Source organism: Pelodiscus sinensis, chromosome 13, assembly GCF_049634645.1.
Source record: "Pelodiscus sinensis isolate JC-2024 chromosome 13, ASM4963464v1, whole genome shotgun sequence".
NCBI classification, from domain to species: domain Eukaryota; kingdom Metazoa; phylum Chordata; order Testudines; family Trionychidae; genus Pelodiscus; species Pelodiscus sinensis.
In genome coordinates, this window is record NC_134723.1 from 34,550,294 (window position 1) to 34,611,241 (window position 60,948).

The following is a 60,948-nucleotide window of genomic DNA, read 5'->3' on the forward strand; positions in this document are numbered from 1 at the left end:
CAATCCAATAATGTAACACCCAACATGGTCAATGAAGCTGGGATTTAAATATCCCTGACTTCATTAAAATAAAAATGGCCACTGCACTGTGCCGGCTCAGCTGATCGTCGGCACAACACGCGTGTCAAGACACGGATCCGTCAACAGGGAACGTCTTTGTCAACTGCTCCTGTAAACCTCATTTCACGAGGCATAAGGGAGCAGTTCCCTGTCGACCAATCCACGTCTTGACTGCCGTGCTGTGCTGACGATCAGCTGAGCCGGCACAGCACGACAGCCATTTTTATTTTAATGAAGCCAGGGATATTTAAATCCTGGCTTCATTGACTATGTTGGGTAGTCTAATTTACATGCCTCTGGTGACAGAGGCATGTAGTCTAGACATACCCATAGTGCCTTTCTTTATCAATCCATTGACTCACATAGAATCCTGCTTATCTCTTGCTGCTGCCACATCCCTTCAAATGAATTCTCTAAACATCCCCTCAATGAATGCCAAGTTTCCTGATATCTTGTTTTCAGTGTTGGAGTTATAAATATGACTGGAAATCTTAAGGAATCAACCTTGAATATAACGAAGTAAAAGGTTCACTCACTTTCTTTTTTTTTTTTTTAAGTCATGAGTTGTCACCTGCAATTCATGATGGACTTGCATGTGCTGGGGGTTAAAACTTGACATTTGTCAGAGCACTAGCTGATGCCTCCTTTTGTGACCCCTGGGAAAATAAATGCTTTCTTTATGATTTCTGAGACTATTACAAGTTGAACCTCTCTGGTCTGGCAACATCTGTGGTCCTGCATGATTTTAGTTAGCTGGATGTTCACTTATCATTAGGGATGTTAGTGTGTAACTGACTAACTGTTTAACTGATAAGCTGAGGTTTATTGGTTAGGTGTCGGTTACACTTAGCCATCTCCCAGGAAGGCGGCTTCGCTGCAGCAGTAAAGTTGTCTTCCCGTGAGCTAAGCGGGCAAGAGCTCTGGCTCCGCACCCACGGAGGCTTTGCTACAACAAACCTAGCTCCCCGGGAGCAACGCTCCCTGGGAATGGTGCCACCAGCACCTGTTAGCTTGGCTCCTAGGGAGGCAGCTTCCTGTGGCAGTGAAGCCATTTTTCTGGAGCCAGCTGGCAGGTGCTGGTGGCCCTACTCCCAGGGAACTCTGCAGTATAAAGCTTATTTAAGCTTATTTATTTAAGCTTTATACTGCAGAGCCTGCAGTGTGTAACTGCTGAGATTTTCAGCAGTTACAGTTACCTATTTAACCAAATTTAACATCCTTGCTTACAATGGGTGCAGCCAAGTTTCCCACGATTCCATAACGTTTGTTTACAGCCACCAGTCCTGGCTCTGTGTCCTGTGCTGTTGTTTAGCTCTAATTCACCCCTAAACCTCTTCTAAGAGCCTCACCTGACAAGCCCTTAATGCTTCAGGGCTTGTCGTTGGCTTTGGTCAAGGTACACCCACATGTCAGGGGCCTGAATCTTGTGATGTCAAAGCTCATCAGTACCCCTTTAGAATCCTTGCATTCCTTCTCCCTTCTGCAAGCTCTCCTTGGTCATCATAACTTTGGCTGTTTGAGATTATGGCATTCATGTTGGAGCCATCCGATATGGTCTTCTATAAGGACAAGATCAGACTGTGTCTGCACCTGGCTTTTCTGCCTGTGGTTATTTCCTCGTTCCACACTGGCCAAGACATTTACTTGCTGATCCCCTGTCCAAAGCCGCCAGTGACAAAGAGGAGTCCAAGTAGCATGCCCTGGATGCCACATGGGTGCAGACCTCCTACATGGATAAAACAAAGCCGTTTCATAAATCAACACAGTTCCTGACAAGATGAAAGGATGCCTGGCAGCAGCCCAGGAAATCTCATCTTGGATCACAGCCTGCATTTACCACTGCTACAAACTGGAAAAGGTGCCCTTACCAGCATCTGTGATGGCTCACTCAGGGCGCTGGCATCCTTGGCAGACTTCTGCACTCTAGTGCTGATCCAAGAAATGTGTTGGGTTATGACCTGGACATCTGTTCACACATTTGTGTGTCACTATGCGCTGACTCAGCAAGCCTGCAATGAGGCTGGTTTTGGCAGAGCAGTGCTCCAATCTGCAAGGCTGTAAAATGAGCCCATATCAGCGGATTCTGCTTGTGTCTCACCTAGACTGGAACTAAAATAAGCAAGCCCTCAAAGAAAAAACGGTTGCCCACCTTTCATAACTGATCTTCAAGAAGCGTTGCTGATGTCCATTCCACGACTCACCCTCATACCCCTCTGTCGGAATTGTCGGCAAGTAGGAACTGAGAGGGCGCCGGTGCCGTGAGCACTGCACTCTAGAGGGCACCACAGCTCACCCTGTGGATACTGGTAAACCAAAAGTCTCCAGTGATCATGCTCTAGAGCAGTGTTTCTGAAAGCGTACTGTGGAAACGCCCTCAGAAACACTTTAACTGTCCACTCCAGTTTATGTACCGGCGCCATGGCCACGGAGCCTCACGGCTCTCATTGGCTCCGTTTCGTCCTTTGCAGCCAAGGGGAGCCGCAGGAAGCAGTGGCCCGGCCCACGCCGCTTCCTGAGACTCCCCTTGGCTGCAAAGGAGGCAACGGAGCCAATGGGAGCCGTGTGGATCCATGGCCGCGGCACCGGTACATAAACAAAGCCGGGCAGACAGTTCAAGTGTTTCTGAGAGTGTTTCCGCGGTACACTTTCAGAAACGCTGCTCTAGACTGGAATAGACTTGAGCAACACATTTTGAAGAACAAGCTACAGAGGTAGGAAACTATTTATTTCCTTTATCCCCATCTACCCCTTTCTTACAGAGAAGAATCAGAAAGTGCTAAAGTGGTTTGCGAATAGTTTAATGTTGAATCTGAAGAAGGGTGATAATGGTAATAATAAAATAAAAAAAGTAGCTGCTTGGTAAGAAAAGAATGATACTGCATGGGTAGAATAAGGGAAGAAGACTACATGAAGAGGGTCTTGCAAGTGCTTCAAAGGCCAGGATTAAAATGCAAGATGATCGTGACAAACTGAAGAAATGGTCTGAATGAAATGGGCTGAAATTCAATAAGTACAAATGCAAAGTACTATACTTAGGAAGGAATAATAAAATGCACAAATACAAAATGGGAAATGACTGTATAGAAAGGAGTATTGCAGAAAAGGATCTGAGGATTTACTGAGGATTGCAAAATAAGTATGGGTCAATGTTATACTATTGCAAAAAAGTGATCACTCTGGGCTATATTAACAGGAATGAGCGAGACATGAGAATTAATTTTTCCACTCTATTCAGCAGTAACAAGGCTTTGACAGGAATACCATGTCCAGTTCTGAGTAGCACACTTAGGGAAAGATGTGAACAAACTGGAGAGTCCAGAAAAGAGCAACACAAATAAGTAAATGTCTAGAAAACAAAACCTATGAGTAAAGACTGAAAAATCGGGTTGGTTTCATTTGGGGGAGACTGAGAGGGGCCACAAGTCTTCAAATATATAAAATATTGTTTAAAGAGGAAAGTGATGAAAATTCCTCATCCATTGAGGACAGGACAAGGTCGGTTTAGGTTGGACATTAGGAAAAAAATCCAAACTGTAAGGGTGGTTAAACACTGGAATAATTGCACAAGGAAATTATTAAGAACAGGTTAGCCGTACGCCTGTTAGAGACAATCTAGACCAATGATACTCAGACTAAGGCTTTTGAATCACAAGTGTCTCTTTAATGTGTCCCCTGCTACTCTTTGTAGCACATGATATCAGCAGTGTGATTTCATTATTAACCAGTTGTAGTTGATAAACTAATATTTGGTCAGTCATTTTGTTGTGAGAATTATGTAAACACACTAAATACTGCCTGTTAAGAATGTTTAACTGTAACAATATAATACTATAGTAAATGAAACAATTAATTCATGCTACTGTAGCTCTTTTGGGTAATTTGGCTCCTGAACCACTGAGGTCTGAGTATCACTGGTCTAGATATATAGTCCTGCATCAGTAGAAAGGACTGGACTAGATGACCTACTGCAATCCCTTCCAGTCCTACATTTTTTATTCCAGCATGGTACATGCCCTTTGTCCCTTTGAAATTAAGCTAAAGTAATGTTATTGACTTCCTACAAAGTCATCTAAAGTCTCATTATGTAAATTACCATCCAGAGCAGCTCCAACCTACATATTTTAATTTCACCATCTTTTGTGCAATTACATTTAAATAACTTTTCATCTCCAGATGATCTTTTCTTGCCCCCAGGCATAAACAGAGAGGTGACCCATTGTGTGCAGGGGGAAAGGTTTAATTTCCAGAATGTTCTTTTACACAGTCAAGGCACCCTATATAGGCCTTTCATAAATAAACAGCGCAAGATTTTTGTGAAAAAAACAAGCCCTATCTAGGGAACATTTGACTTTAGTTTCAAAATAGACAGATTATATTTATATTGGATGTCACACACAGAACTTGTTTCTTTTCCAGCACGAGACAAAACAGAAGTGTATAAATTCTTCCAAACTCTAAAAATCAAAGCTGAACTTCAATTTCTTGAAAAACAAAAATCAAGTATACTTGAATTATACGTGTATATAGAAGACAATTTCTATGTAGCTATACATACTCAGGTTATTACAAATAGGAAGTGGTGAAGTTAATTTCTGAACTACTTTGAAGTGGGAGTCCTTGACACATGAATTTTCTCTTGCTATATTTGTATGTTACATGTATTTATAAGAGACATTTTTTGCATCAAACTGTAAAACTCATTCTATAGTTAAGACCCCCTACCCCTATATGCCATATACAGTAAACTTCCGATAATCCGGCACCTTTGGGACCCAGGGGATGCCGGATTATCAGATATGCCGGACTATCAGAAGGGGGGGCTATGAGGGGTCTGGGGTGGAGGGGAATGCCACCCCAGACCCCTCATAGCCCCCCCTTCCAATAGTCCGGCTCTGCCCCAGGCGTCCCTGATTCACCCGCTGCTGAAACTGACCAGCAGTGGCTGAATCGGAGACGCCTGGGGCAGAGCAGCTGGAGTGCTGCCGGGTTGGTCCGGTAGCGCCGACCCATGGCGCGGTGGGACCAACCCGGCAGCACCCCACCTGCTCTTGGGGACGCCTGGGGCAGAGCAGCTGGGGTGCTGCTGGGTTGGTCCCACAGCACCGCTCCTCGGCGCTACTGGACCAACCCAGCAGCACCCCAGCTGCTCTGCCCCAGGTGTCCCCAAGTCAGCCACTGCTGAAACTGACCAGCGGCTGATTCCAGGAAGCCCGGGAAAGAGCAGCTCTGCCTCCGGCTTCCTGGAGTCAGCCGCTGGACAGTTTCAGCAGCAGCTGAATCGGGGACACCTGGAGTGCTGCCCGGTTGGTCCCGCAGCCCCGAGGAGCAGTGCTAGGGGACATATCCTGCAGCGCCCCAGCTGCTCTGCCTCCGGCTTCCCCGATTCAGCTGCTGGTCAGTTTTAGCAGCGGCTGAATAGGGAAAGCTGGGGGCAGAGCAGCTCCAATGGTCCGGCTGCCCGGAGCACTTCCGGGTTCCTGATGGTGCCGGACCATCAGGAGTGCCGGACCCTCAGATGCCGGACCATCGGAGTTTTACTGTACTTGTTAATGATGTCTGGAATTGAGAATGAATTACTTTTCCATCTAAACATAACGTATTTATTTCATAGTTTTTAGTGATGGAATTTCAAATTTCATCTTAAATGACAAGCCTTATGAAAATGCTGATCATTCTGGTATTTTTACATAATATGTTACGTAGTAACCTCTGTACTTACAGCAAGGAATAAACAAATGAATCTTTCAGAATGAACAGTTTGCTTTTATAGTGATCAAACACTGATGTGAACATGGATTTAAAATAACAAATGTTGCTTTAATAAATTTTGTAGTTATAAAAGTTCCTTCAAAATAAGTTCACAGATGTCACTAAACATTCCATAGCTGTAACAGAAGCACCTCAAGAGTGCTTGTCAATTATTTATAGTTACATAGTTAAAATATATTACACTTCTGAAAGTATTTTAAATCACTGAATAATTTTTCTAGCATCTTAATGTGTCACATGGGAGTAAAAGGCAGTCCACATTCATGATGTGAATATATAGTAAGATAAGGTTGGGGATTTTTTACATCCAATTAAGTCATTACTCATGTCCTCAAGATAACCATAGTGATGAGACCTGAAAGACAAGAAACGAAGAATAGTTTAGCTTAACTGAATAAAACATTCAAAGACAAGGCCTAGCTGTTGCCTGTCACAGGTCAGAAAACAAGATGAGTGAATAAATGTGCACAGTGAATTTATATTATACATATTTCACTTAAATTCAAAAATTACTCAAAAATGTGGCTTAATCAGAATCAAAGTTTATTTAAAATGTTAGCTCTTTAGAACCAATCATGTTCTGTGAACAATTATGGATCAGATTTGTCTGGAAATTTACCTACTGTTGCTAGTTAGATTCTGTGCAGGGATCGTCTTACTTTGCATGTACAGTACTTAGCCAACAAGGCCCTGCTTAGTTGAGACTTTCAGGTGCTAAATGTTGCTGGCACCACCAAAACTAAGTAACTGAAAGATTTCAACTCTGTGCATTTAACTGCTCCTTTGTTTACAGACAGTCACAATGGGCGGCTTGTCTCCTGCCATGTGTCATCAATCATGTAGTGTGGGATGTTCCCTCAGGCTTCCCCCAGCACCCAGCAGTGTGTATGTAACCAGCAGCAGAGCCATAGTGAATATGTTTGCTCTTGTAAACCTCCACTCATAAAAGCCTTCCCTATCAGCAATGAAGGAGACTGAAGAAGTGTCAAATTTGACTTTTTTTAAGTTCTCTAGCATTAATTATGCAACTGCCCCTCCCCCCTTTAACAAAAAACAGGACTATGTAGCACTTTAAAGACTAACAAGATGGTTTATTAGGTGATGAGCTTTCGAGGGCCAGACCCACTTCCTCAGATCAAATAGTGGAAGAAAATTGTCACAACCATATATACCATATATATTATGGTTGTGACAATTTTCTTCCACTATTTGATCTGAGGAAGTGGGTCTGGCCCTCAAAAGCTCATCACCTAATAAACCATCTTGTTAGTCTTTACATAGTCCTGTTTTTTGTTTCAGCTACACCAGACTAACAGCTACATTTCTGTCACTATTCCCCCCTTTAAGGCTGAATTGCTGATACTACATAAACCTGAAATGAGCCTACTCAGGTTTGGCACATTGAGCAATTTATTTTGTTTGACTTGGTTTGCTTGACCCTAATTTTCCCTCTGCCCCAGCTTCTCAAACAGATTATATATTGAATATAGATCTGCAAGCACAGAAGCATGTAATGCTGCCCCATGGTGAACCCTGTAATTGTTCAGCAGTGACTGATAGATGGCGGAGAGCACTGAGTCCAAAGGCAGCTAAACGCAGACCTGCAAGGAAAGTACTGCTCCCTGAACCAAATAATGTATTTCCACTGGAATGCTCGTGGTAGCCTCTGCCTCAGCACACTTTTAAAGTGGAAGTCCACAGATCATTAACTCGGATTATGGTATAGGTCATATGAAAGTTTGCCTGGACATTGTGAGTTTTACATCATCCAGAGTTTGAAACTAGTTAACCAAGAGCTTGTCAGCCTGAATGCAGCTACAGGCAGTCCCCGACTTACGCGGATCCGACTTATGTCGGATCCGCAGTTACGAACGGGGCTCGCCCCGGAGGACACGGACTGCGGGACCTCGCGGTCCTGCCGCCCGTGTACTCCGGGGCTTTCTCCGCGTCTCCCTGGTCTGCAGACCAGGAAGACGCGGAGCGGCTCGGGCAGCGGAGCAGCCCGGGCGCGCCTAGACTGCCTCGCTGCCCGAGCCCCCCCGCGGCTTTGCAAAGCCTCGGGGAAACTGGCAGCGGGACAGCCCAGACGCCCCGCGGCTGTCCCACTGCTGGCGTCCTCCGAGGCTTTGCTCCCCGTCTCCCTGGTCTGCTGGTCTCCAGCAGACCAGGGAGACAGGGAGCAAAGCCGCGGAGGATCCAGGCGGCGGGACCGCAGTGCGTCTCGGTCCGCCGCCCGCGTCTTCCTGGTCTGCTGGGGTGGGGGTGGGGGCGGGGGCGCAGCTAGTACGCCCCCCCCCCCCTCAGCAGACTAGGCTTTTCTCCGGACGCCTGGGGCAGAGCAGCTGGGGCGCTGCCGGTTGGTCCCGCAGCGCAGCTTTGGGCGCTACTGGACCAACCCGGCAGCACCCCAGCTGCTCTGCCCCAGGCGTCCTGATTCAGCTGCTGCTGGTCAGTTTCAGCAGCGGCTGAATCAGGACACCTGGGGCAGAGCAGATGGGGTGCTGCTGGGTTGTAGCAACCCAGCAGCACCCCAGCTGCTCTGCCCGAGGCGTCCCAAGTCAGCTGCTGCTGAAATTGACCAGCACTGACTACAGGAAGCCCGAGGCAGAGTTGCTCTGCCCCGGGCTTCCTGGAATCAGCTGCTGATCAGTTTCAGCAGCAGCTAACTTGGGGATGCTTGGGGTTCTTAAGTTGATTCTGTATGTAAGTCGGAACTGGTGGTCAGTTTCAGCAGCAGCTGAATCTGGACGCCAGTTCCGACTTACATACAGATTCAACTTAAGAACAAACCTACAGTCCCTATCTTGTTCGTAACCCGGGGACTGCCTGTATAGGTCGTAATGGAAAGAGAATGTGCTGGGGGTGGCCTGCTGCAGTCATTCAGTGTTCTAACTTGTAGGGTCTGTTTTAAGAGGTCTAGGATACAGAACTCAGGGCACACAGTTACAGGAATACTTTCCCATTGATAAGCACTTCATCCATTGACAAAACTAAAACTGTTCTTCATACTATGGCCTGGTTAACACTACACTGCTTGGTCAGCGTAAGGCAACTGATTTCGACCAAATTATAGAACAGAATGAAATTACTCTCAACCCTTTCCTCTAAGGGTGTGACTCAACTACAGGGTTTTTTCAAAAAAAGTGGCCTTTTTTCGAAAAAACTTCCCCTGCATCTATACTGCTGCCACGTTATTTTGAAAGTAAATCGAAAGAACACAGCAGTTTTTTCGACTGCAGAAAACCTTGTTTTACGAGAAATGAAGCCTTTTTTCTAAAGTGCTCTTTTGAAAACAAGCACTATGTAATGCAAACTGTGCTTTTTTGAAAGAGCATCCACACTGCCTGGGTGCTCTCTTTCGAAAAAGCGGCTAGCTTTTTCGAAAGTATACTGGTTGTAGTCTAGATGCTCTTTTTTGAAAGAGGCTTGCAGTCTAGATGTAGCCTAAGACATGAAAGTACATCTTCTCATCAAGCCAGGACTGAATTTCATAGAAGTTCCTTTGATCTACCCTTGAGCTCAGGTAGAGATTGAGTTAAAAAATATTTCCAAAGCACTTACCTAAAACATAAGCAGCTACTAACTTTTGATTCACACTTAAATGGAGGTAGAGAGGCACCAAGGATTCCACTTCCCCCAGTGTGGGCAGCATTAGTGCACCAATGCATACTATTCCCAGGAAGACTGTTAGTAAACTAGGTCCTGAAGAGGCAGATCTGGTTTCTGGAAAAGAAAATTGCATTCATTGCAATAAAAGTCTGCAGCACTTCAACTTTAAATGCTCGGCATTCTGGAAAAATGTGTAGAGTCCGTGTGTGTGAGATGCTGACGAATCATGGGATTTGCATTTGCCATGTTCCTTTCATCCCCTCATCTAGACTCAGCTCATTTCTCAAACTCTGCTGGGACTGATTTTAACATTTCAAAGCACCAGACTGTTTTCAAACATCATTTTTCCTAAAGGAAGACAAATTACAAACACATTTCCTTCTTTTCTCTTCATTTCCCCGGACCCAGCCCTCAAGTTAACACTAGTGGGAAGTGCAGGATCTCTGATCCTGTGGCACAGTTCTGGTCTAATAGTCCGTGATATAGTTGGAGAGTTGAGGATCCGTACATTGCACTGATGTAAGTCATCAGTTTCCAGAGCTAATATATTATGGTACCAACTGCAATCACAACATAGTGACTCTCAGAAGACCTTTTAGATATTATTATAGAAAATGTCATTGCATATGATCCTCTCTCCTCTTGCTGCCTATAGAGTTAGGCTCATGGGGATTAGGCAGCCTGGCTTACAAATGTAGAATGAGGAGAAATAATACCAATATAACTTTAAAAATTCCTCTTAAAACATATGCAAGTCATCCTCGAATTAATGTTTTATAATGTTTTCAACAGGACTGGTAGCACATTTAACCAAAACGTACTAATAAAACCTTTAAACAATGGGACGCCATGTAGTTTCGTTTTGGTGAATAATACTGGATGAATATTGCGGGTAGACTGCAGTTCTGTAGACCAAATGACAGAGTTGGAGACAAAGGTACAATGGACACATTATTTATATGGAGGTAGTACAAAGATACTCTCTTCCTAAAAATACTGTAAAATAACTCAATAAGACGACTTTCTTGGGGTTTAAGAAATAAACACTATCCCTCTCAGTCGGCAGAAGCATTAGAGGTTAGCTAGGTTATCCACAACAGCTCTCTTCCCTCTGAAGAACTGTAAATATATTTTGTTATGCTTTTATGACATCCTTGATATTTCTTTACATTACCAGTGAAAGTGATGCTTGGTTATGGTAAGAACCTTAGATGTCTGCCCCACTTTAATCATTTTATACCTCACAGAAGCTAAGTATCAGAAAAAATCAAATGTCAATAATTGCTTGAACAATCAATTAACATGAAGATTCTAGTTAACAAAAATGCATCTACAGATATAGCTTACAAGCATGATGTCCCCTCATGGGAAAAATTCTTAAACTTTCAATGTAACAGTAAATTACAGAAATTTTCACTGAATATAAAATTATTCAAAACCTATTATTTGTTTACTGGGAAAGGTATACATAGTTGGGATCCAAATATAAAGGTCTGACTGGACTCTCAGCAGGAGTTTGTCTTGATGAGGACAAAATGAGCTAGCTAACACAACAACCTAAAACTCTAGTGCACCAAATTTTAATTAGCATCTGCTAGTAGGTGAACTGAAGCTGCCTAAATTAGCTTCCCCTTGATTTCAACTTGATCAGCTCATGTCTGCACTACAGCTATAGAACACTAACACAGTACTAGAGAAAACATTACCGTTTACCCTCATCTAGACCTACTAGAGAAGACAAAGCAGAAATGGCCAGGTCAATTTTGATTATTTACATATAGCTAGAAGGTTGTGACCATTCCTTTCAAGTGAGAACTGTCATCCATGTCCTTGCCACCTTTAAGATTTGATGACTACAATAGGAACTACAGTTTAAACCATCTAAAAATGGAAGCCGGAACAGAATGCAGACGACACTTTGTAAGTAAAGTATCTTACTTAAACCATATTAAACCAGCACACAGTGATCTGTTTTGTCTGCTTATTGGTTTCTGGATGAAGTTTAAAATGCTGATGTTGACTTACAAAGCCCTAAATGTTTTACTAGAAGGGTCTGTTGGCTGCACAGTCTCAGCGAAGTCTCTGCAACATGGGAATTCAACCCCCTACTTGGTCCTGGATCAAATGCTCACAGGACACACTCCAAACTCATCTCTTTCCCAGGCATTTATGGGTGGGAAAACTCAGAAAAGGGGTGGGGGAGAACTGGAATTTGGAAACTGCCCAGCTTGAACTGAATTTTACTGCTGCACTTTTAGGGTATTCTTTGTGATGTGTTTACGTGATGTTGACGGTACCTAAGGTGTATGGCTAGTTGTCCTTTTGAGCATCTGTACAAATCTTGACAAATAAACCAAATAAATGAATAATCAGGGCTCCATCTATATTGAACGTCTGTCTTGGTGTGTGTGCAAAAACTCCACAAGCACCCCATGTTCTGCATTGTAGAGGCTACTCTCTGTTCTGCAGCAGACAGTTGGAATTTGGCTTCACAGCGCTGCCCAAACCCATTCCTTTCCCAGCGGTGGAGTCCGACTGCCTATCTCATTGACACAGACATAGCAATGGGATGTTTCAGCAATGCCTGAGAATGTACCAAGCACACAGACTCCATTCCCTGGATTTGTTAGGAGTCAGGATCTTGCATGGCTGACAGTCTGCAAGGGAAAAATATTTAACAGGCTGCATAGCCTGAAGAAGTCTCTGTTTATTTACAGTGTCCTATACCAGATGCTTCAGTGGAAACCACAAGGAACCCTGTAATGAAATAGCCTGCCCACAGCAAAGTTTCTTCCTAATCTCTCTGTGACTGATTTATAACTTGTGGCATAAGGGATCATGTATGTGTCCGATTCAAATTTCATTGAAGACAATAAACATGCACCACTGGGTTTTTGGGATCAGACCATTTTTTACACTATCAAGTGGGTGCACTAATGCATACAATATCTTTTTTGAAATTTGTGCAAAGATGCATTCATCCGAAGAAAACAACTGTCCCATGCCAATTTGGGATTTATATAATGCTAAAACAGTTTATGACTATTTTGTTTTTACAAGAAGAATTCTCTCATGAACCATTTTTCAGGAAAGTTGTGGGCAAACTGGAGAATGTCCAGAGGAGAGCAATGAAAATTATTAAAGGTCTAGGAAACATGACCTCTGAGGAAAGACTTGAGTTTGTTTAGTCTGGAGAAAATGATAGGCCTGACAATAGTTTTCCAGTATATATATATATATATATATATATATATATATATATATATATATATAAATAAATAAATAAATAAAGGTTGTTGCCAAGGAGGAGGGGGAAAAGATTCACGTTAACTTTTGAGGATAGGATATGAACCAATGGGCTTAAATTGCAGCAAGGGATTGTTAAATTAGGACGTTTTCCCTAATGTCTATCAGAATAGACAAGCTCTGGGACAAACTGACTAGGGAGGTTGTGGAATCGCCATCATTGGAGGCTTTTAAGAACAGGCTAGACAAACACTTGTCAGGAATGGTGTAGTTATATAATCCTGTTTGGATGCAGGGGACTGAAACAGATGACCTGTTGAGGTCCCTTCCAGTCCTACACTTCTATAATTCTATGCCAAGTTACTATCTCCGCTAGTGCTTTTGATATATTCTGTTGTAAAACTAGGCAAATCTCGATGTCTGGAAGATGTCTGCATATCCCCAGGGGTACCTATATCCCTGGTTGAGAATCACTGGCCTAAGCACACCTACCAGTGGGCCCTGAAGGTAAGACAGCCTAGGGAATGCCTATTTTTGTGAATCTTGCTGGGGCTCAGATGTGAATTAGGCCTTGTTGGGCAGTGTCAGTACGTTAATGGGGGAAAACATAGGAGCCATAGTACCGTAGGCTCTTAGATGGTTAGGTGGCAGCCGTGCAGGGCTTTTGTGCAAGCCAGTGTTTCCTAAATGTTGGACTTAGGTGCTTAATTGCCACCTTCGTGCCTAATTGCCACTTTCAGCACATACATTCCCCCATTTGCATCCCATCCCTGCTTTTTCTGGAATTAAGCTATCAGAAGTATTGGCAGTGGTGGGGGAAAAGGTGCATTTTCAGCCAGTCTAGTAAAGATTAGAATTTCTAGAAGACAACAAACAATGAGTTAATGACCCTCCCCACTCTGCCATTCCTAGTTAGCTACAGCTCATGCTTCATCCATGGCAACTGGTACATTCTCTACTCTCTAGTCTATACTACTGCATGAGCATAGAAGGAATTTAGAACTCCATTTTTCTGTACATTTCAGAACATGGCATACAAGTTCCACGTGTGGAAAATGTTTGGCTGTATCAACTGCTGGTCAGAAGGTAGAGAATTAAAGTTCTGAAACAGACAAAACTATATTTGGAGACACACATTGATAGAACAAATTCACTCCAAGGGCACGGTCCTGCAATCCTTCTGTAGCCACATCTGCTGAAGTCAGGGGCAATTTGCTTGTGTAGTAGGACTGGACCCTTAAAAGATGCATTACCTAAATAACCACAACTCTGGATAGCACATGTAACTTTAGGGGCACAAAGTAGTTTATAGCTCTCTCATTTGACTAAAGAGGAATAAGCAAGACAGCAATAGTGTGAGCTCCAGAGCATTATAACCACTCTTCACAATAACTAATGTGCTCTTATATAAAGCCTACATTGACTCCCTTTTTACTACCTTTCTTATAGTGTAACTTCTTTCCAGTCATTTCAGCTGCACCAATTTGTTTGATCCAGAAGAGGATTAGGTAAGACTTTAACTACCTGGTTGACACAAAGTCTGCTCAAAAAAGACACTTTCAGTCAGGTGTTCTTTTATTCTTTTTTCCTCCTCTTCCTTTTGCTGCTGCTCTTTTGAAGATGGAAGTAGTGTAGCAATAACCTCTTTTCGCCCCAATGCTTTCCTCTGGCTTTGCTCAGACACTTGGAGCCGGAATTTGTCTATCACGCCATAGTGACAAGCCCGAACGTCTCTGTGACGAATCACACTGCAGATAAAAAAAAATTATCAAAACTTTTATAATTTTTTTTAAAAGCTAAAATAATTATACTCAGTCACAAAAGCTCTAGTATTAGGGCCATCTTCAAAAACAAATCTGCTCTAGGAATTCCATCTAGATATGTAGTTAAACTTCTGCAGAACTTTTCACTGCTCTATGAATCTCTGACATTCTGATTAGCAACCTGCAACTGACTTGCAACAGCCAGAGCCCTACACCCAGCCAGCACTCTGTTTCCCATACAACCACTCCCCTGTGGTCATTCAACAGCATGAATGTCGCTGCTAGCAGACCCCTCTCTTTCCATTTGATTAGAAACAATCAAGTTCTGGGCACATCCCGTTGTCCTGGCACAAACAAACCCTGACCTTGCTTTAAGTTATGATAGGAGGAAACTGCATACCAAATTTGGTGGTCCTAGCTTCTCTTGAACAAGCAGTCTCACAGACAGATTCTCTCAAATATATAGTAGATAGCCACAAAGGGATGTTATTAAAATACTAGTTATGCCGAAAATTAACTTGTAATTTAAGTAGGGCTTTCAAAAGGGAACAGAACGTGACAGAGGTCTGAGATACATCCGCCTGTAAACCATGTGCTTATTGAACCTTGGAGCTGCTTTGGAATCATAACCTCAGAATCAAATGAATTTGGCCATGATGGCATTTCATCAAGTACATTTATTACACCCATGGCAAGACAACTGCCATTTGGTGAAGCATGGGCTATCTTGAGTAGATCCCTGAGCAATGAAGGTTTGATTCTGCAGTCCTTACTCAAGTATGCACTTTTGCTTACATCAGAACTGCAGTTTCAAGCCTTTGATTTTTATTTTAAGGTTTCTTGTGTTGCTTTAAAATCTTTTCTATTGTTAGTAGCATGCTTCTACACATCAACATAAGCACAGCATTATATAAAGATTCTGCTTGAGCATACACAGTCACTGTCAAGCAAATAGATGTTCTCTATAGGCCCATATAAACAGATACATTCTTCTGTTTCTTACTGGAGAGCAGTGCATAATTAGAAGCTCTGTAAAATATCAGTTTATCTGGCAAGGGGCCCTACAAAGAGAGCACAGTTCATATCCTAACCTCACAGCAATGAATACAGGCAGTCCCCGGGTTACGTACAGGATAGGGACTGTAGGTTTGTTCTTAAGTTGAATCTGTATGTAAGTCGGAACTGGCGTCCAGATTCAGACACTGCTGAATCTGGACGCCAGTTCTGACTTACATACAGAATCAACTTAAGAACCCCAGGCGTCCCCAAGTCAGCTGCTGCTGAAACTGATCAGCAGCTGATTCCAGGAAGCCCGGGGCAGAGCAACTCTGCCTGGGGCTTCCTGTAGTCAGCGCTGGTCAGTTTCAGCAGAAGCTGACTTGGGGACGCCTGGGGCAGAGCAGCCGGGGTGCTACTGGACCAACCCAGCAGCACCCCATCTGCTCTGCCCCAGACATCCTGATTCAGCCGCTGCTGAAACTGACCAGCAGCGGCTGAATCAGGACCTGGGGCAGAGCAGCTGGGGTGCTGCCGGGTTGGTCCAGTAGTGCCCACGGGCGCTGCAGGACCAATTGGCAGCGCCCCAGCTGCTCTGCCCCAGAGTCCAAAACAAAAGCCTGGTCTGCTGGGGGGGGGGGGAGCACACTAGCTGCGCCCCCCCCCCCCCCAGCAGACCAGGGACACGGGGAGCAGAGCCGCAGCGGCAGCGGGGTGCCGCACCTCTGAGGCTTTGCTCTGGCAAAGCCTCTGAGGCGCGGGACCCCCCCGCGGCTGCGGCTTCAGTCAGGGTGCCTGTGGTCTGCTGCGGACCGTCCCCAGCAGACCACAGGCACCGGGACCCAAGCCGCAGCCGCGGGGGGGGTCCCGCGCCTCTGAGGCTTTGCCAGAGCAAAGCCTCAGAGGCGCGGGGAACCGCCGCTGCTGCCGCTTTGACTGAAGCGGCAGCAGCGGCGGTTCCCCGCGCCCCTGAGGCTTTGCTCTGGCAAAGCCTCAGAGGCGCGGGACCCCCCCGCGGCTGCGGCTTCAGTCCGGGTGCCTGTGGTCTGCTGGGGACCGTCCCCAGCAGACCACAGGCACCGGGTCTCATGCGGCAGCAGCGGGGGTTCCCGCACTTCTGAGGCTTTGCTCTGGCAAAGCCTCAGAAGCGCAGGAACCCGCCCGCTGCTGCTGCTTGTGTCCCGGTGCCTGTGGTCTGCTGGGGACGGTCCCCAGCAGACCACAGGCACCGGCACCCAAGTGGCAGCAGCAGCGGTTCCCGCGCTTCCGAGGCTTTGCTCTGGCAAAGCCTCAGAAGCGCGGGAACCCGCCCGGTGCCCCTGGTCTGCTGGAGACGGTCTCCAGCAGACCAGGGGCACCGGAGCAGCTTACGAACGGGGCTTTCTCGCCCCGACTTCCGGGGCGAGAAAGCTCCGTTCGTAAGTGCGGATCCGACATAAGTCGGATCCGCGTAAGTCGGGGACTGCCTGTAGTCCCAAGAACATTACCCATACTGAGACTACATCCCCCAAAATAGGGTCAAGTATGTACTACTGAAAAAAATATTCTTGGAGAATGTAACTAAGGCAACTAATGTTTTCTGAGATGGATGCAAAGATAATCAATCACAATTTCATGAAGATCAGCTACAGACCAGAATGACCCACTGAATTACAGTAATATAAACATTCCATGCACTGGTATGGGTTGATCATTTTTGTGTCTAACAGGATTGTTGTCCCTATTCACTGATGTTTTTTTTACTGGTAAATGCTACTTGGTTATTCCCTTGAAATTCCCAATAACTTCTGATGAGGCTACTGAAACCATACCAGATAATACTCTGTTATAAGGAGCCTGTCATTTGCTTTGCAGTGAGCCAAACATAGCCCAGAGGGGGCGGAGTGTTTTTGATCCCATCCTCCATTCCCACTCTGCCCCTTCCCCCAAACTCCCACTGTTGCCACACATCCTCCCAAGTGTGCCAAGTGTGGTAGATAAGAGTATCTTCACTAAACAGGGCAGCAAAAATATACTGTTACGTGGACCATGGAAAGCATGCACACAGGTTCTCACTTTGCCAATCTGCACATAATTCTTGACAAAATAAAATCAATCAATCTTAGGACTGCTGATCTCACCAATCCTAGCAAACAAACAAACCTCATCATAGAAAAGTATTTTAGTGTGGATCATATTATTAAGACTTCCATAAGTTTATAACTATCCCATAGGATCTATGCAACACCTATCCAATCACCCTGTTTAAAAAAAAAAAAAGGAGATAGCAGAACCCAGAACTATATTTTTAAAAGATTACTGTACACTTATTAAAATAATATTACAATCTAAATGTTGTGATTCAGCACCCCTGATTCACTGTTTGGGGGTGGGTTGACAATACATAAAATTTAGCAACACGTGTGTTTGCTTGTTAATATAACTTTGCAGTTCGATAAGATTCAGGTAGAATCTGTTACTTGAATATATAAAGTATTTAATTTTATCTGGATAATTTAGAATTCCCAACAACTTGTGTAAGCACTAAGTTATTCTAATATTCAACAAAGTGTAAATGATGTACAGGCTTAACCTCTATAATTTGGACTTCCCTAGTCCAGCAACATCCCTGGTCTTGCATCGTCAGTGACCCCACGGCTGCTCTGGGGATGGAGCATTCACAGGAGAAAAAAAAAACTGGACTAGGGCCAGCAGCATTGCTGGACCAAGGAAGAGCAGAGATCTAGCATCCGAGGGGCCAGCAGCAGAGCCCCGGCGAGCCAGGAAAGTGGAGTTCTGATGGGCTGGGACCCAGGCCAGCAGAGCCACATAGCCTCAAAGCCCAGGTGGCTGGCAGTGGAGTGTCGCCAGCCAGGAGTGGAAGGACCAGCGTTGACCTCTTCTGGTCTGGCAAATTCCCTGGTTTGGGACTAGCCATGTCCCAAGGGTGCCAGACCAGGGAGTTTCAATCTGGTCTGAAAATATGCCTTTTAAATACTAGTGGAGGTTCAGATATATAATTAACTTTCAGTTATTCAAATTTTCTAGGGTTAGAGAAAACTGAGCTATTTTTACTTACATATCAACACAACATTGTGGCTTCACTGCACCTGCAGCATCGACAACAACATATTTATTTGGAGTTGTGCAAAGAACTGAAATGAAAAGGATATTGGTGGTTATATGGCATAAATCAGCAGTAGCACAAATTTTAATAAACAGATTGTAATAAGAGAGAAATCTGAATTTCTGCATAACCCGATAAGTTTTATAACTTATGTTTGTTACATAAATTACAGGTAAATGGATAAAGGAAACCTTAAATGAAACTAAACCTAAGAAACCCACCTTTAAATTTTAAGGCAAACTCATAAGGGTTATATAGGGTCAACACCTGTTTGTGTGTTGACTGGTCATCTGCATAAAATATAAGCTCCGTAGGAAACACAAAAACAGGAAGATTTCCTTCCACTATCTCTGGCTGTCTTTTTTGTTGCTGCATTGGCACCGAATCCTTCCTGCTGCTTCTTCTGCTCTTATAATTTTGTATCCCAAACAGACTTTTGGTTTTGAGTCATTTAAGAATTCCAACACATTTTGGCAATTCTGCAGAGAAAGAAAATGAAATGATGATTGTGTTTGTTTTCACAAATCCATAGAACCTCATCAGATGGCAGATACATAGATACAGCACTCGACATTTGGTTTTTAGCTTGTTTATAATTATTTTAAGTGCCTTCAAATATGTTTAAGCCAACATAACTCTACTCATCTTTGACATTTACATCCATTAAAAAAACCCTTGCAATACAGTAAGGCTGCGTCTAGACTGGCATGATTTTTCGCAAATGCTTTTAACGGAAAAGTTTTTCCGTTAAAAGCATTTGTGGAAAAGAGTGTCTAGATTGGCACAGATGCTTTTCCGCAAAAAGTGTTTTATCTGCCATTTTCGCCATCGGGGCTTTTTTGCGCAAAACGGTTCTCCGTTGTCTACACTGGCCCTCTTGCGCAAAAGCATTTGCGCAAGAGGGCTTTTTCCCCGAACGGGAGAGTCATTGTATTTGCGGAACACTGACAATCTTACATTAGATCGTCAGTGTTCTTGCGCAAATTCAAAGCGGACAGTGTAGACAGCTTTTGTGGAAAAACTTGCCAGTCTAGACGCAGCCTAAGTGAATATGCCCTTCTTTCGTTATTATTTGTATTGCTCTACTGCCTCATTCCTTAGCCCTGGAGCAAGACCCCACTATACTAAAGACTTAACAAATACAGCAGAAGAAGACTGTCCCTGCAGCAAAAAACCTATAACCAGAGTATAAGACAAGAGACAACAGGTGGATGAAGACAGACGGGAGAGCCTAAGGAAACAATAAGACAATACTGGTCTCTCCAGCTCATCTGTGGAAGTGGGTTTTGCCCATGAAAGCTCATGATATATACCACATCTACACACAAGCAGTTATTTTGACATAATGTCAAAATAATGTTGAGCTGAAGGAACGCTTACTCCAACTCCTGTAACTTTCATTGTATGAGGAGTAAGGGAAGTCAGGGGAAGAGTGCTCTCTCTCAAAATAACTGCTGTGTAGACAGCACCAGAAGTAAAAATAAGCTATTTTGATTTAACCTGCATAGCCCAAGTTGCACAGCTTATTTCGAGGTTAGCCCTGCTGTGTAGACGTGCCCTAAGATACCACAGTATTACTCGTTTTTAAAACACATCAGTGGCTTAACTGAAACATCCCAAGATACAATACATTATGTGCCAGTTCATGTTTGTATATGAATCAGGTCACAGTGCAAAGATTCAGATCAAAAGAATCAGGAAGACCTTCTTTCTTTGCCTAATTGCATCTCTGATGTCTGATTGTAATAGAATTTCAGTGTAAAGGCAGTGAATTAAAAAAATAGTATGTATAAGATAGGTCATTATTCAAAAGTACAGGTAGGTTTTTTTTTATTTTAATCACATTTATTGAAGCTAATTTTGTAATTATTTAAGTTGATATAACAAATAATTGTTTCCCCCCCATGTGTAAACAAAATATTACCCCTCCCTTCTAGATTTTTCAGGTTCATTTCTGGAATCTCAATCCAAACAAAACAAAAAACAAAGCCTCACAACATGTTCATATTACACACGCAAATGTAATTTATAAGGGTGCGTCTACACTGCACCCAGATCTCGAAATAAGCTACGCAATTTGAGCTATGCAAATTGCATAGCTTATTTCGAGTCAATTTCGAAGTAGCTTATTTCGAAATTTGGCACTGTCTACACAGCACTTATTTCGAAATAAATTGCTATTCTGAAACATCCCTTACTCCTTGTGGAATGAGGTTTACAAGGACATCAGAATAGTGAGCCCATTATACTTTGAAATAACGGGCATACTCAAAAGACTCAGAATAGCTATTTTGGGATACCTCTGGTATCCCGAAATAGCGCTGCAGTGTAGATGTAGCCTAAGATAAAAATAAGGCTCCAACCCTGCAAATATGAATACAGGCAGTCCCCGGGTTATGTACAAGATAGGGACTGTAGGTTTGTTCTTAAGTTGAATTTGTATGTAAGTCGGAACTGGCGTCCAGATTCAGCCGCTGTTGAAACTGACCAGCAGCAGCTGAATCAGACACGCCTGGGGCAGAGCAGCTGGGGTGCTGCTGGGTTGGTCCAGTAGCACCGCACCTCGGCGCTGTGGGACCAACCCGGCAGCCCCCCAGCTGCTCTACCCCAGGTGTCGGCGAGAAAAGCCTGGTCTGCTGGGGCACAGCTACTTCGGGGTTCCCTCACCCCGTTCTTAAGTAGGGATCCAACGTAACTCGGATCCACGTAACCCGGGGACTGCCTGTACAGATGCTTGCCTATATGTGCTAATAGGTAATTCCACTGAAGTCCACAGGTTTCTACAGGGCACGTCTACACAGCAGGGCTAAACTTGAAATAAGCTACACAACTTGAGCTATGCTAATTGCATAGCTTAAGTCAAAATAGCTTATTTTGACTTTTGGCGCTGTCAATTCACAGTGCATGAAGTTAAGTCTGCATGACTGTGGCCTAAAATCGTACTTCACTGTGTTTTCTACCGACCAATAATCTCAGGAGGACACTGGGAGTTGACTGGAGACTCATAAGCTGGGTGTACATGATGAAATGTTAATTTAAGAAAAACCTCACTTGTGCTGTCTCTCATGGAGTTGAGCCTCCTAGTGGTTTCCAGCATATTATCACCACATCAACTAAACCGGCTGCTCATGTGTTCAACTGAACTGGTGGTTGCACCAGTGGTAATTCTGTTTCTAGAATTCCCTAATGCAGACATAGCCCTGAAGCTATGATTGGTAAGTAAATGCCTAATTTTCTATTTTAAATCATGAAATTGCATTTAATTGTGCCAATATTTTATATCTGAGCGTATTTTCACAAAACTGATACTTAAAAATCCAAAAGGGACTAAAACAGCTAGGCTGTGTCTAGACTGGCAAGTTTTTCCACAAAAGCAGCTGCTTTTGTGGAAAAACTTGCCAGCTGTCTACACTGGCTGCTTGAATTTCCACAAGAACACTGACGATCTCATGTAAGAAATCAGTACTTCTTGCGGAAATACTATGCTGCTCCCATTCGGGCAAAAGTCCTTTTGCGCAAAAGGGCCAGTGTAGACAGCTCAGATTTGTTTTGTGCAAAAAAGCCCCGATCGCAAAAATGGCAATAGGGGCTTTTTTGCACAAAAGCGCATCTAGATTGGCATGGACGCTTTTCCACAAAAAGTGCTTTTGCGCAAAAGCATCTGTGCCAATCTAGATGCTCTTTTCCGCAAATGCTTTTAACGGAAAATTTTTCCAGTCTAGACATAGCCCTAGTATAACTCTACTAGATGCACAGAATTTAGTTCTGATTCAAGATTTTAATTTATTTTAAAAAATTCTCGAAGAGTAGGTGCATATTGTCCTTCCCAAGGACTAACTGTTCTTATTTCAGTATCTTTCCCCCCCCTAAAATCTATTCTCCCTTCAGAACACATGATTAGCATTGTTGTCTATTGGAAAGTAATTATGTTCTTTTGAAATGAACTCCCTGATGATGATATTCCTGACCGCTGTTTTATTTCTATTTCAAAATGTGTTTTAACTAGGCTACATATCAGCAACTTAAGATTCTGAGGCAATTTAGTTTCTGTCCTCTGCTAAGAATTTTGGTAAATACTTTTTGATTCAGAAGAGATGAATAAGCTCTGCAATTACTTTGCACAGCAAGTCTAATTAGTAGGACTTGAGCATCTTAATGTCTTATTGCTAAATAATATTACTGTTTCATTCAAATCGTACAAGAACTGTATCTGGGTCTAACTTAAAAGAATGCTAGATCACAGGAATGCAAAACTGTTTTCAAATAAGCGGTCTCTTACAGGCAATAGAAGAGAGAATTTTAGGAGAAGCAAATTACAGAGCAATATGTAGTTCAAGAACATAAGAAATAAGATACCAAAAGTTCATTAATATAAAAATCTACATACATGCAATTGGCAAGACTGCACAAAAGATTTTCTTCTGATTGTTTTAAACATACTTACTACATTATGGAATAACTAATAGAAAATATATTTTTGGATATTTTTAAATATTTTATGGGCTCACTAAAGTTCTAATAAATATGATTCTTTATTCTTCAACATTACATTTTATTTAGGGATGTAAAATCGCAGTTAATCAGTTAACCACTTAAACATTAGGTTATCCTAACGTTTAACCAGTTAACTGACTAAAACGGGATCCACATTGGGGACTGCTCCAGCCCAGGTAGAGCAGCCCCTAGCCCACGGGCTGGGGCTGCTTTGGTTCCTCGCTCCCAGTCCTAGACAACAGCAGCCCCTATCCGAGGCAGGCCCTCTACTGGGATCTACTCCAGAACCAACCAGTAACTGGTTAACCTTTCACACCCCAATTTTGTTTCTTTTTAACACATGCATTGAATTCATTGCAGACTACCTCAACTCCAAGAGTCATGGGTTTTAAAAATATACATATGCATCAGGCTGATGCTTCTGCTTTCTATGTATTGGCTGAGTAAAATTTTATTATTCAAACTGGTATCAATGAAAAGTAGCAAGTTTTCACCAATTTTGAGGACTAAGGTCAGTATACACTATAGTCTTTTGTACCATAGTAGCATCAGTTAGGAACAAGACACTATTTTTTGTAAAAACGTTTTATTGACAAAAGCCTTTGTGACGACAGCATAAAAGTTCTTTGCAGATATAACTTATTATGTTTTCTGAATCAGTATAAACTATACTACCAAAAGTATTTTTTATTATCTGCATCTCTACTAGAAGGATTTGCTGGTGTAACTATAATAATACCTAGGTCTTATAAAGCACTTTTCCTAGTAGATTTCAAAGTACTTTATTAAAAAAGAGGTATCTAACAGCAAAACTCATTAGAACGCAAAAGGACTATTAAGAACATATAAAGCTAAGCATGGGCATAAATCTTTGCAATAACAGGGCCTAAGGCCTCACACTCCTGCAAACTAATCCACACAGGTGGACTCCTGCAGCTGTATGGAGCCTCAGTGAGACACTGCAAGGGTAGGTATCCATTTATACACAGCTCATATCATCTTAGCAGTTGTAACTGTTTTGCCAGCAGACAATACAGTGTGACAGCTACTTTACCCTGATGATATGCCATGTCACCAAAGGAATCTTCCTACACAGAGTACCAAAAAGAACACTTCTTGTGTCATGACAGCACTGGTTGCCAGCACTTCCTTTAAAAATCTTTCTACAAGAGGTTTTAACTTGGCAGAGAAAAAAAATGGAGTAAAATGTAACTTATTTCTCCAAGCATAAATCTATGATTTTGGGCTACTTTTAAATGTAATAAAAAAGTGAAAATAAAATTAGGAACTTTCACATTTAAGATTCTGTTCTATTCATGTTCTTGTAACCTGCTTATCACCATGATTTCTGAACATATCCTATACCAACCAGGGTTTTTCAAACTGTGGATCATGGCTTTTAAGTGCAACCCACTAGCTGATCGTGAGATGCTTTGTTTACCTGCCTGGGAGCGGTGCGATGGGAGCTATGGGAAGTGCTAGGGACCAAGACACTGCTCTCCGCAGCTCCCACTGGCTGGGAACCATGGACGGTCGGTGAAGGTAGGGCTGGGGCAGGCAAGCCCCACACCAGCCCTGCCCCTTCTACTGAGGCCCCGTCCCCCACTGGGGCCAGGGGCTAACTCTGTTGCAGCTCTGCAGTTTCCTCCCCTTATCAACTAATTGACTAGTCGATAGAAATTCCATTGACTAGTCGATTAGCTGATGAAATGCCATTTTGCATCCCTAATTTATATACAGGGAGACACAGGTCCTCTTCAGAATCATTACAAACCAAACGAAAAAACAGTTGAGGGCTGCATGTTAAGTGAGAAGCCAAAACAAAAATCCCAAAACACCCTCACTAATGTGATCCCCGACTGAGACACTGCCCGCATTCCCCTTGCACACCAGAGCACGGGGGGCCCAGACTAGTAGATTTTGTGTGCTCCAGCCCCATAGTGGGGCAGCGGAGAGGCTGGAGCACTAGTGCAGGCTCCCCAATGCTGAAGTAGCAGGGGCTGCATTCAGGCCCCAGACCTTAGGTTCCCCACCCCTGGTTTAAGTTACAGTTAAGTATTAGAATGAGATTCCAACAAGTCAACCAACTTTATTTGTATCAGAGTAATTTTAGATGGCCTTAATATGTAACTATACAATCTACATATTAAACTACCTGTAATTACTTGGGAGAGAGAGTTACCAAGTGATTAGAGCACAAAATCAGATATCAAGAGTTAGGTTCTACTATTTCTAGCTGTTATTGACTCACGGTGTGATCTTAAGCAAATTAGTTAACCTTTCTGTGCCTCAGATTGTTAATTTATAAAAGTTTCAATTCAGCAATATATTTAAGTGTGTTGCCCATTTAAAACTATGGGACTACTCAGAGGCATATTTTGCAGAAGAGGAGCCAAAATGATTGTACTATTATTTACCTATTTACTCACAGGGCATTGTGAAATTCAAGTAATTACTTGCAAGGTGCTTTGTTTGGATAACCTCAAAGAATTATCTATTACATCATATGAATGTAATGAGATACAAGCAACATGATTTCTGGTGTCCATTTTTGTAAGTTTCTGCAAAACAATGTTAAAGAATGAATGCTAAAAGTTATATTTGGATTAAATTTAGCTAGGTCAAAGAGAAAAAACAAGGATATTCTAAATAATGCTGGTGCAGTTTCTTATCCATTCCAATTTAGTTAGGTAATGCAGAATATAATGTAAATCAGTCTCAATCTGAATGTCCTTATTTTTGTGCTGCTTACAATATTTTTAAAGGAAATGGGGTATGTTAATACTATATGTTGTTTTTCTCCCAGGTCAAGTAAAGCTGTCAATCAGAAAACAAGAAATTCAAGCATCTGAGAGAAAACAGCTTGAGTTGGGCTAGCTGGAAAAAAAGTCTGTTTTTCCGAAATGTGACAAAGACAGTTCATCTTGGCCAATGCTTTGTGTACCACTGTCTTTAAAATTGTTTCTTGATGAGTTGATCTTATAAGCCTCAGCTGTGGCAGAAGTATTGGTGCACCTTAACTTTGTCAAAGTATTTTCCAGCAGTGAGCAGTAATGGCATAATTAGTGTAGCCCCTAGATGGGTATGGGGAACCTCCAGCCCATAGCTTGACTTGATCTGTCCTGTGAAGCTTGGGGCTCTCCCTCCTCCTCACAGTACAGGGAACCAGCACTGGTGCTCCAGGCACATGGTGAGTCTCTGAGCCTCAATACCCCCTGCATTATAGATGTGAATGGTTAACCAGTTAGCACAGGGGTGGGCAATTATTTTTAATGGGGAGCCACTCCAAGATTTTGGCAAGTGGTCAAGGGCTGCATTTTGGCAAGTGGTCAAGAGGGGTCTTGGGGTCTGGGATAGAGGTTGAGTGCAGAAGGGATAGGAGACTCAGGTGTAGAAGAGGGTGTGCAGTCTGAGAGGGAGTTTGGGTGAAGGAAGGGATTGTGATCTGGGGCAGAGGCTTGGGCTGCAGAGTCCAGGAGGGAATATGGGTACAGGAGAGGATTCTAGCCTGAGGGAGGGGGTGGCAGGGTCTGGGAGGGAGTTGTGACCTTGGAGAGAGGGGTACAGAGGCTTTGGATGGTGGCCTGGGGCAGGTAGTTGGTGGGAGGGAGATAGGGTGCCAAAGGCAGGCTCTGGCTGGGAGGCACTTACCTAGGCAGCTCCCAGTCAGCAGCTTTGCAAAACCTGAAGGCTGCAGTGGCAAGCTGCTCCATGTGGCTATGCTCTCAGTAGGTGAAGGAATGGGAGGAGGAGGAGTCTTCACTGGCTGTCCCTGTCAGCACCAAAACATCTCAGCTGCTATTGGTCAGAAACTGGCCAATGGGAGCTGAGAGATTTTGCTGAGGGGTGGGACAGAGCACAAAGCCTCACTCCAGACTAGAGCAGACACATTTAAAGTGGCTGCTACTGCACGGCTATGTCTACACTGTCATGATTTTCCGGAAATGCTTTTAACAGAAAAGTTTTCTGTTAAAAGCATTTTCGGAAAAGCGCGTCTAGATTGGCAGGATGCTTTTCCGCAAAAGCACTTTTTGCGGAAAAGCGTCCGTGGCCAATCTAGACGTGCTTTTCCACAAAAAAGCCCGGATCGCCATTTTCGCAATCGGGGCTTTTTTGCGGAAAATAAATCTCTGCTGTCTACACTGGCCCTTTTGTGCAAAAGTTTTTCGGAAAAAGACTTTTGCCCGAACGGTAGCAGCATAGTATTTCCGCAAAAGCAGTGACAATCTTACATGAGATCGTCAGTGCTTTTGCGGAAATTCAAGGGGCTAGTGTAGACAGCTGGCAAGTTTTTCCGGAAAAGCAAGTGCTTTTCCGGAAAAAGTGGCCAGTCTAGACACAGCCCACGTGTTTAAGGGTCCTAGTAAGGCGGCCACGGGCCAGATCCAACCCGCTGGCAGTCTGTTGCCCACCTCGGAGTTAACATTACCCTTAAAATGTAACCATTACAGTTAACTGCTGGGGGCTGGAGCCCAGCTGAAGCAGTTCCCAGCTGCAGGGGAAAGCTGCTCCAGCCCAGCCACAGCGGCCACTGCTGCTTGGCCACCGCTGCTTGGCCACTGCTGCTTCGGAGTGGCTGGACTGCCCCCCACGCTCCCGCCTGCCTGTTTAATCAGTCAGCTGGTTAAACTTAACATTTAACTGGTTAACTAATTAAACAGGATTTTATATCCCTACCTCATGTGGTTGAAGCACCAGCTCTCCACTAAAGGGAGGGGGAGCCATAAGGGCTGGATCAAAGCAAAGCTTGGACTGCATCTGGCATAGGCTCTGCCTGGAAGTGAGGAGGAAGCCCCTCGCACATTAGAACAGGGAAATTTGGTCCCTGTACTGTTTGCAGGCTCCACTCTGTTGCTCCCATTGGCCAGGAATTGCAATCCATGGGTGTGGCAGCGGAATGGTACTTGCAAGTATGCTAGTGCAGAGACAACTGTGCCCCCAGCAGCTGCATCAAGTAGGCATCCCAATACCCTGTCAGCTCCTGCCCAGACCCTGCACCCTACCTACCAGACTCCCACCCACCCTGTTTCAGGACCCTACCTCTCACTCGCTAACAACCCACTCTCCAGCAGCCCCTCCCACACACTGAGCCCCTCCTACTAGCGCCAGGCCCCCAGAAGAGTTAATCCAGTTCTGGGAGGAAGCCCTGAGCCTTGGCAGTGCTGGAGTGGGAGGGGGGCGAGGTCTCTCTCTCTCTCTCTTTTTTTTTTTTTTGCATCTCAGTTGGGGGCCACCCCTGGGAAGTTGGGGTTTCTTGGGGCTTTTTCCACTTCTCAGTGGGGCGCGGCAAAGGCCCCCCAAAGGGGTTCCCCACCCCTGCCCTAGATGCTCCCCACTTCGAGCACCGCCCCGTTTCCCAGACCTCACAGCTGTGGGCCGAACGAAGGGCGCGAGCGGGCAGGCTGGGTGCCCCCCGGGCCGGGGTGCGGGTCCCGTCCCGGCTGGGGGCGGCCCGGCTCGGGAGCGCCCCCGTGCGGCGGCGGCCGGGACCGCAGCTCACGTGAGCGTGTTTACAGCGGCGGCCCAGGTGATGCCGGGACCTGTCGGGGGGGGGGGGATTCCGCGGCCCCCACACCCCGCGGCAGCCCGGCGGGCGGGGGCTGGGACACGAGCCGGCTCCTCCCGCCCGCCGAGCCGGACCCTCAGCCCCGAGCGGCCGCCGCCCCCCCGCGGGTCCCCCAGGGCCCGGCCAGCGCCCCACTCACCGCTCGGGCCCGCCGGGTCCTGGCTCGCCGGCTGCCAGCGCAGAGCCCCTTTGTCAGCCCCCCCCCCGCCGGCCGACACTGCAGGAAGCGGCGCCGCTGTGGCTGCCGGGATCGTGGCTGACTCGCCCCTCGCCTTCCCCGAGTGACGTCATGGCCCGGCGGCCGCGCGCTGCGGTCTCGGAGCGCTCGTGGGGCGGGGGGGCGCCCGGGGGAGGCGGCTCTCGGGGCCCCTTGCGCCTCTGGTCCGGGCTGACACCGCCCCTCTCCCGGGCTGACGCCCCCCCCCCGCCCCCTCCCCCCTCCCCCGCCCCCTCCCGGGCTGACACCCTCCCGCCTCTTCTCCCCTCCCCCCTCCCGGGCTGACACCCTCCCCTCTTTCCCAGCCTCCTCCCCCCTCCCGGGCTGACGCCCCCCCTCTCCCGGGCTGACGCCCCCCCCAGGCTGACACCCTCCCCCCCTCAGCCATCCTCCTCTCCCTTCCCCCCTCCCGCCTCCTCTCCCTCCCCCCGCCCGGGCTGACACCCTCCCCCCCCCCGCCTCCTCTCCCCTCCCCCCCCCGGGCTGACACCCTCCCCCCCCCTCGCCTCCTCTCCCCTCCCCCCCCCCGGGCTGACACCCTCCCCCAGCCTCCTCTCCCTTCCCCCCTCCCGGGCTGACACCCTCCCCCCTTTCCCAGCCTCCTCCCCCCTCCCGGGCTGACGCCCTCCCCCCCGCCCGGGCTGACACCCTCCCCCCTCCCGGGCTGACACCGCCCCTCTCCCCTCCCCCAGCCTCTTCTCCCGGGTTGATACCCTCCCTTCTCCTGGGCTAACACCCTCCCCCAGCCTCCACTCCCCTCCCCTTTCCTGGGCTAACACCCTCCCCCATCCCCCAGTCTTCTCTCCCCTCCTAGGCTGACACCCTTTCCCCTTCTCTCTCCTCCCCCCCCCCCCCCAGGTATTTAAGGACAGTCTCCTTTATCTGTGTAACAGTTTCCACATAAACTGAAAAAAACAACAAATAGTCTGGTAGCACTTTATAGACTAACAAAACACGTAGTTTCCCCATAGTCAGTGTACGCAACCCCCTTTGGTGATGCCACAGCCCACACAGCTATGGTCACCTGCCCCTATGGTAACATCTGCAATTGAGAAACAAGTTACACACAGGCACGCTAGCTAACTCTGTGCCTCCTAATGACGCCGTGGCTCCCTCATCCTTTTGCTTCTAACAAAAGACAGGACTATGCAGCGCTTTAAAGACTAACAAGATGGTTTATTAGGTGATAAGCTTTTGTGGGCCAGACTCACTTCCTCAGATCAAATTGTGGAAGACAATTGGCATGACCATATATACCAAAGGGATACAATAAAAAAAAGTGAACACATATAAAATTGACAAATCAGATTTTAGAACAGAGGGGGAGTGAAGAGGGGAGGTTAGTGTCTAACTCGTGCAGTAGTGTCGGCTACATTTCTATTACCTTTTTGCTTGTGTCATTTGTTCTATTTTGGCTTTGTGAAATTAAACTGTTTTTAATGGGGCCACCTCTTCCTGTATGTTGCAGTACCTAGCACAGCAGGTTTTTTATTCTGGTTTGGGTCCCAAAGCACTGCTGTATGGATGCACAACCCTGACAGATCATTCCAGGCAGTAAGATTGTTAACACTCTGCAGTTTGTATTCAGTACCAATTAATGTAAGGAAACCAGATGGATGATTTAGATTTACATTGGTCCAGCAACAGGATCTCAGAATGTTTTTTTTTTAAGTTACATCATGCGGTCACTATACTGATTGCTGAAATACAGCCACCTCTGATGTGTAGCACAGCAGCTATTTTAATACTTCAAAATAACAATATGAAACAACTCTGAACAGGAAGTGACTTTTTGTCCAGTTGTAATTATAGGGGAATTTTAAAATAGGAAGAAAGGCATTATGCTGGAATATAGCCAAGATAATAATGATAACACCCATTCTCTTGCAAATTTGTCCTTTGTATCATAATATCTGCACCATGCATTAGAATCTTACAACCATATATTATTTGCTTTTTCAGATTCTGATTAATTTTAATACAGAAATTTAAATCTTTTCAGCACCTCTAAAAATGTATACAGCTAAAGGTATAATAATGGCAAATATTCTCTTTGAGAGACTTAAAGCAACCAAAACAGTTTAATGTTCAATCTGTTAAAAAATCAACTGAAGGATTATTGTTAAAACATTTATGCTGGGCAGACTTTGAGTCTTCAGAATACTTTTGGAAAGCTAGAATCCTTGTATTATGTACTAATCAAGTGCACCATGTTTTCTCAATTTGAAAACCTTAGCATAAGTCTTAGCATAAGTTCTCTAATTCAGTAGTCATGGTCATGAACATGCTTCAAAAGTTGAGCCAGTTCATTTATAACAAAAAACAGAAAATGTTTTCATTTTCTTTTTCATTTTTCTTTTAGTTCCCCAGGCCTCCTTGCATAGGATATGTCTACACTATGAGACAAAGTCAAATTAAGATATGCAACTTCAGCTAAGTTAACTGTAGAGCTGAAGTCAAAGTACCTTATCTCAACTTTTGGCACTGTCCACACTGCAGGAAGTCAATGGGAGTACACTCTCCCTTCAACTTCCCTTACTCCTTGTGGAAGCAGGACTACCAGCATCAACTGGAGTGCCCCTCTCCGTTTGAATTAGCTGTCTTAACTAGACCTGCTAATTCAAACCCTGGAAGATCGACAGCAACAGCTTCAACCATTCTCTGTAGTGTAGACATATCCATACTGCATAACAATTGACTCCATTGGCTATTTCCTGCAAATCTGAAATGTGTGTTGATCTCCTGCCTATGCCTCCCAACTCTGACTACTGTTTGTCCTCAGTTATTTTGTTGCCAATCCTGTATTGAGCCTGCTGGTTTGCAGGAATTACTAGAGACCTGCACATATATAAAATTGGTATCTGCATCCACAAAAATGATCAGCAGATATCCACATTTGTGAAGTCAGATATCTGCAGATATAAAGTGGATATCTGCAAATTTGCAGGGTTCTAGATACAAAATTTGTATTTGCATCTGTATCTTCAAAAATGAGCCATGGACATCTGAATTCACATGTGTATGTGTGAATACCTGCAGATACAAAGTGGATATCCACAGATTACGGGGCTTTAAGAATTATTTAACTGGGTGAGACCATAGTTTGTCTTATCTGGTATCCTGTTTCGGACTGTCGCCAATAACTGACGCTTCAGAGAAAAGTGAAAAAACTCACATAATGGACAATTCTGCAATAATTAGACCCACATCCATACTGGTATTTAGGCTCCTAATTTCCATAGGCATCCAGTAGCCTATGCACGGGAATGCTTTGCCATCCCAAACCACCAGGAATGGCCCTGCCCATACTCCACCCCCAGAACACCTGCTGTTGACATTCTGGGAGGCGCATTGTTTCTGCCTCTAGTGCAGTGGTCCCCAACCATTTGGGGTTGCCGGGCGCCAGGGGGCGTGGCCGTTCGCCCGCCGGGCGCCCGGGGGGAGGGGAGGGGGGAGCCGGGCCGGGTCCCCCCCCCATAGCCGCATTCCGGGGGCCGGCGCTCTCCCCCCAAGCGCCGCGCGCCCGGGGCCGGCGCTCTCTCCCCCCCCCCTCCTCCAAGCGCCGCGCGCCCGGGGCCGGCGCTCTCTTCCCCCCCCCCCTCCTCCAAGCGCCGCGCGCCCGGGGCCGGCGCTCTCTCCCCCCCCCCTCCTCCTCCTCCAAGCGCCGCGCGCCCGGGGCCGGCGCTCTCTCTCCCCCCCCCCCCCCTCCAAGCGCCGCGCGCCCGGGGCCGGCGCTCTCTCTCCCCTCCCTCCCCCATGCGCCGCGGGGGGTGAATCCGCGGCACCCCCGGGGCCGGCGCTCACCGTGTGCCACGCGCCCGGGGCCAGCTCCGGCACCGCGCATGCGCCACGTGCCCGGGGCCAGGCCAGCCCTGAGCACTTGGCAGGCGCAGACAAATGCCCCCGCGGGCACCGTGTTGGGGACCACGGCTCTAGTGCCTACCCTCCCCGTGCTCCGGGGGCCAGGGAGGCTGGAGCCGCCGTACGGCCTCCTCCCTCCTCTGGGGAGGCGGAAACCGAGCTGCATGGCCTCCTCCCATCCCAGTGCTCCAGGGGCCGGGAAGGCTGGAGTGCATGCACATGCCACTCCCATCTCTTCCCGTGGGGGCGCTGCCTCACCTCCTCCCCTCCCCATGGGGGCAGGGCCTCAGCAAAGGAGGTGGGGTTAGGTGGGGTTGGGGACCTGTCTCCCTCAGCCCCATCTGCACTAACTGACCATGGTAATTTCCATTGTGGATCTGGACCATAGTAACTGGCTTACATCTTGAATCATGACAAGAGATTTTATTTCTCATACAGTATATCTTTATCTTAGGTAATGTAACTGCATAAAAAAGATAAAAATAAATCTGGAACAGCTAACTTCAGTGTTACTTTTTATTTATAGTGTGGTATTACCTAATTATGACAGCCTCATCATGCTGTATAAACATAACAAAGAGATAGTACTGGTCCCAAAATCTTACAGCCTAATAAAAGGGGAGAGAATAGTTGGTTCCTCTCTGATTTTGTAATTCAATTGTAAGCTCTTCAAAGTAGGTACAAGATAACAGTGAAATGATAGTAGTCAGACAACATAAGCAGCAGCACATCACCTACATAACTGTTATTGACAATTTTGTAGGCTTCATGGTATAGGAGAATTATAAGAAGGGATTTGAAGGAGGACAATGTGGTGGCTTTGTGAATTTTTACAGGGATCTCCTCCTGTGGATAACTGACTGCAATTAACTTGAGGTAATTAATACCCCTATAAAGGCTAATTTGGACTTTCTCCCAATTTTTGTTCCAGGCAACAAATGTTTGTGGCTTACCATAAAGATAAGAGATGTGTGTTTGGTGAAGACTACCTCAAGTGACTGGTCATTTTGGTGACTAGGGGAATTAATCCTAGACTATAGGTACACCAGCAATCCTAGACTATAGGATTTTCCAGGACAGTCTTGATTTCAAATATTCTGTCCCATTGTCCCTATAAACCATCAAAATGTCCCAGAAATTCCAATCCTTCAATAAATATTTTGGCAAGGGCAGAGAAGAGAGAAAGCCCTAAGACTCCCTGCTGGATCTTGCTTGTGGGGAAGAAATTCATCTAGAAGTGGCTGCGTGTGCTGCTGCTCCCCCTCCCCGGCTGGGGGAACAACAGCACAGGAATGTGCTTTCCTGGAGGCTTTTCCCACTGCTCTGGAATCCGGCCAATAGGAGCAGCGGGAGGCGGTGCCTGGGGCATGATGTTGGGAGCTGCGCAAAAGCAAGTAAGTGGCCCCCCTTCTCCTCATGCCCAAACCCCACATCCCCAGCCCACTCACTCACCGCCTCCATCAAGACCCCGCAGCCCACTCATTCACTGCCTCCATTCAGATCCCGCACCCCCAACCTGCTCACTCACCACCTCCACCAAGACCTGCTCATTCACCACCTCCACCAAGATCCTGCACCCCAGCCCGCTCGCTCAGCACCCTGCCAACATCCTGCACCTCCAGCGTGCTCACAAATCAGAAAAAAATCCTTTGTCAGATCACGTGTCCCAATTTTGGTTTGGAAAATAGGTTCACCGTAACTATAGGTCAAATGAGGAAGTGAAAGCAAAGAGATGTCATAGTGTAGTCTCCTAAAAATCTCTCTGTATACTTTGTCCACTGGGAGCACAAATTAAATATAAGATATCCAGTTCACTCCATTGCTGTGTTATGCAATATGCTTAGTAAATCTGTGCCAGGATTGTGCCTGTGGGGAGAGCTGTGACAGTTGTCCTAGGCTGTGTCTATACTGCACCCCTTTTCTGGAAAAGGGATGCAGATGAGACAAGTCGGAATTGCAAATGAAGCGGAGGATTTAAATATCCCCCGCTTCATTTGTATAAACATGGCTGCCGCTTTTTTCCGGCTCGGGGCTCAGGAATAAGGGACCTTTCGGAAAAGGCTTTATTTTCCAAAAGATCCCGTCTAGACTGGCGCTTTTCTCCGGCAAAGCCCCGAGCCGGAAAAAAGCGGCAGCTATGTTTATACAAATGAAACGGGGGATATTTAAATCCCCCGCTTCATTTGCAATTCTGACTTGTCTCATCTGCATCCCTTTTCCAGAAAAGGGGTGCAGTGTAGACACAGCTCCAGACTTTAGGGGAGCCCAGTCTTGGGAACGTCCAGTGACTGGGACTGAGTAATGCAGCGCCATATCTGGCCATGCCTGCAGTAGGTGCTGAGGAAGCCAGCAAAGGTGGTTTGGAAATACAGAAAGGCTGTGTCTACACTGGGCCACTTATTCCGGAAAAGCAGCCACTTTCCCGGAATAAGCTGTGAGCTGTCTACACTGGCCGCTTGCTTTTCCGGAAAAGCAATGACGATCTACTGTAAAATTGTCAGTATTTTTCCAGAAAAACTATGCTGCTCCCGTTCGGGCAAAAGTCCTTTTCTGGAAAAACTGTTCCAGAAAAGTGCCAGTGTAGACAGCACAGTAGTCTTTTCCGCAAAAAAGTCCCGATCGCGAAAATGACGATCGGGGCTTTTTTCCGGAAAACTGCGTCTACATTGGCCACGGACGCTTTTCCGGAAAAAGTGCTTTTCCGGAAAAGCATCCTGCCAATGTAGATGCACTTTTTCCGGAAATACTTATAACGGAAAACTGTTCCATTTTAAGCATTTCCGGAAAAGGGTGCCAGTGTAGATGTAGCCAAACAGTATAAGAAGCCTGGACCTAGTAAAAGTATAAAGCCAGAAAGGGGAGTGGCAAAGTAAGGAGCAGAAATAAAAAAAACTGAAAGCACATCAGGGAGTTGAGTGAGGATCAGTATGGGGGGATGTGTGAAAAAAAGTGTGGTGAGGGGAACAGAGACAAGAGACTCCAACTTGTATAGCGGGAGTGCTGAGAGCCATGAAACCAATCTATAAACCAGGGCTGGATTACCCAGTAGGCAGACTAAGCAAGTGCTTAGGGCACCAGCAAAGCAGTGGCACCAAAAAAAAAAAAAAGATTTTATGGTATAGTATTGTTTTTATTTTGAATTACATATGGGGGGCACCCTAATCTTTTCAGTGCTTAGGGCCTCGAAAGGTCTTAATCTGGCCCTGTCTGTACATAATGGAAACCACTTCACACCAGGGAATGCTGCAGCACCTCCCGCACAGCTAGTTCCAGCACCTATGAAGGACTCTTAGCCAGGGGAGGAGGGTATCAGTGTTCATGAGATTGAGAGGGTTGAAACTCTATTTCTAGATCTAAGTTCTGGGTCCTGTGAATCTTTGCTCATCCCATATCTTGGTTGTCTTTCTGGGTCTTCCATTTTGCAGTCCAAAAGCTTTAGCCTTAGCCAGTTTTTGTGAAGTATTGTATCTTGGTCACACTAGGAAGAGTAAGAAATGTGAGTGTAGAGACAGAAAACATAGAAGGCTCCTGCATGATCCTACTATGTATGTTTTTTTCATTGGTGTGGTGACTATCCATTTGTTTGTTCAGTCTAAAATTATGGAGATTCATTACTTCTCTGTGTGAAGTATTTTGTTGCATCGTCAGAAACATTCTGTTGTGCTCAGTTCTGCCACCTCTCATGCTTGCATAGCAAGGCCCTTATTTGAGTCTGTGTCAGTTACAGCAAAAAGACCTATTTTATGTAATGGAATATCAAATCCTTTAGCATCTAGATCTAGAGGAAGTGGCACTACAGATTCAGAGAAAGGGCCTCTCTTGAATTTATCAGTATGCTAGACATCTGTGATGTAAGTGAAACTCATTGTGGCAAAAGAGCTGGAATGCTTGAAGGTGTAACATCTTACAGATTATGAGACAGCCTACTTCTCTTTAAAGTATGCTTTGAGTCTTGGGAAGCTATTCTTCAAGTGATGGAACACAAAACATCTGAGGCTAATACATGAGAGTCCTGGTAAAAAATAGAGTTATAAATTGGATTTTGGGAAGGTAGTGAGCTGACTGGGGAGAGGGAGACTTAAATATCATTTCTCTAACAAAAGTTTTATATTTAGTTCTTAATAATATATTTAGTTCTTACTTAAAAATGAGTCCAGTAGCACCTTAAAGACTATTTTATTATAAGAGCAGCGAGGAGTCCTGTGGCACCTTATAGACTAACCGAAGTGTTGGAGCATAAGCTTTCGTGGGCTAAGACCCACTTCGTCAGATGCATGTAGTGGAAATTTCCAGAGGCAGGTATAAATATGCAGGTCAGAATCAGGCTGAAGATGACGAGGTGGATCCAATCAGGGAGGATGAGGCTGATCCTTCTAGTGGCTGATCTGGAGGTGTGAATTCCAATAGAGGAGAAGCTGCTTTTGTAGTTAGCAAGCCATTCATAGTCTTTGTTTAATCCTGAGTTGATTGTGTCAAACTTGAAGATGAACTGTAGCTCAGCAGTTTCTCTTTGAAGTCTGGTCCTGAAGTTTTTTTTGCTGCAGGATGGCTACCTTTAGATCTGCAATTGTGTGTCCAGGGAGATTGAAGTGTTCTCCTACAGGTTTTTGTATGTTGCCTTTCCTAATATCTGATTTGTGCCCATTGATACTTTTACATAGGGACTGCCCAGTTTGGCCAATGTATATAGCAGTGGGGCATTGTTGGCACATGATGGCATATATTACATTAGTAGATGTGCAGGAGAATGACCCAGTGACAGTATGGCTGATCTGGTTAGATCCTGTGATGGTGTTGCTGGTGTATATATGTGGGCAGAGTTGGCACCAAGGTTTGTTGCATGGATTGGTTCCTGAGTTAGAGTTATTATGGTGCGGTGTATAGTTGTTGGTGAGAATATGCATAGTCTCTAACAAAAGTTTTATATTTAGTTCTTAATAATATATTTAGTTATATTTAGAGAATATGCATATTCTCACCAACAACTACACACAGCACCATAATAACTCTAACTCATCCTCCCTTATTGGGTCCACCTCGTCATCTCCAGCCTGATTTTGGCCTGCATATTTATACCTGCCTCTGGAAATCTCCACTACATGCATCTGACGAAGTGGGTCTTTGCCCATGAAAGCTTATGCTCCAACACTTCAGTTAGTCTATAAGGTGCCACAGGACTCCTCGCTGCTTTTGCAGATTCAGACTAACATAGCTACCCCTCTGATATTTTATTATAGTGTTAGCTTTTGTGAAGTTGGTTGTGTAAGCCATAGATGCTTGTACTTCCTTCCTGCTAATCATAAAAGGCCCTGTGTTTGGAATAATGCCATAAATCTTTGGAGTAGGGTTGCCAGGTGTCTGGTATAGACCCGGACAGTCTGGTATTTTCACCTCCTGTCTGGTAAAAAATTCAGAAAATATCGGACACCTAAAATGCCCAGTATTTTCTGATTTTTTTCCCCAGCTAGGAGGCGAAAATACCAGACACCCGGCAACACTGTACACTCGGTACTGGGCCCAGCCCCCCCTTACCTGGTTCCGCAGGGAAGCTGTGTTCTGGCTCCATGAAGAAAACAAAATGGCTGCTGGCAAAACGCCTAAAAAACTGAAGCCTTCCCTGGGTCTTAGTACTCAACTTTTCCTATCTTGTTATCCCTATTCTAACTCTGCAGGCACTTAAAGCTGTTTTAATGTTTTTTTGTGTAAGCAGGGACTGAACTGCTGCTTGCTATCAGCCAGCTAAAAAGAGGGGTGGGTGTGCCTGCTACACTTTGTTTAGCTCTGCGAGGTAATTAACTGTTGATATGTAAATACAGCTCAGGAGAGAATCCGAGGTGTGGCTATGTAAATCCCCTTCAGCCAGGGCTGATGGAGGGTCAGTGTTGGAATGGAATGTGGAGAATTGTAAATAATTTGGGACTGTTGTGGGGGTCACTAATCATGATACCCCTAAATGTGGGAACTGTAAAACATGCCACCAGTGCTTGCAGGAGAGACACCATCATCATGGTAAGAGGTCTCTGAGGAACAAGCCTCCCCCCTTCCAGAGTTGAGTGAACTGAGCGGGGGGGGGGAGGGGGCGGAGAGAGGGCTTGAGTCAGCCTGCTTCACACCTGGCAGGTGTGAGCTGTGAGACTGGCCCAACCTGCCACCTTCCCCCTTTGTTTTAATGACAGACCTAAAGAAGACTCCTTGGCTGTGTCTAGACTGGCCAGTTTTTCCGGAAAATCAGCCGCTTTTCCGGAAAAACTTGCCAGCTGTCTACACTGGCTGCCTGAATTTCCGCAAAAGCACTGACGATCTCATGTAAGATTGTCAGTGTTTTTGCGGGAATACTATGCTGCTCCCTTTTGGGCAAAAGTCTTTTTCCGAAAAATTTTTGCAAAAAAGGGCCAGTGTAGACAGCAGAGATTTGTTTTCCACAAAAAAGCCCCGATCGGGAAAATGGCGATCGGGGCTTTTTTGCGGAAAAGCGTGTCTAGATTGGCCACGGACGCTTTTCCGCAAAAAGTGCTTTTGCGGAAAAGCGTCCTGCCAATCTAGACGCACTTTTCCGAAAATGCTTTTAACAGAAAACTTTTCCATTAAAAGCATTTCCGGAAAATCATGCCAGTGTAGACGTAGCCCCTGAGGAGTCTTTTCTTTTACTAGTCCAGTGGAAACTGGATTCCTTTGCCAGTCTAGCTGGTGGCTAAAGAGTTGAAATCACTGGTTTGGCTGAGAGCCAGACCCATTGCAGCCAGTGAAGTGGCAGCGGCCATCAGAGTGGGAATCACTGGCTGGTGGTGTAATGTGGCTGGTAGGAGCAGCAACCAGCGACGTGGCGCGGAGTGGTGGCAGGCGTGGAGCGGCGACAAGCGGCATGGCGCGGAGCAGCGGCAGGCGAGGAGTGGCGACCAGCAGCGGCAGGCGAGGAGTGGTGACCAGCAGCGGCAGCAGGCGAGGAGTGGCAGCAGGCGACCAGCGGAGTGTCTGGTGGCGTGGGACAAGACAGCTGGTGGAGCGTGGCGGAGTGTCGTAAGGTGTCCCCTATCTATCCCTCCACCCCCATTTCTACCCAGGTTGGGAGGTGAAACCCTGTGGGTGAACTTTGGGACTCTGGGTGGCACAGACCAGGGACAGAGATTTTTGGGGTGTTGGACTCTTTGGACTTCAGGTGATTCTTGGCTGGGGTGGGGCTTAGCTCATGTTTGGGTTATGAACTCTGTTTGTGGTGTTTTCCCCAAATTAATGCCATACGACTTCTCTCTCTGTTTCATTAAATGTTTCTTTCCTACACTCAGACTCAGTGCTTGCGAGTGGGGAAGCATTGCCTCTCAGAGGCACCCAGGGGGGTGTGAATTTCCCAGATTACTGGGTGGATGCTCGAGCCGGTTCTTTGTGAGATTGACCCCAAGATATTGAACCCAGTCCTAGTTACTGCCAGGCCTACCTGGCAGAAGGGTTACATTTGCTTAATAACTCCTTTTTTTTTGTTTTTTTTTTGCTCAACAACTTTGGTCTCCCCCTTTTTTTTCCCGTGCACAGAATTTTTTCCCCGTGTGGTTTTTTTGGGGGCGGGGGGTGGGGGAGGGTGTTTGGTATTTTTGGGTCAGCCATCTGGCAGCCCTACTTTGGAGTTTACATTTTCTTAACAGTCCTCTGTTTTCTTTTCTATTCTGCAACACAAGATGTCAGATGCAGTCTTCCCTGCAAATAGCTATGATGGAGAGAGAAGAAAGAACATCAGTATCTTTCTTGTTCTGTTTGGCGGAAAGGGAGAGGGAATAGTTTGCGTTATTCATTATTATTTTGGATGTCAGCAGAAAATGATGTGAGTTGTTCCAGTATATTCTATTAGTGAATATTGGTAGTATTCACAAGAGAGGGTTCTTTCTCTCTAGAGAACCATTAAGTAACCCAAATTAACATTGTTACATTAAAACTGTGTTCATGTTCTAACTTTAAGTAAAAATCTTCCCAAAGAAAACTGCTCTTACGTATTTAATTCATCCATTTAATTTTTTTACTTGTACACATTGCAGCTTCTGAATTTTCCAACCACTAGTGATGACCTCCCACATGCCCGGGTCTTTGCAGCTTGTGAGTTATACATTAATTGTAACGTTTGGTAAAACATGTATGTTTGTATGCTTTCTATAGGTTATAATGTGGCTTCTGAGGGCCAGACACCAAGCACAGTGGAAGGAAGCTGTCTGTCTGTTTGAAGCATAATAACTCTTGGAAGAGGAGGAGGAGGAGTGTACTGGGCATCAGTAGTTGTTGAAGCATGCAAAAACACTTAGGGGAATACAGCCTAGAGCAGTGGTGTGCAACCTTTTTCCCGGCACAACCCCCAGAAAAATTTTGGTTAAGCAAAAAAAAAAAAGAAGAAGAAGAAGAAGAAGAACGGCTCCTTTAAATGCAGGCAACCTCCTCCCGCCCCCCCTTCCCCGCCCCCCCAGAAGACAGCCACAATCCCGAAAGGGGTCACAACCCATGGGTTGCACATTGCTGGCCTAGAGCATTGCTTTCTCTAGATTCTTGCATGGGATACAATGCAGGTCAACCTCTTCTCTTGTGCATCCAGGGTAAAATTCACTCTTGGTCATAAGGCCAGCACAAGGAATAGGTACCATTTAAATCCCTCTTTAGCCCTGGTACAGGCCTTCTACAATGGAATGAATTTTGTACCCAGAGTACATAAGCATTATGTCTTACACAGGTATAGAGCCTCCCTCCATGGTGCTTGCGTCTCTGATATAATGGCTACCTCACATGCAGAAGTGCTTGGGAGAAGCGGGGGCCAGGCATACCTGTACAAAGGCAGCCATACTGTCATTTGGTGCTTCTTCAATACCATGGTGATAGACATCTTTTAAAAACCTGAGCCAGACAGAGATCATTTAGCATTATATAGGCAGCCATCATCTCTGAAAAGTGTTGAGCCCACTTCTGTAGTCTCTGTAGGATCCTGCTGAGAATTTCCATTGTCCTGCTCATCAAGAAGCTGCAAACTCAGCATGGGCTTTGCATCGCTCAGGGATGTGCACATACATCTTTTGTAAATAAGCAGTCATGGTTGTTTCATTAAACCCCTAATAACATCTTTATTTCATTTTCCTTCCAAACATGTTTACTTCCACCACAACATGATATTTATGGTGTTGTCTTGAATGCAAGAGGCTATTCTGTCAGATTTATGAGTATTATAAAATATGATTCTGTCCGCATACAAATGGATGTTAGGAACCTTACAGACATTTCCCCTATCATTACTGAGTAAAGAAAGCAATAAAAAAAATCAAATATTTACTATTGGGAAACACCCGCAGAGCTTAAATTAAAACCAGATTATATATGTATCAATTAGACGTTGTAAAAGCAAATTCTTTGCAGATTCACATCACATCAATTGTTATCAAAATCTTATTAAAATGTGACTGAATTAAAGGCTTCACTTAATATAATTCACCTTGCACCTCAGTACTTCAAACCCTCGGCATGTGGAACACCTCTGTGCCTTTCAAGATCAGTGCAGCCATCTGGAGGGGGAAAGAAGGTAGCATTACAGTGTGTTCTGCGGCCCATTTTATGGCCCAGGATTTTGAGAGGGTTGGAGCCTGATTTCCCCCAGAACCTTTCAGGAGATGCTCTCAGCCCCATCATATGAGATCAGAAACCAATCTGTTTTTAGAATGTAATTAGTCCTGCACAGTTTTCAGTGTACTTTCTTCTTCCCACAGGTCTTTTTCAAAGGCTAGAACAATTTGAACATGAGAATGCCCATACTGGGTCAGACCAAAGATCCATGTAGCCCGTATTCTGTCTTCTGACAATAGCCAATGCCAGGTACCCCAGAGGGAATACAGGTGGTCCCCGAGTTACGAACACATCAACTTACAACCATTCGCACTTATAACCAAGCTCCCATTAAGTGCATTACAGCCGGTCCCTGAGTTACAAACACACAATCCGCGCTTACAAACAGCGCGGTCACATTTAAATGACTGGAGTCCGACTTACGAACAGATCGAGTTACGACCAAGTGTTTGGTACATAACTCGTTCGTAAGTCGGGGACTATCTGTACACAGAACAAGTAATCATCAAGTAATCCATCCCCTGCTGCGCATTCCTAGCCCTGAAAAAATAAGAGGCTGGGGACACCCACACTGCCTAACACCCATTGATGGACCTATCCTCCATTAATTTATTGAGTTCTTTTTGGAACCTCTTTAAATTCTCGGCCTTTACAACATCTTCTGGCAGAGAGTTTCACAGGTTGATTGTGCCTTGTGTGAAGAAATACTTCCTTTTGTTTGTTTTAAACCTGCTGTCTATTAATTACATTTGGTGACCCCCTAGTTCTTGTGTTATGGGAGGGAATCATTTTTTTTCCTTATTAAATATATCCACACCAGTCATGATTTTGTAGACCAGTGTGACAGGGCTTTTGCCCTGCACTGGTCCTTTAAGGGCAAAACCCCAGCCCTGACTGAAGGTGGAGAGCTAAGCCCCAGCTGAGGCAGTTCTGCTAATGAGGGCCCAGCTGGGGGCTATATAAAGAGGGACTTCTGAAGGGGGGAGGAATCTGACTGCTGCTCTGGAGAGAGAGCAGTAGGGACCTGACTGCTAGGGAAGTAGGAGGCTTCCTGGGGGTAGAGCAGAGCAGGGCTGGGGAAGCTCCCAGGCTGCAGGGCCTGAAGCAAGGCTCGAGGCTACTAGCGCTGCAAGGGGCAGTCACGGTAGGTAGGAGTAGCAGGTCCACACCCCTTTGCCAGTGACGAGTGGCCATTACAGACTGCAGCTTGCCCCTGAGGCAGGGGCTAAATGAGGAGTGGCAGTGGATCACCGAGGTAAGGTAGGTACAAGGGAACTGGGTGCATGGGGAGGTCCCTGGAGTGCAAGCAGGATTAACACCAACCCCCCTGAAAGGGGGCATAGAGAGACTAGAGTGGGCACTGCTGTAGGGCAGCGTCCTGAAGAAGATGCCGTGATCAAAGAGAAACATGGGGAGACACCAGCTAGAGGGAGGCATCCAGTGAGCCGAACAAGCTAATTCCCAGGACTTCCGGCTGGAGGCGCAATGGTGGCGAGTCGGCCCCGTGACAACCAGTATGATATTGCTATTTAGCTGTCTCTTTTCAAAGCTGAAAAGTCCCAGTCTTATTAATCTCTCTTCATATTTCAGCTGTTTCATACCCCTAATTGTTTTTGTTGCCCTTTTTTAACCTTTTCTATTTGCAATATATTTGTCTCCAAGAAAGCAAAATGATGCCCAAATTCTGAGTCATATGAGTAAAGGCCCATTCCAGGAAGCCTTCTGAACATGGATCTCTCAGTGGGTTTGCTGAGTGATGAGGATGTGGCAGTGGTAATTAAAGAAGTAGGGTTGCCAGGTGTCTGTTATTTTCACCTCCTGTCCAGTAAAATAAATTCAGAAAATACTGGACACCTAAGATGTCTGGTATTTTCTGATTCTCTCCCCCCCCCCCCGGAGGTGAAATTGCCAGGTTCCTGGCAACCCTACAAACAATTAGTGCTCGGCCTGCCCTCTGGCCCCCAACACCCCCAGACCCCGTGCATACCTGGTTCCGCAAGGCTGCTGGCACAAAATGGCTGCTGGCAAAAAGACCAAGGGGAAGCAATGACTCCCCTGGGTCTTAGTGCTCAACCACTCCCCTGTTCCTATTCCTGCACTCACTCTTAAAGGGGACATGCTGTTTTATTTTAATATATATATATGCTTAAGTCTTGGAGTCTTTTTTTTTTTTTTGGCGCTCACCAACTTTGGTCTCCTCTCCCTCATTTTTTTCTTCAACAGAATTTTTTTCGTGTGTGTGTGTTTTGGGGGGGAGTGTGGATGTTCAGTATTTTTGTTTAAACCATCTGGCAACCCTATAAAGAAGTGTTTTAAAATAAATCAAGTGGTGCCAAATCAATCACATGGGTCCAAACTCAGAGTGACATATAAAGTGATGTTACATGTTGGTAAGTGGGTAAAGGACACTAACTGGCTGAACTCCCACCTGAAACCACAGTGTTACTGTCTGCCCTCCCCAAGGTTAAATACCTTCTCCATCACAACGGCATACAATCTGATCCCCGTGTGGCTGTAGAGATGAATCATGGACTTGGATTTTTATAACCATGATGATGGGACACACCAACCCTGAACTGATCCACCAGCAGCAGGCCAATTGTTGTGGGCCAAGGTGTCCATGTCCCCTCTTTCCTGCTTCACGTGCTCCAAGTGGAGAGCTCGGAGAAAGGGAGGCAACCTAGACTGGGGGCAAGGGAAGAAACTGAGGTAGACGAGTACATTGCTGACTCCTGCTGAGATGCCTAGGCCACCTTAGGTGACAGAACACAAGGACCTGGGGTAGCCTCTTGTTGACCTGATGGCTGGGGGAACCAAGTTGCCACTCACTGAGAAGGCTGCCTGAACTATACCCCCACTCAGAGGGAGGTGAGGCCTGTAGACTGATTGTTTGCTTGTCTTGCCCACCCAGGGGCTGCAGCCTGTTTGCTGCTTTGCCCTGACGAGGGGGCTAATCCCTCAGATTGCTGAATTATTTCACTGCCCCAGCCAGGAGGCTGCAGGACTATAGGCTAAAGGTTTACTCTGGTTCACTCAGAGGTCACAGCTTGATTACTGCTATTATTGTCTGCCTGCTAGGCAGCTGTGAGATACAGACTGCTTGACTGGTTGCAGCTCAGAATCGCTCACTTGATGGGGAAGCCTGATGGTAGGAAAAGGGAATGGACTACTGACCACCATATGGAACTGACATGGGTGCCTCAGGCCACCCAGCAAGACCCTGCCCATTACAGTAACTTTCTGTTGAGAGTTGGGGCCTGTCTTTTAGCTTCAGTGGCATTGTTGGTACATAAGGAAGACAGGATTGTGCTCAAAATCTGTAACTTGCTCCTTTAGGCAAACCATAGCACATGGCTTGGAAAACCTCAGATCTAAAGCCTGACTTTGAGAGTCTGGGCATTACAGAATACCAACATCTGGCTTATTGTACATTTTCATTTCACACACAGCATACATTAGACATTTATATAGACTTTCCAGGTTGTAGAAATGGCTTACTTATAGCATACTAATTGCATAGATGACTTATTCAGCAATTCTCTTGGACTGCCACTAGAGGTAGGACAACCTGCTAGAGCAGTGCTACTCAACTTCGGAAGCCCCGGAGGCCACTGATACTCACAGCACATGCTGAGGGTCACAACTTAAGTGTGGTTGTGTATACATGCAAATATATATATGCAAATAGCTTCTTTCACATTGACAGGCATGAATACATAAATTAAAGCAAGACCATACAACACACCGGCCCCATTTAAGTCAGTTCTGCTGATATGAATAAAATGCAATATTTACCCGATTTCCAGCCTTATGACAGCACTTTTAATGAGCAATGACAGTCCAGGAATTTAACTACTAAAATGCATCTCAACAGAAGACTATTTTATTGACTACTTTTTTGTTTTGGTTTCACAACAGTTCAGGAATGTAACCACTAAAATACATATCAACCCAAACTGCACTGCAGGCTGCAAACAAACGGGCTGTGTGTTGAGTAGCCCCGTGCTAGAACAAGGGTGGGGAACCTTTTTTGGGTCGGGGGCTACACACAAGTGAAAAACCAAAAAAACCCACAAACAAACCAACCCTCAGAGTATGTCTAGACAAGCCTCTTTTGAAAGAGGCTTTTTCAAAAGAGCTCTTTGGAAAAAGCCTCTTTCAAAAGAGATCTAGACAGCCACAAGAGTTTCAAAAAAGTGATCTGCTTTTTCGAAAGAGCACCCAGACAATCTGGACATTCTTTTTCGAAAAAGCCCTCTTTGCGTTCAAGAATGCTTTTTTTTTTGAAAGAACTCTTTTGAAAAAAGGCATTCTTCCTGGTAAAAGTAGGTTTACCAATTTCGAAAAAACAGCCGCGTTTTTTCGATTTAATTTTGAAAGACCATGATGGCAGTCTAGATAGATGCAGGTGAAATTGTTTCGAAAAAAGGCCCCTTTTTTCAAAAAAAGTCCATAGTGTAGACACCCCCTCACTGATATGACTCCTGACTGAGAAGCAGAAAGACACTCCTCACATTCCCTTTACACACCAGAGCCTAGGAAGGTCCAGGCTAGTAGATTTTCTGTGGTCCAGCCCCATGGTAAGGCTGCGGGGGGGAGGAGGGGACTAGAGTACCACTGCGGGCTTCCCAATTCTGGTGGGGGAAGGCCTGAGCTTTGGGGGTTGGATCCAGGCAAGCCAGGGGCTGCATCCGGCCCCTAGGCCTGAGATCTCCCACCCCTGTGCTAAAGTGAATAGCAAAGAAAAATGTTCCATTTAAAGCTCTGACACCATTAATATTAGATCTTCAAATAGTGTTTTTATTATGTCTCTTTTGAGGCCTGACTCTACTATCTTTACTCTTCTTGCATAGCATTTATATCTTTAAAATAGGTGTGACTATTTGTGGGGTGAGGTACTACTTAGTGTGACAGAGGGGCAGTGGTGTTAATCTGACTACTCGTTGAACTTAAGGTGAGTTAGGTTTACAGAACTGAGTCTTTAAATAACAGTGAAATTCAATTCAGGCTCAGCCTGTTAGAGAAGGAGCACATATAGACTTGTACTGAAATATCTGTCGATTGTAATTCACATCTTTTATTGTGGTGGTGCAATTTTGAATGTGGACACTTTTATTCCCAAACAAAGATGTCCACATCAGGCCCGCTAATGGGGATGGGTCCAAGGTTGCAGTTGTCCCATGGCCCAGCGATTCAAAAGCGCCCAGGGCATGCCTGTTAACACAGCACATAAAATTACTGCCATCTGTGCACTGGCATTGAAAGTACAGTTGGCTGCTCTGGGGATGCTAACTGACTTGTTGCATGCTAGTTTAGTCACCAATTACAGTGCTGTAGCTACAGCAGTACATTTATACCTCCCCATGCTTTCCCATAATGTTTTTACCAACCCTTGGGTGATAGCTTGGACAACTGAGAGCATCAGTTCTGTAACCTATAAAACTGGTTGCACACAAACTCAAGGGCTGTGTCTACACTGGCGTGATCTTGCGCCAAAGCGACCGCTCTTGCGCAAAAACTTGCTGCCGGTCTACACTGTCCACGTGTTCTTGCGCAAGTAAACTGATGTTCTACTGTATAAAATCAAGGCTTCTTGCACAAGAACTATGATGCTCCCGCTCAGGAATAAGCCCTTTTGCGCAACTGTTCTTGCGCAAGAGGCCAATGTAGACAGGCAACATGAATTTCTTGTGCAAGAAAGCCCTATGGTTAAAATGGCCATCAGAGCTTTCTTGCGCAAGAGAGCGTCTACGCTGGCATGGATGCTCTTGTGCAAAAGCACATGCCAATGTAGACACTCTCTTGCACAACTACTTTAACGCAAGAACTCTTGCGCTAAAGAGTTTTTGCGCGAGATCATGCCAGTGTAGACGTAGCCAAAGGTTAATAAGATGGTATTTAACTGATATCAGCTTTGTCAGGCTCCCCATCCAAGAGTCCCAAGAGTAGGCAGTCCCAAGAGTAGTGCTCTGCTCTGCCTACTTCTAGAGCTGCCCACCACAGAGTGTTCAAAACAGCAAAGTCAGATGCAGAAATATAATAGAAAATGCCAGTTCATTCGAACCCATGGAGGCTAGGGCTTTGGAGAGAACAGAAATTCCGTTTTATGGAGAATTCTGAGAAACTCAGAATGAAACCCAACAATTTAAAACTTTGCCAGGAAAGATAATAGCGAACAAATCTAATTTAGGAATGGTTGAGACACTTCAACAAAATGGAATCATTGTTTCAATTTCAACATTTTAAGTGATATACAAAATTCAGAATGAACATTCATTTTGACAGGAAAACTGAAACATTTCACTGAGGATGAGTTGACGTCAGAAAGTGTTTTTAATTTTGATGGACCTGTATTTTCTGATAGGGCTGTTTCCTCAATGTTTTTTTGGACAGCTCTTACTTGAGGCACAGAGCATCTCTCTAACATGGATGCTATAGTGGACCAACTGCAGCTCTGTAGCCATGCCACTGTAGTGTCTTGGTGTAGATGCTTCCTATAGCAATAGAAAGGACTTCTCATCAAAGTAATCCATCTCCATGAAGAATTCTTCCATCAACTTAGCTGTGTCTACACTGGGGGTTATGTCTGCTTAACTGCAGCATTCGGGAGTGTGAATTTTTCACACTCCTAAGGAACATAAGTAGATCTAAATGTTAAATTTAGACTAGGATTAAGAAATTCTCCAGGGATGTGCAGCTTCCTGTCCTCCCAATACAGACTTGGGCTTTAGTGATACAATCTAACCCAGGCAATTCAGACATAAAAATTAATGTATTAGTCTCCTATCAACATTTTTGCATTCTCCAAATTTTTAAAAGCTGTATTGATAGTCCCATTGGCTCTTGTCAGCTGGGCAAAAAGGATGGGCTAGGGAAAAAACAACAACCAGAGCCAGATTCTGATCTCACTTATCCCAGTATAAACCCACAATAATTTCATCAACATTATTCTGCACTCACATCAATGTGAGATCAGAATCTGGCCCTCAGAATCTATTGAAAGAAGTAGCAGTACTGACAGTTGACTTTTTCTCTCTGCAGTTATGCCATCACTAGCTTGAGTATTCCAGTTTATTTACAACTCCTCCTGATTTTGCACTAAAGTAATACATTTGATTGCAGAGAGGTTTGGGGTTCAGCTTGTGGCATCCACTTAGTTTATTATAAAAGTTGCCACATTATTGTCTCCCAGAATTCAAGAAAATGTGTGGTGACCTCCCATTCTTCACCTACAGTGTCAACATTTTCAAATAATGCAGTTTATTGTCAAGCTGACCTTTTTCTTTTTCACACGTAGAACGGTTACATAAAAAGGATGAATGAATAACGACAAAAGAGGGCGGTTGGAGTGACATAATCAGAAAACCAGAACCACCTTCGGTTGTCAGACTATAATTTCAAGATGGGATCCGGAATTGCCTACTATTTAGAATACATGATAAGGAGTCAAGAAATCTATGTTCTGCCTTATGCTCTAAGAGAGACCTGGAATAAGTCACTTAGGTCCTGATTTTCAGCTATGTCAAGCAGCTGCCACTACCTTAAATTGAAATAACACTCAGCTCTGAAATAATATTTTTCTTTTGAGAATATTAAAGTTTTATGAATTATTGGTTAGCACAATTATCCTCCTGTTATTGGCAGGGAAACTGAGGCTCAGATAAGTTATGGGCCTAGTTTTCAGAGAGAGTGAATAATTGTGACATCCGCTGATTTAACTTTTAAAGGTTCTGTGTCAGTAAAATGAGTATAGAAATATTGAACCGCTTTTCTACGGCTTCTTGAAATTCTTAGATGAAAAGAACTATATAAATCCAAATTATTTTAAGCTAATAAATAGAATAAAGTGTATGTTGCTAAACTAAAATAATGACAAGCATGCAGGAAATAGAAAAGTGCCATTGAGTCCTCTTAGCTTCTTTGTCTTGTTTTTCTCTAAGATCACTTTGTACAGCCCTTGCTCCAATCAAAGTCCTATAGGAAATTCCCGGTAACTCACATGGGAGTTTGCCCTCGGTAAGGACTGTAGAATTAGGCTGGTTACTTTGCACTCCTTTGTTAGATGTTTGTGCTCCTTGATGTTTCAGTGTACCTCTTTGGGAAATTATGCAATAATTTGCCTTGGTTTTTGTTGTTTTGTAATTTAATTGATAATGCTCCTTTGGAATTTCAATTGTTTGAGAGAAAAGACTTTTTAGTTAGTTAATGTCACATTTTTCTCCCAGACATTTTGATACCAAGATTGCTGCTATCCAGAAGGCTTGTCTCCTTGTCAATTTACCATGCAGCAATCCCGGGTATGAATCTACAGTGCACTGGTTTGCTACATAATAACAGTGTACTCACTGGGGTCTGCTCAGCTCATTTGGACCAGATCTGAAGTTCAATATGGGGCTCTCTTTTGATACAGTCTCCTTTGGTTTCTCATAGTAAGAGACAATGATTTGACTCTGCTATGAGATCTCTACCCCTAATTCTCAACGAAGGGGCTTTGCACAGCTCTATCCATATCAGATAGTTCTCTTTAGATTCATGTGCCTCTGCAAGATGCTTTGAGATTATAATTCTAGCTATAGGATCATCCAGGCTGCAAGATACCTTATAGGAGCTGCACAGACAATGGTCCCGGGGTGGCACTCTCCCTTCCATGAGGACAAGGAGATAGCCAAGTATGGAGTTCCTGAACCGTTGTAGAGCCTTGGGAGACAAGCTGAACAATATATACATTTAAATCCTGTTTAGGTACATAATATGGCAGTGAGGCATCCATGATCTAAAGTATTCTAATCATGCTTTTAAAAAAATATGCAAATTAAAAATCTTTCTTACAAGCCCAAACAAATGGTAGAGAATTAAAAAGAAAGAATGTTTAAATGGAAAAGCGTATTCATAATCTGCATTCTAGTATTTATTTGTGTATAAACTTGCAGCTAATAAATACAGTCACTGGATTAGGAAAAATTTGCAGCATTGGAGGGTTGCTCAGACAGACATCTTAACTACACTTTTTTCACCAACACTACATTTGTAGGATAAATGTTAAGCCAAGGCCATATCTACGTTACAGGAGGCCCCCAATTCGTGACGCGATTAGTTCCAGGGAAGCGTCACAAGTCGGGGGCGTTGTAACTCGAACCCGCATTTACAATAGGAGCCCCCACTGTGCTCCTGTGCTGCCACCAGACCTCCCTGTTCCTGGGCTTTGTGGTCCAGGAACATCATGGCACTGCTGCACCCTGGATGTTGCCAGACCAGAGAGTCCCGGTTTAGGGAGGTATAACCTGTACCTGTGGTCAGATTTGTGGTGACAGGTTAGAGAAGGGCCACAAATGGATCATGCATCGGTGCAGTGCGAAGATCAAGGAGCTGAGGCAGTAATACCAGAAGGCAAGGGAGGCAAACCGGCACTCTGGGGCTGTGCCAAAGACCTGCCACTTCTACAAAAAATTAAATGCCATCCTTTGTGGCAATCCCACCTCCACTGCCAAAAGCCCTGTGGATACTTTGGGGGGCTGGAGATAGCAGCTAGCGCACAGAACCAACCCCAAGGACAAAGTGGTGGACTAGCAAGTGGAGTTGGAGGATGAGGTGGGACAGGCAACAGGGTCGTCAGGCAGCATGGTGAGCCAGGACCTCTTCTCGAGTCTGTGGGGTTCAGTTCAGCCTCAGCATCCCAGCTTTGGCATGCATGATTCAGGAGATAGGAGCTTTGGTAAGTGATCATTTTGATTTGATACACTGCTTGGTTACATGAGGTAGAGTTGTTCTTTCTTCCATTTTATGTGTTAGAAATGGGCTAATAGATAAAAATGTATCAGATTAGCGGAGTTTTGTGTCCACTTCCCATTCCTATGTGTGGCTATTGGGGATGTGAAGGTTTAATTGGTAAGCCTCACTCTTAACAGGTTGGGTGAAGATTACCATTTAAGATTAATTATGGGGTAGGGAACCCTGCCCTGAACAGGGGCTCTTCTGCCATGCTGTGGCAGCCCCGGCATGTGGCAGATGGAGAGGGACAGGCAGGAACCTGACCTCTAAAATGCTCAGTGGTGAAATTGCAAAAAACCTAATTACTGACCTCACGTAATGCTAATGAACAAAATGGTGATTCCCACTTGTATCCCCACTTCCAGTTGTGTTTTCTGTGCCTCTTGGTGGGTTCTGAATAAATCTGAAAAAAGGGGAAGGTCTGAAATACGAACTCTAAACTTCTTTAAAAAAAAATCTGATGATCAGTTTAATCTCCTCTATTGTAGGGCTCATTTTTTTTCACCTGGCCTCTAAGTGCTACGTCTATATTGCAGCACTATTTCGGGATACCAGAGGTGTCCTAAAATAGCTATCCCCCATCTTAACAGTAAGCCCATTATTTCGAAATGTAACAAGCTTGCTATTCCGATATTCCTGGAAAACTCATTCCACAAGGAGTAAGGGACATTTCGGAATAGCAGGTTATTTTGTGTAGACCATGCTAAATTACAAAATAAGTTATTTCAAAATAAGATTGAAATAAGATTGAAATTTGCATAGCTCAGATTGCATTTCTTATTTCAACCTATGGTGCAATGTAGACGCACCCTAAGAGAGAGAAGGGAACTGAGGTATAGCTTGATATATGGGAGTATTTGTTGTTGCTTTTTGAGCTGAGCAGCTACTTAAAAGTTTGAAGCCCTGTGGATATTCTACCTTGGAGCAGAATCAGAGTGATAGGCATTTCTTTGATGCAATTTTGCTTATTTACAAAGAATGTACAAAGTTCTGTGTTGTGAACACAGAATAAATCAAACAGCAGAAAACAGCCTCTTTTACTCTGAATAAATCAAATACCAGAAAACAGCTTCTTTTATTAATAGCACCAGGAGTGCAAAGTGTGGAGGGAGAGTACAATCCAGGGAGTTTTAGCATCCCATTTAAAAAAAAATTCTAATTGAGATTTTTGGGTTTATTATTACTTTTCAAAAAATTTCCTGTAGATTATAGACACTCAAACATTGCCAGTTGAGAGTTGTGCTGGTGGTATTTTGTCATGTGCACTGCATTTATTTTACTACTGCAACCTGTTGCATTGCATACATTCCCTACAACAAAGAGGTGCAACCCACAGAGACCGTAGGTATCCTTATGTAGTTCTGCCTTGATCCAAGGAGACTCTTTTCTTGGAGCTCTGCATACTGAGACTTGTGACACATTTAAAAAAAAATACAATCATGGTGCATGAAGTTATGAAATGGTGGTTGGCTGCACTTCTAAAGTTCCAAGCCCTGTCATTGGGTGTAGAGTTTAGCAGCCATTTTGTTGTCACTGTTCTCTTACAGATTGTCAGGGGAGAGAGACTCTGGGTCAAATTCTCAGTAGATTTTTTTTTTTTTGTCTCCAGGTTTGAGTGTCCAGCTCTGGGCCTGATTCTCAGACTGGTGAAAACCTGCAGGTTGCAGTGGCTTCATTTGGAGTGCTGAGTTATTAGCTTCTCTGAGAATCAAACCCAAAATATGTCAATTGGATACCCAAAAACAGAGGTATTCGAAATGAGAGCCCACTTTTGAAAATATTGGCCTATGCTATGTGTTCTTCTTGTGTAGTCTTGACCTTTCGTAGTTCTAGGAGAGCGGTGGGAAGAATTTTTGTGGGGGTGCCACTTCACGAATTTTGGTAGTTGTCATGGGCTGCCCCATAATGGGCAGGGCCTCAGGTGAAAAGGGGCTATTCCCTCTATGAGCAGGCAGCCTCTGGCAGGACAGGGGAAGGAGGGGGCACACTTTCTGTGCTCCCCAGACCCTGATTGGTTGGGGGCAGGGGAGCATGCAAAGTCTCTCATCCTCCTTCCCTGCTCTTCCAGGGGTGTGCAGTGCCTAGAGGGAACTGCCAACCATTTTAAACAGCTGGCGGTTCCCTCTAAGTATCGCACGCCCCTGGCAAGCAGGAGGAGACATCATGGGTTCCCCTGTTCCCAGGTCTCGATTGGCCTAGGGGCGGGGGAGCGGCAGAGTGGCCAGGCAACTGTGGGCTGGATCAAACAACTTGGCAGGCCGGAACTGGCCTGCGGACCCTATCTTGCCCACTCCGTCCTAGAAAGTAACTCATTCTGACTGGTCGTATTGGTGTGTGCAACTACAATGTTATACCACTGTGAAATATTTTAAAATGATTGACTAATGGGAACTCTAGTGGAACTGTTTGGTACCAAGTCCAATTTAAATGCTCTTTTTGGCCTCCATCCTTCTGGATGACAACAGCATAGGGCAGCATTTAGTTTGGTTGCCATTGCACGTCACTTAAATACAAGAGGCCCCTGACTTGGGACCACCCGAGTTCCGACCCTCCACACTTACAACCATTTTTGTAAGTGTGGAAGGGGTAGGAAACCCCCAACTTACGTCCTCTACCTGCATTTACGATGGTACACAATGCCTATCGTAAATGCGCGTATGAGTTACGACGTCCCCGACTTGCAACGCTTCCCCCAGAACCAATCGCGTCGCAGGTCGGAGGGCTCCTGTAAATCACATAGCATGTGCAATGCAGCTCCTCCCTGATGAGCCACAGGAGACTTGTGAAAGCAGAGCTGCTTTCTGCTCTGCTTGTCTGTTGTCGTCTTAGTGCCACCCTACAAAACTGCTCTTTCCCCTCTCTTGTCTCTACACCCCCATTGTCTGACATATTCTCACTATATCAGGGGTGGGGAATCTTTTTTGCGTCGGGACCGCTGACCCACAGAAAAATCAGTCAGGAACCACACACAAGTGAGAAGCAAAAAAAAAACCAACAACAACCCCTTCATTGATGTGGCCCCCAACTGAGGAGAAAGACACTCCCCACATTCCCTTTGGCCACCAGAGCGTAGGAGGGCCCAGCCTAGTAGATTTTGAGTGCTCTAGCCCTGTGGTGAGGCAGCAGGGGGGGGGGCTGGAACACTAGCACATGCTCCCCAATGCTGGTGGGGGGGCCTCTGAACTTCTGGGGGCCAGATCCAGGCAAGCCAGGGTCCTGGGCCTGGGGTTCCCCATCCCTGCGCTGTCATTGCTGCCCAGTGTGCTGGGTGATGGAAGCTAGATAGGCAGAGACTCTGGATCTACCCATCTGAGGCTATGTCTACACAGCAACATTATTTCAAAATAATTAGCATTGTTTCGAAATAACATAGTTTGCGTTGACACAGCCGGCAGTTATTTTGACATCATGTTGAAATACTGTCAAGCTGGAGGACTTCTTACTCTGATTCTTGTAACCCTCATTGTACGAGGAGGGAGGGAAGTCCGAGGAAGAGTGCTCTATTTCGAAATAAGTGCTGTGTAGACAGCACCAAAACTCAAAATAAGCTATTTCAAAGTAAGCTACGCAATTGACGTGGCTCAATTTGCATAGCTTATTTTGAGTTAAGCCCTGCTGTGAACACACCCTGAGACTCTCCTGCAGCATTGCCACTTGAAGCATCAATGGATTAGTTTACAAGCTACTGAGTTCCCCCAATCCCAGGTCCCCATTACACCTGTGCTCTTCTGCTTAAGCTCCCCTGCTCCCATCTCACCTTACACACCTCCATTCAGTTCCCAGCTCTGCTCAGTCATCCTCTTACCTGTCTGCTGGCTCCTCCACCTCCCTATGCTCCCAGTTGGGCTGATGGATGAGACATTGAAGCTGTAAGTTTGTGAGGGAGGTGGGGCTGAAGTAGGGTCGCCAGGTGTCTGGTTTTGAACAGGACAGTCCAGTATTTGAGCTTTCTGTTCGGGAAACAAATTGAGAAAATATAAATGAGAAAATATAAATTTCCGGTATTTTCTAAATAAGATGTAATGTAGATTGTGATATAATGTCAAGTGTGTCCAGTATTTTTGTTGAAACCATCTGGCAACCCTAGGCTGAAGAGAGCAGGAATGTGGGAGCACAGAAGGCCCATTTTGCTTCCTTGGCTTTTGGGGTTCTCTGTGGTGCATGGAGCAGGGGAATCAGGGAAATGGGTTAGTGGTAATGACAAAGATTGGAGCTAGCAAGCATAAACTGACATTATAGTTGGCTTTTCCTTGCAGAGACAAAATAGGCTTTGTTGAATAAGGGGGTAGCTTCCTTCATGCTCTGCTAAGTTTGAAAACTGTCCTATTCCTTAGCTGTTATGAAAGACTGTGTGTGTGTGTGTGTGAGAGAGAGAGAGTGAGTGAGAGAGAGAGATTGGAAGTCTGTAGGAACTGTTGTTACCCAGAGAAGTCCAGGGGAAAAAAAAGACAGTTTGAACTGTTTTAAGGGATCATTTGTAATTGGAAGATGAAACAAGTTATTAAATATTTTCCTGTGTCTGACTTGAATGAGAAGATTCTTCTGAAGGTTATTTTCATTTTAGTTTCTGTTTGCTGAGGTAAATTATTAGCTTAATTCGGTTACTGAAGGTTGCTGGTTGGTGGCTTTTCACTACTTGTGCTTAAGCTGCTGAGTGGGCATGTAAGTTTAATTATTGTCAGAGCACTTAAGAGTTTGTATGGGTTTTCTTGTATAATGACAAATCCAAAGAAAAAATATTTAACCAAGAAAATATGATAAAGAATTCAGTTGTCTCAAGAAGAGTGAATGTATTAAATTTGGAGACTAACATCAAACACTGATGTATGAAACAGAGGATTTTAATCCTGCCTTAAGTGCAACTGGCAATGTAACTTGAGGGACATACCATAATATTATCCTTTTTATGTAACTATCCAGTTTGGCTGCAGCAGGGCAGATGAGGGATTGGGTAGTAGAGTCTTCTTTTCTCTCTAGAAGTATTTCTAATTTAAGAAGTAGTCCCCACGTGGAAAACATCAGAAACAACTGGTCTGGCTAATGAAGGACATTTTACTCTGTTAAGCAAACATCTGGGCTGTTACATGCCACCTTATTATTCTTTATTAACTTCTCTTGCTTTTTTTAGACAAAAGCATAAAAGAATCTTACCCAGCTATGACTGAGTTTACCAGATTTGTTATTGCCTATTTGTACAGACATAGCTAGCATTTAGCTCTTGGAAATTGTCAAAAGCTTCAGAAAGGAAGTGAAAAGACAAATTCTGTTCTTGCAACCCTGTTCAGCTCACTGAGGTTGTACATGTGATCAAAGGGCAAGTCTGTCTGCAAAACTCTTGTATTTTGCCAACAATAGGAAACAGTAAAGTTTTACATTTAGTGCACAAAAATCTAAAGGGTGCAAATGAGTGATAAAAAAGCAAGAACTGTGACAGAGTGGGAAGCTCACTATGACTCATTGTGTATTGAGCAAGGCCAGCAGGAAGAGAGATAAACAGTTAACACTGACTTTTCTTCAGGTTTAAATTTACCTTGAATGACACAGCAGAGAGTAATTCTGAAGTTAAGTTAGTCTAATTGTGTCACCTATTCTAGAAGGGAATCCTATGCTACCGCATTGCTGGAATGATCCTGATCTACAGAATTATCTCCAGGGTCAATGTTCTTTTTATTTATAAATTCCGGAAAACAAGGATTTATGTGCTGAAATAACTAATATTTGATAGAGAAACTCTGAACCCACATTTATGGAATGATTTTTAAACATGATGGGGGAAAAATAATTGAGATTATTTTAAATTTACAGGGACTAGTATGCTTGTAAGGACCATGGTTTTTTTTAAGTAGCTGGTTGCTGGTATGGTTTTGAAGCTAGTAAGACCTGTGGGGTAGGAGAACTGTGGATTTTTTTAAATAAGTCTGATTGAAATGGTAATTAGTGTATAATATTTTAGTCTGTCAGATAAGTATGCATTGCAAAAAAGTCCAGGACACCACACCTGTGTAAAAACTATCATGTGCCTAAGCCTTTACAAAATTGGAGCCATTAAGGTATGACAAGCCCATGAGGATTCAATTCTGTATTCATACATTATGCAAACCTCCTTCTCAAGTCGGCACAAGTCTCAGTAGAGGAAGGATTTTGGAATCTGGCCTTAAAAGCCCATATAGTGTTAATTATAAACTTAAAATTTCTCAGAAAGGCCTGGCACTGGCTAAGTGATGGAGCTCTAGGTGACAAGTTGAAAGCCAAGGTATGAGTGCCAGACTCTTGCTTTAAAAGCTGGCAAGAGACAGGAATGTGGCTAGGAAATAGCTTGCTCAGTCCTGGGGCATGGGAGTGTGCTCCATCTTTGCGGTGATTTCTCCTTAGTCAAGGAATAGCAAAAAAAAAAAAAAAAAAGGGAGCCCGGACCAGTCTGCCTCCTCCAAAAATGTGGTGACTGCAAACTCTTCTCCACATAGAAAATTGTTAAATGCAAAGTGATACTGACCCTTGTTCAGCACAGTTTGGATCAACAGCTTATTAACTGTTCATTTTTAAGTTTCTCCCCCTCCCCCCAAGTCACAGGAGGTATTGAGTACTCCATAGCTTAGAAGCAGTTCTTCACAGTACAAAGGTTGAATGCTCTCACTCTGAGCATTCATTCTCTAGTAACGACTAAAAGGAAAAATTACACACAAATGATAGACTTGGAGGTTTCTGGAAAGCAGATGTCCTGATACCCTCCAGGGCCATTGCTAGACATCTGTGTCTCAGTGAGACAGATACATAAATCTAAAACCCAGGATCTCCTCCAGACTTACGGATAGTCACTCTTCTATCATGACAAAGTAGCAGAGAGCTAGAACTTCTGAGACTTCAGTGTTCAAAGAGGTAAAGGTTCCGAGGGAAGGTGCCTGAAACACTCCTTTTTTAAATTAAATAACTGGCCACCCAGTGGCTCAACACTTCTGTTGGAAGAGCAAGGTTTTGTTTTATAGATTCCACACTTAGAGTTGTAAAGATGAAAGACTAGGTCTTGGAGCAATGGAAAAGAAGCTTAAAAAATGCTAAGACTCAATTACACCATGTTTCACAAAGGCCTCTTTGTGCCTTAAATATGTAACTTATGCCTACTAACTTGTCATCACCTGTGAACAGCTGCAGTGTGAGATTTGGTGTCTGAAAACTTCTGCGTATTTAATTTAAAGTTTAAAATAGTAGAGAGGTTTGAGTGATAACTGTGAGAGGCTTGCACTTATATCAGGTAAGGGGAATTCTAATGAGATATGCACAGAGTGATAGTCTTCCCCACTGCCGCTCTTTGGACAGGGAGATGAGCAGATTCTTCTGTGCAATGGCTACCCACTTAGGAGGAAGAATGGACTGCAGGGATCAGATGTTTCCATGAGAATTAGGAGCTAGTGTCTGGAGGAAGACAGCAGCAGGACACCCATGGGACCAGGGAGGCTGATAGAAGTCAATAGGAAGCGGGATAGAGTGTGTGAGGAGAACTGTATGGGGGCAAGGGAGTAAGAGAGAGGAAAGAATGAAAGAGGGAACCAGCAGGATCAGGGAGAAAATGAGAGCAGAGGAAATGAGCTGGTGTCTTCTCTTACAGTGGTGGGTGTGATCTCACCACAGTGGCATGCCCTTTAGGTTGTATATTAAGCTATCTTTCTCCTCAGGAGGACACGTTCTTGTTCCAGAATTAGAGCCGAGGAACATGCTTGTGTGGCTCTGGAGAGAGTTATACTGGTTCAGGGCTGATACACTCGGTAAATTCTCTGGGACAGGGACCATCTTGTTGTTTGGTGTTCGTACAGCACCTAGCACCTAGGGTCAGGTCCACAAATAGAGCTCCTAGGCATTTACAATAACACAAATAATAAATAGTACCAAGTGATGTATAGAATGTCACGTGGAATGCTAGTCAGGACTCACAGCAGGACTGACCAGACCATTCGTTGCACACACAGTTTTCTCTAGCTGCCATCGGGAAGGGATGAGTCAATGAGCCAGGAAAGAACTTTTCAGACTTGTGACCTTCTAAACAGCTAAAAGTAGACTTTGAAGACAGGATGTGAAGTCTGCTGTTCTTTCTCCCACGTGTCACCTCAGGTGAGAGACTCCAGACTGGCTAGAGTAAACACTGAAGCTGAAAAGAAACAACATGTGATCTTGACTTGGATATTGGAGAGAAGGTTTGTTTGTGGTATGGAATGCAGGAAAAAGAGCATGTATGTCCCTCTGCAGGTATGGGGCACAGTAAAACACTTCTGCAACCAAGATAGCTTCTTGCTGAATCATTCTTCCAAATGCAGAGGCAATTGTCATGATTCTTTAAAGAATTTAATAGAATATTTGCAATTACCTCAATCCCAAAGCACTGTCTTGGTACCACCCCCAATTATAATGTGTATTTGATTAGGTTAAAAACAGTTCACTTTTCTATAGCTCTTTACTATGACCACCTCCAAAGCATTATTATTATTACAGGCAGTCCCCGGGTTAGGTACAAGATAGGGACTGTAGGTTTGTTCTTAAGTTGAATCTGTATGTAAGTCGGAACTGGCGTCCAGATTCAGCCGCTGCTGAAACTGATCAGTTTCAACAGTGGCTGAATCTGGACGCCAGTTCTGACTTACATACAGATTCAACTTAAGAACCCCAGGCATCCCCAAGTCAGCTGCTGCTGAAACTGATCAGCGGCTGATTCCAGGAAGCCCGGGGCAGGGGCTTCCTGTAGTCAGCCACTGGTCATTTTCAGCAGCTGCTGACTAGGGGACACCTGGGGCAGAGCAGCTGGGGTGCTGCTGGGTTGGTCCAGAGGCACCCAGAGCGGCGCTACGGGACCAACCGGCAGCGCCCCAGCTGCTGTACCACAGGCGTCCGGAGCAAAGCCGCGGAGCACGGGGGCAGCGGGACA

At 44.8% G+C, this 60,948-nt stretch overlaps 1 protein-coding gene and 2 long non-coding RNA genes across 3 annotated transcripts; 1 reads left to right on the forward strand and 2 right to left on the reverse strand.

The window, feature by feature from the left end:
- Window positions 1-5,646: 5,646 nt before the first annotated feature.
- MOSPD1 (motile sperm domain containing 1) lies at window positions 5,647-29,034 on the reverse strand. The gene is made up of 6 exons (XM_075941019.1): window positions 28,749-29,034; window positions 18,771-19,028; window positions 18,502-18,577; window positions 14,209-14,432; window positions 9,391-9,552; window positions 5,647-6,184 (listed from the first exon to the last, which is right to left on the reverse strand). The coding sequence occupies exons 2-6, from the start codon at window positions 18,922-18,924 to the stop codon at window positions 6,153-6,155; spliced, it is 648 nt and encodes a 215-aa protein (XP_075797134.1). The 5' UTR covers window positions 18,925-19,028; window positions 28,749-29,034; the 3' UTR covers window positions 5,647-6,152.
- A 4,141-nt stretch (window positions 29,035-33,175) lies between these two features.
- On the forward strand, window positions 33,176-40,668 carry LOC142831295 (uncharacterized). The gene is made up of 3 exons (XR_012907016.1): window positions 33,176-34,081; window positions 39,491-39,709; window positions 40,358-40,668. It is a non-coding gene; the product is annotated as an uncharacterized LOC142831295 (long non-coding RNA).
- Window positions 40,669-41,187: 519 nt separating this feature from the next.
- Window positions 41,188-60,173, reverse strand: LOC142831250 (uncharacterized). The gene is made up of 3 exons (XR_012906936.1): window positions 59,964-60,173; window positions 55,843-55,987; window positions 41,188-42,211 (listed from the first exon to the last, which is right to left on the reverse strand). It is a non-coding gene; the product is annotated as an uncharacterized LOC142831250 (long non-coding RNA).
- Window positions 60,174-60,948: the final 775 nt, after the last annotated feature.

Excerpts from the sequence above, each read along its gene's own strand:
- MOSPD1 (XM_075941019.1), bottom strand. The coding sequence starts at position 18,924 with ATGCAGCAACAAAAAAGACAGCCAGAGATAGTGGAAGGAAATCTTCCT. Across the intron at positions 18,578-18,770 it reads GTTTGCCTTAAAATTTAAAG|TTCTTTGCACAACTCCAAAT; the intron begins GTGGGTTTCTTA and ends TTTTCATTTCAG. Across the intron at positions 14,433-18,501 it reads CCACAATGTTGTGTTGATAT|TGTGATTCGTCACAGAGACG; the intron begins GTAAGTAAAAAT and ends TTTTATCTGCAG.